Source organism: Haliotis rufescens, unplaced genomic scaffold (genome assembly GCF_023055435.1).
Source record: "Haliotis rufescens isolate VD_foot unplaced genomic scaffold, xgHalRufe1.0.p SCAF_10, whole genome shotgun sequence".
Lineage (NCBI taxonomy): Eukaryota > Metazoa > Mollusca > Gastropoda > Lepetellida > Haliotidae > Haliotis > Haliotis rufescens.
In genome coordinates, this window is record NW_025963780.1 from 40,694,239 (window position 1) to 40,750,961 (window position 56,723).

Below are 56,723 nucleotides of genomic sequence, written 5' to 3' on the forward strand. Positions count from 1 at the left end.
TGGAATTTGATGCCTGTTTTGAATTGTATTTGGCTCAATCAGAATCAAACATTCTTCAGTGTCAATATATATTTACTGCCAAGGGCCAGTCTAGTGGCTACATGTATTTATTTTACACCAATGCGTAGACATTATTTAACAACAACTCTGCTTGAAATGCTGTTTCAGGTGACTTCTTATTTGTATCTTGTGTGCAGCCCCAACTCACATGAGCGATGTACATGTCTTGACATATGGATATATAAAACCCAATATACTCAATATATAGTCATCAACTATGGGACCCGTGAAGATTCCGGGATAGAATAGGTCTTCAGCAACCCATACTTGCCGTAAAAGGTGACTATGTTGTAAAAGGCGACTAACGAGATCAGGTGGTCAGGCTCGCTGACTTGGTGGATGCATGTCATCGATCTCATTTGCGTGGATCGATGCTCATAATAATAATCACTGGATTGTCTGGTCCAGACTCGATTATTTACAGACCGCCGTCATATAGCTGGAATATTGCTGAGTGCGGCGTCAAACAACAAAACAACAACAACAACAACATCAACGATGGCACAGAGACAACCTCAAACAACTTCAAATGCAACTTTGTGAAAGCTGGATGTCAGCTGTAGCGTTCTTGGTGTGTTCCAGATGTCCAGCTCCCTGGTGAGATTCACCTGTCTCTGAGGTACTGATCAACGATCACACATTTCTACAGTGTACACGCCCTGTGAAGATCCGGGGTAGAATAGGTCTTCTGCAACCCATGCTTGCTGTAGGAGGCGACTATGCTTGTCATAAGAGGCCACAAACGGGATTGGATGGTAAGACTTGGTTGATGCATGTCATTGTATCCAAATTGCGTGTATCCATGCTCATGACATCAATCACTAGATGTTTGGTGCAGACTTGATTATTTACAGACCGTTTTACTCTCAATGAGTAGCTCTACGGCTGTCTACATAGCTTCCACTTCAACACTATACAAGCAAGTGAAAAGGGACTGCAGGCAATAGAAACATCTGACTCCGTGTAGAAACAGATCGTGACTACACCAAACTATACATTATTAGGCCTTGACCGTATACTCCATCCTCAGAGTTCAAATGCAGGAAATCTGGCGCTGATTGGGTCCTGGAGATCGGAGAGGAAGTAGATGGTGCCAGACATTCCTGGAAGCAAGAGAATTCTACACATGGTCGGTGTCTTGGTGTGCAACCAGTGCCAACAGTTTAATCAAGTGAATGGAATTTCGTTTCATATATCTATAATTATATACATGCTACGAAAATCATGATTTGATACTTCTAAAGAATACATTTGAAACCTCACTGGACAATTTGGATTCAAGTCCAAATGAGAGGTATCACTGAGTGAGTGAGTGAGTGCCGCTGGGAACAGTATTCCAGTTATATCAGGGCGTGTCAGCTAAATTTGGGAGGAAAGCCTGAAGTGATGCAGGTCTCAGACATTTACTGCTTTGGTGAAACGAACAGAGGTATGGTGCTGATAAACCTAGAACATAATCAGGGTGAACCGGGATTCAAACCCACAATCATGGGTTACTGGCGTACCAAAGTGACGCAACTCTTACACTGTGATAGTTTAACTAATACATTGTTACAGCTCGTGGTTTTCTATATCCAAATCTGGGAGCACATGTGGTCCTGTCACGGCAATTCACTACACAGAGTTGAGTTCCTTTGTCATTTCATAATTGGGTGAGTATAAAATTAATGTCGCATCGGCCTTATTTCAGCCATATAGTGACTTCCAAAAACTGGTTTGAATCCCAGAATGTTACTAGATTTGTCAGCACCATACCCACGTTGGTGAGTTTCACCAAGTCGTAAACATCAGGGACCAGCATCACTCTGGACTTTCCTCGCACATTAACCAAACATGATGTCACTGAACTGAAGTACTGACCATTTTTAATATGTACTTCAGAAGTTGAGAAAAATGATATTTTCATTGCAGTGAACATAACAATTGATAGTTTACTGCATTGAACATAACACTTGATATTTCACTGCTGTGAATATAACACTTTGACGGAACTAGTGTCATAAAAGAGTGACCTCCCCTCAAATTGTCTCCCTTTATCGTAAGTGTCTGGCGCGTTCACAAACTGTTAACTTCCATTTTATGTTAGTTCCACATTGACAAGGCAAAATAATGACGGAGTGTAATTAATGGAGTTAACATTACTTCATGGCATTTGTTATTCTCTTGAAAATGTTCCGCTATAAACTGTAAATTTCTCACTTAACTCGTCAATCGAGACCGACTGTTTCGCAAAGCGCCATTTTTGTTACTTGAGCAGCAGGTCTCAAAGTTTTCAAGAATATGTTTTATTAAAGTTGATTTTGTATATAATCATATCTATATGTACAATGCAGAATTTTCGCAACCCTAAATATATATTTAAAACTTTTGTTTATATTTTGTATGATTTTGCAAACACAAAACTACTTTTTTAGTCGCAAATACAAGGGGTGGCGACCTGTTCCTGTGTGTTAATGAAATAAAGTAATTTTCCAGGAGACAACAACACAAAAAGTATATAATAAATATGATATTCCATGTGTCTCGTGAAATATCATAATTCTCTCATCTTGTGATGGGGGAAAAGGAGATATTTTTACTCGTGTAAATATCCCCCCCTTCCCCGCCCCCTTCACTCGATGAGAGAAACATGATATTTCACTCGACACATTAAATATCCTCTCTCTCTCTCTCTCTCTCTCTATATATATATATATATATACTTGGTTGTTGGGAGTCGCCAACATTCTATCAGCAGTACCCTATAATTTCTAATTTCCAATCCAAACAAGTCTGTCCAAGTGCAGTACAACTGACATGGCAGTAAACAGACTCACCTTCAAACAGAGAGTATGGCCGGTCTGGGGTCCCACACCCGTGTGTACCGTAGTCACAGCACCAGTCAGCAAACTGCAACCAACAGCAACCTGATTCATCATCTAACAAACCTGAACTTTAGTTGTATGTGGTGGTACCATTAGTAGATGTTCACCCTCCCCCCCCACCCACCCCAGCCTTACTGGCGCACACGCAGACTTACAACCACACACCCCTGCCTCACTACCACTCTCTTTGCCTCACTACCACAACCCCCGCCTCACTACCACACTCCCGCCCCACTACCACACACCCCTGCCTCACTACCACTCTCTTTGCCTCACTACCACAACCCCCGCCTCACTACCACACTCCCTGCCTCACTCCCTACCCCTCCCGCCTCACTACCACCCCCCTCCCGCCTCACTGCCACCATCCCCGCCTCACTCCCTACCCCTCCCGCCTCACTACCACCCCTCCGCCTCACTACCACCCCCCCGCCTCACTCCCTACCCCTCCCGCCTCACTACCACCCCCCCGCCTCACTACCACACACACCGCCTCACTCCCTACCCCTCCCGCCTCACTGCCACACCCCTACGCCTCACTACCACACACCCTGCCTCACTACCACACACCCCTATGCCTCACACACCGCCTCACTCCCTACCCCTCCCGCCTCCCTACCACTCCCCCCGCTTCACTCCCTACCCCTCCCGCCTCATTACCACCCGCCCCGCCCCACTACCATACACCCCGCCTCACTCCCTACCCCTCCCGCCTCACTACCACTCCCCCCGCCTCACTGCCACCCCCCCCGCCTCACTGCCACACCCCCCGCCTCACTACCACTCCCCCCGCCTCACTGCCACACCCCCCGCCTCACTGCCACACACCCCGCCTCACTGCCACACATCCCGCCTCATTCCCTACCCCTCCTGCCTCACTACCACTCCCCCGCCTCACTGCCACACCCCCCGCCTCACTACCACTCCCCCCGCCTCACTACCACTCCCCCCGCCTCACTGCCACACCCCCCGCCTCACTGCCACACACCCCGCCTCACTGCCACACATCCCGCCTCATTCCCTACCCCTCCTGCCTCACTACCACTCCCCCGCCTCACTGCCACACCCCCCGCCTCACTACCACTCCCCCCGCCTCACTGCCACTCCCCCCGCCTCACTGCCACACCCCCCGCCTCACCCCCCCGCCTCACTCCCTACCCCTCCCGCCTCACTGCCACACACCCCGCCTCACTCCCTACCCCTCCTGCCTCACTACCACTCCCCCCGCCTCACTGCCACACTCCCCGCCTCACTACCACTCCCCCCGCCTCACTGCCACACCCCCCGCCTCACTGCCACACACCCCGCCTCACTGCCACACATCCCGCCTCACTCCCTACCCCTCCTGCCTCACTACCACTCCCCCCGCCTCACTGCCACCCCCCCCGCCTCACTACCACACCCCCCGCCTCACTGCCACACACCCCGCCTCACTGCCACACATCCCGCCTCACTACCACTCCCCCCGCCTCACTGCCACCCCCCCCGCCTCACTACCACTCCCCCCGCCTCACTGCCACACACCCCGCCTCACTAACACACACCCCGCCTCACTGCCACACACCCCGCCTCACTACCACTCCCCCCGCCTCACTACCACTCCCCCCGCCTCACTACCAAACACCCCGCCTCACTCCCTACCCCTCCTGCCTCACTACCACTCCCCCCGCCTCACTACCACACACCCCGCCTCACTGCCACACACCCCGCCTCACTACCACTCCCCCCGCCTCACTACCACTCCCCCCGCCTCACTGCCACACACCCCGCCTCACTACCACTCCCCCCACCTCACTGCCACACACCCCGCCTCACTACCACTCCCCCCGCCTCACTACCACTCCCCCCGCCTCACTGCCACACACCCCGCCTCACTATCACTCCCCCCGCCTCACTGCCACACACCCCGCCTCACTACCACTCCCCCCGCCTCACTACCACTCCCCCCGCCTCACTGGCACACACCCCGCCTCACTGCCACACACCCCGCCTCACTGCCACACACCCCGCCTCACAACCACTCCCCCCGCCTCACACCCCGCCTCACTACCACTCCCCCCGCCTCACTGCCACTCCCCCGCCTCACTCCCTACCCCTCCCGCCTCACTACCACTCCCCCCGCCTCACTGCCACTCCCCCGCCTCACTCCCTACCCCTCCCGCCTCACGACCACTCTCCCCGCCTCACTACCACTCCCCCCGCCTCACTGCCACACACCCCCCCTCACTACCACTCCCCCCGCCTCACTACCAAACACCCCGCCTCACTCCCTACCCCTCCTGCCTCACTACCACTCCCCCCGCCTCACTGGCACACACCCCGCCTCACTGCCACACACCCCGCCTCACTGCCACACACCCCGCCTCACTACCACTCCCCCCGCCTCACTACCACTCCCCTCGCCTCACTGCCATTCCCCCGCCTCACTCCCGCCTCACTACCGCTCCCCCCGCCTCACTGCCACTCCCCCGCCTCACTCCCTACCCCTCCCGCCTCACTACCACTCTCCCCGCCTCACTACCAAACACCCCACCTCACTCCCTACCGCCTCACTACCATTCCCCCCGCCTCACTACCACACACCCTGCCTCACCACCACACCCCTACGCCTCACTACCACACACCCCGCCTCACTACCACACACCCTGCCTCACTACCACACCCCTACGCCTCACCACCAAACCCCTACGCCTCACTGCCACACACCCCGCCTCACTACCACACACCCCGCCTCACTACCACACCCCTACGCCTCACCACCAAACCCCTACGCCTCACTGCCACACACCCCGCCTCACTACCACACACCCCGCCTCACTACCACACCCCTACGCCTCACTGCCACACACCCCGCCTCACTACCACACACCCCGCCTCACTTCCACACACCCCGCCTCACTACCACACACCCTGCCTCACTACCACACCCCTACGCCTCACTACCACACCCCTACGCCTCACTACCACACCCCTATGCCTCACTGCCACAAACCCCGCCTCACTGCCACACCCCCCGCCTCACTACCACACACCCTGCCTCACTACCACATCCCTACCACTCCCCCCGCCTCACTCCCACACATCCCGCCTCACTACCACACCCCTACGCCTCACACCCTCAGCCTCACTACCACTCCCCCAGGCCTCACTACCACACCTCTACGCCTCACATCCCGCCTCACTACCACACCCCTACGCCTCACACCCTCAGCCTCACTACCACTCCCCCAGGCCTCACTACCACACCTCACTGCCACACCCCTACGCCTCACTACCACACACCCCGCCTCACTACCACTCCCCCCGCCTCACTCCCACACATCCCGCCTCACTACCACACCCCTACGCCTCACTACCACTCCCCTAGGCCTCACTACCACACCCCTACGCCTCACACCCCGCCTCACTGCCACACACCCCCGCCTCACTGCCACACACCCAGCCTCACTACCACACACCCCGCCTCACTGCCACACACCCCTGCCTCACTACCACTCTCTTTGCCTCACTACCACTCCCCCCGCCTCAATGCCACACACCCCGCCTCACTCCCTACCCCTCCCGCCTCACTACCACACACCCCACCTCACTCCCTACCCCTACCACACACCCTGCCCCCGTCTCATTACCACCCCACCCACCCCGTACCTCACTACCACCCTCCCTGTCTCACTACCACCCCAGTCTCACTACCAAACCCCAACCCCCGTCACTACCCACCCCCACTCGCCTCACTACCACCACCCCCTACCTCACTACCACTCTCTCTGCCTCACAACCACACCCCACTTAATTACAACCGCCCCCTACCACATCCCCGCCTCAATACCACCCCCGTGCCTCACTACCACCTCCTGCCTCACTACCACCTCCTGCCTCACTACCCCCCTCACTACCACCTCCTGCCTCACTACCCCCTGCCTTACTACCACACTCCGCCTCACTACCCCCCTCACTACCACCTCCTGCCTCACTACCCCCCTCACTACCACCTCCTGCCTCACTACCCCCTGCCTTACTACCACACTCCGCCTCACTACCCCCCTCACTACCACCTCCTGCCTCACTACCCCCCTCACTACCACCTCCTGCCTCACTACCCCCCTCACTACCACCTCCTGCCTCACTACCCCCTGCCTTACTACCACACTCCGCCTCACTACCACCTCCTGCCTCACTACCCCCTGCCTTACTACCACACTCCGCCTCACTACCACCTCCTGCCTCACTACCCCCCTCACTACCACCTCCTGCCTCACTACCCCCTGCCTTACTACCACACTCCGCCTCACTACCACCTCCTGCCTCATGTCATTTTATTGTCTCAAAGTACAAATGAAGACAATGTGTCCCCCTCTCTCTGTACTTGAAGAAAGACTAAAAAAACATAGTCAGATGAAATATTCCTACTTCACACTGGACTGCCTCCATGGTATAGTAGTAGAGCATCCGCCCGGATTGCGTTCGATCCCCGGCCGCGTCATACCAAAAGATGTTAAAATATGGTACTTCTTGTTACCCTGTCAGGTGCTCGGCTTTTAGGGCTTAAAAACTGGACTGTTCAGCTTGGAGTCAGTATACTGTGTCTGAGTGAGGTATTCATGTTAAACTGCAGCATGGTATCTCAGTGAGCTAGCACTATAAATTGGCATCGGACTAGTACAAGCGCACGCACGCCCGCCCGCCTGCACGCACGCACCCTCCCTGCCTCACGCACGCACCCTCCCTGCCTCACGCACGCACGCACGCACGCACACACACACGCACGCAAGCACGCAAGCACGTAAGGTCTGTATGAATAAATGTTGATCTCAGGGGTATATAATGTGATATACCATGTGTGTGAACCTCTGTACCCTGAGCCTGTTGTGTTCACATCCAACTTCTAAGTGCCTATAAAGATTCATACAAATTTGTGTGTGTGAAAAATCAGGATCAATCGGTGTAATACCAAACTCACAAAGTCAAATGTTTGAAATTGCTATATGTCCAACCCTCACCTTGCAGGCCCAATACAAGTATTTCTGGTCCTTGGTGAGTTTAAACATTGCCAGGAACGAGTAGGCATTTCCGGCTGCTCCGTGACAGATGCCGTATCCTTTCTTGAGCAGACCTCGCTTCCAGATGACATCAGCACAGTCCTGGGCCGCCGCCAGGTACCGCTCATCCCCGAATGTCTGGATCAACATATCCAAAGATGATCTTATTGACAGAATGTGTTGATCATTTACACAGACACCCTATCAGCTGCTTTATCGATGGTTTGTATTAATTGTTGTTAAACGCTGCACTCGGGAATATTCAGCTGTATGACGGCGGGCTGGAAATAATCGAGTCTGGACCAGACAATCCAGTGATTGACATCATGAGCATCAATCCACTAATTTGGTGGGAAACGATGACATGCAATCAACCAAGTCACCGAGTCCATCTAGTAAACGTTTACGACAAGCATAGGTTGCTGGGAATCTATGTTCTTTCCTGAAACGTTCAGTCTTTATAGGAATATCAATATATGTCTAAAGGCACATTGCGCCAAGGCCAAACCCACGACGACATCCATCAACCAAGTCAGCGAGTCTGACTACCTGATACCATTAGCCGTCATTACAACAAGCACGTGTTGCTGAAGACCAATTCAAGGCTACTACAGGAAACCATCAGAGAGCAACCAGACTATGGACTATGTACACACTTTAAATAGAAACAGCCACACACATTACAAACAAGACACAATCCCCATAAAGCTTGCATTGCAATGAGAAGAACCCAGCACATTTTCAGGGGAGACTATGCACAATAATCCTAGTTTTCAGTTTACAGTCTAAATGTACCTTGTAAGCAAGTAAAAACATGTGAATCCATCCGGGGGCTCCGTGACACCAGTGGACTAGTTTGTCGCCGGAACTACTTCCGATTGAGGAGGGACAGTTTCCGGATGGGAAGCGAAGTGTCAGCATGTATTCGATGCTGGGTTTCACCAGTGTCGTCAGGGCACTGCTCATACTGGCATCTTTCACCTGCAGACGAAGGGGCAAGGATGAGGGAGGTGAAGGGAGGGCCTTCACTTGTAAGTGACTGAAATCTAAATCTGAATGGGAGTGAACATTATCAAAAAATTATGCATAAAAGTTTGAAGCATTTTGCTCAATTCTTAAATTAGGTGGGTTGGTTTGTTGTTTAACGCCGCACTCAGCAATATTCCAGCTATATGACGGCGGTCTGTAAATAATCGAGTCTGGACCAGACAATCCAGTGATTGACATATTGACACACGTATCAACCAAGTCAGCGAGCCTGACCACCCGATCCTGTTAGTCGCCTTTTACAACAAGCATAGTCGCCTTTTACGGCAAACATGGTTGCTGAAGACCTATTCTACCCCGGAATCTTCACGGGTCTCTTAAATTAGGAGATCCTGCTGACCAGGAAGGGCCCTTATCTTACCTTGTCCTTTTGATGATGTTTAAAACATCCTTCTTTTGTTTGTTTGTTGTTCAACGCTGCACTCAGCAATATTCCAGCTAAATGATGGCTGCCTGTAACTAATAGAGTTTAGATCAGACAATCCAGTGATTGACAACACGAGTATCAATCCACAGAAGTAGGATAGATGACATGCAATCAACCAAGTCACCGAGTCCATCTAGCAAACATTTACGACAATCATAGGTTGCTGGGGACCTAAATTCTTACCTGGAATCCACATGGGTCATGGGTCTGGATGTCTGGTCTGATCAGGTACGCACATAAAGCACCCTTACACTAGAGATTGGTGAAACATCAACGCTGATCATATACTGGGGGCCAAAGGAAACTTTACCATAGGTTTAAAAAACACAAAAGATAGATGCATGAAGTAAAATGTATTGCAAAGATCAAAATCTCAAGGAAATGGTAGCAGGACATGGAGTCATCCCACAGATGACAGTCTTACCTTGTCAGCTTGCTGACGGGGTTAACCTCTTTGGTCATGTGGACATGGCGTCCAACCTCGGATCAGAAGGTCTGTGGTTCGAATCCCATCACGGGACTCTAAAATTTTATGGCCGCTACATGTTGATATAGGACACTGCGTATCAGCTGTTGTAGAAATGGTAGGACAATCGGACAAAGTGAGTGAGTGAGTATAGTTTTACGCCGCTTTCAGCAACATTCTCGCAATATCATGGCGAGGGACACCAGAAATGGGCTTCACACATCGTACCCATGTCAGGAATCGAACCCGGGTCTTCGGCATGACGAGCGAACGCTTTAACCACTAGGCTACCCGACCGCCCCTAATCGGACGAAGAATGTCAGCCATGTAACGGGCAGCTGTCAAATTAATGATGACCAGTGGTGTTCTCCCCTGCCCACAAATTCCTCCCCACACCATTCTCCCCCTCCACCATATGGCAAGAACTCTGAATGCAACATGCTGCCATTCAATGTCCTCTTTGGCCGAAAACATGCCTTCTTTCATCAGCTCAGACAGAACCGGCTTTCATCAGCTCAGACAACCCTCTGCCAGTCACATCGTTGCCAATGACTTATAGTCTTGGCCGTCCTCAATCTTGATGTTGTGCTGTCAATAACTGTCTACTGTAAGGTCTCTCAGCCCTAATTCCGTGAGTCCTAAGTCGCCTGGCCACTGTCTGTCGCTAACCATATGGCCTAAGCAGGGGCTGGGGCGACGGGATGTCCTCAGATCTTTGTTTAGCTGTAGCGGTAGCGAAAACTAAGATCTTATTTTAATGAGACTGGTTTTGTCGATGTATTTTGCATGCATTTAGTTTGAACTTGTGTTTCAAAATTTTCGTAATTTCATTTTTGAAGTTTCTTTTGGCTGTCAGTATATGTGCATGAGCATAAGACAACCTCCATGGAGTAGTGGATGGAGTGTCTGCCCGGGGAACTGGTCGCTTGATAATCCTAAACAGTGCCATATCCCAGACAGTACTTATTATTACCTTGCCCTGTGCTCAACATTATGAAGACAACATCAAGGACTGGTCGGTTTGCAGTCAGCATGTTGTACCTGAGTGGGGTATCCAAAAAATGCTGCATGGTATCTCAGTGGGTAAGCACTATAAAGCTGTCATTTTTCCCAGACCAGTACAACCAGCTACACATGTGCATGCACGTCGCTTTATACCGTATTCGACGTAACAATCGCCCTGCTCTTATAAGCGCCCACGGCAATATTTGCTATTATAATGGCTAGTGAACAATACCCGTTAGCACCCCTTCTGATTGATCAATGTACACAAGACTTACTTATTCGTGAAAAATATATCTACTGTATATAAAGATTTCAGGCTGTCAGAATAAACCATGAAATTTATGATCTTTCAACTGGTTTTTTTTCCACCAAAATAATATTCTAATAAGAGCCTCTTGTTTCTAATTTTGAGAGTACCCTGGGCGCCTATTACGTCAAATACGGTAAGTGCTTCTTGAACACAACGTTTCACATCACCTGCATGAGCATGTAGAATATTCCGGCCAGACCATGGGCAGATCCCAGATAGTGCTTGTCGTGCCAGGCGTACATCAAGGGGTGAGACCAATCCTGCTCCTTGGACATCCTCTGACCCGAGTCCAGCACTGCTTGGACGACCTGTGGGTTACACACATTGAACTTCTTTCTGATAACTGCACAGTGTGCCAAGATAGATTTGTGTGTTTGTTGGGTAATTCTGCATTCGGCAATATAACAGCTTTGTGACAATGACTGTAAGTATAATCCAGTCTTGACCAGACAAACCAGTGATTGATATTATGAGCATCTATCCATGCAGGCAGGGTTTATCGACAACTTTTGAGAAGACTTTCCATGAGATTAACACAAAAAGTACAAATTATTACAACTCTCGCTACATCTTCTATGATGCATCGGGTATAATCTCACCTTGGAAATAATCTCTGAGTTGACAAAGTCTGGCCCCAGCTCTCTTCTGATGAGCAACAAAGCATAGAGGTATCCGGTGCGACCAAACAGCATTTCATCTGGCATGGATGCATCATTTAGCACCTTGCTGTGGAGAAACTCCAACCTGTGACAGAGGTAATATGTTCTCATTTGACTATGGATGTCATCGTATGTTATGACACCTCTACATTGCACTAGGGTTGTCATCGTATGTTATGACACCTCTACATTGCACTAGGGATGTCATCGTATGTTATGACACCTCTACATTGCACTAGGGATGTCATCATATGTTATGACACCTCTACATTGCACTAGGGATGTCATCGTATGTTATGACACCTCAACATTGTACTAGGGATGTCATTGTATGTTATGACACCTCTACATTGTACTAGGGATGTCATCGTATGTTATGACACCTCTTCATTGTACTTGGGATGTCATCGTATGTTACGACACCTCTTCATTGTACTTGGGATGTCATCGTATGTTATGACACCTCTACATTGTACTTGGGATGTCATCAGATGTTATGACACCTCTACATCGTTCTTGGGATGTCATCGTATGTTATGACACCTCTTCATTGTACTTCGGATGTCATCGTATGTTATGACACCTCTACATTGTACTTGGGATGTCATCGTATGTTATGACACCTCTTCATTGTACTTGGGATGTCATCGTATGTTATGACACCTCTACATTGTACTAGGGATGTCATCGTATGTTATGACACCTCTACATTGTTCTTGGGATGTCATTGTATGTTATGACACCTCTTCATTGTACTTGGGATGTCATCGTATGTTATGACACCTCTACATTGTACTTGGGATGTCATCGTATGTTATGACACCTCTTCATTGTACTTGGGATGTCATCGTATGTTATGACACCTCTACATTGTACTAGGGATGTCATCGTATGTTATGACACCTCTACATTGCACTAGGGATGTCATCGTATGTTATGACACCTCCAATGGCTCTATAATGTACCAGGGACGTATCATACGAGGGCTGGCTGAAAAGTTCTAAGCCTAACTGTGAAAGACATGTACCAAATTGATGGCTTTCATTTATTTCTCCACATAGTCCCCTTCCAGGTTTACACACTTTTGCCAGCGATACTGCAAGGCCTGGATGCTGGTCAAGAAGAAATTTTCTTCAGCCACCCTAAAAAAGTCATTCACAGCGGAAATGACGTCATCATTACTAGGAGAGTGGCGACCGGCTAGTTCCTTTTCCATTTGGGGAAACAGGTGGAAGTCACGCTTGAATTCCGCAGCCCACTTCTTTAGAGTGGAAAAGGAAGGGGCATCATCCCCTAAAGTGGAGACCATGTCTGCATGTATCTGTGTTGGAGTTAGCCCTTTCAGTTGCAGGTACTTGATGACTGCCCTATAGCCAGTTTTGTCTATTTCTGGTGATTTCAATGGGTAGGTTCACAAGATGGTCTGGTACAAAGATAACAATAACACTACAGTTGCAGCTCTTATGTCTATGATTCATTAAATGATTGGTGGCAAAAGTTTGTTTTAATCCGATTGAGATATCCCACTTAGGCTTAGAACTTTTCAGCCAGCCCTCGTATATTGTGACACGTCTACATTATAGTAGGAGTCCTGGAATAGAGTATTTCTGAATACTCATGATTTGATACATAACCAGAGCACAGGTACAGAAGCTCACCTTCATTCAGTAATATTAAACCTGTGTTGAGAGTGTGCCTCACAAGCTGTTTTGTCTTTACACCATAGTTGCATATGACACAATACGTTTCTGGATATTTTGCAATTTGTCAAAAGTTATTTGAACATTTTGTGACAGTTTGTTTCAGTTCTCTGGGATATTTGAACAGATGGATCTGACTATGCAAATATTACTGATCAAGATGGTGAAACCAATTTGTTATAACATTTATTGATGATTTTGATTATTAATCCACCTAGCACATTTGAATAAAGCAGTTGAACATAGAGGAAAAACATATTTCACACAAAGCACATGTGATGCCAGCATTTTTATGAATGGCCTTGAGATGATTTCACCTCACTTCACCCTACTTCATGCTCAGTGTTTGAAATAAAATTAATAACGCCAGGCTGCCATTCGGCCCCCAGACTTTAGAAGCAGCAGGTCCATACTTAATTCTTCAGGCCCTCATCTCAGGAACTTCAGATTATTGTGATAAAAAATCGACACATAATTTGCTGCAGGCCAAAATGACCCATACAGATTTGTAACTACGTTCTGACATGAGATGGCATGGGCAGGCACTATTTTCAAACACTGCCCCAGCTGCAATGCTTCATATTGTTGACAGACTGACTTAAAGTATGCTGTTGCAATAGCCATAATACTGCAGAGTACTGCAGATCATTTTTAGAGCTATTGGATATATGTTCAATATTGGGTAAATATTCACAAGATTAAAAATCAATTGGGTGAGGGGGATTTCGTTTGCATACTTAACACAGACACCCAGTTCATCTGAAGCACTGATCATCATCATCATCATCACCTCTCTAAACACTCTTGACTCTTCTTAGCCTGGCCTAGTTTACTGTATGTTATAGCACCAAGGGCCAGTGGACCTGCATCACCACACAGGAAGGAGAGTTTCCTCCCCTTGAGGGAAGACAGGGGGCGCTGTAGGTTGGCAAGAGCCTTCTGGAGGTATTCCTCTCCCTTCCCATCACCAACCGTCGTGTGCAGGTGGAGGTATAGAGCTGCCCTACCTGTAAAGACAGTTACTGATTCCTACTATCTACACATCCAACAGGTCTGTATGGGTCGGGTTGTTACTGAGTAGAAACCAGGTACCCACAGGACTAACCGGACCCGTGGTTAGTCACGTGATAAACTGTTTAAGGAGAAAAAAATCAGTACTAAAACTCCATGGTTACCTACAAATCGCTAATGTTCGGATATCTCTCGGACAACAGGTACATTCCTTCAGACTTTATTATGTTTTGAGTAAAGATCAGTGTTGGAAGGCCAGATCATTTAATGGGGGTCGGGTACCCGGGTAGTAAATTTGGACTCGTCCCAGCCCTTGTCTGCATCATAATGTTACTCCAGTAACTTAAAGGAAACCATGGAGTGATACCTCTTGGCTAGAAGACTTAAAGTAGCATGTGACCAGGAATACCCTTCTTGTACAGCAAAGTAGCAGGAGTCTCAACATGCAGGGCCACAGCAGTGTTTGAAATTAACAAGGCCTCTGATCTGAGATTAGTCAACACCCTATTTCTAACACGTGCAGCAGTTTTAAAAAGAAAATTGACAACCATGCTTTCGAAGGTGCAATGTCCAGTTTCCACTCTGTAATGTCATATACTGGATTGAATAAAAAATATTAAAAAAAGAAGAAAAAAAGTCCAGTTTCCACCCATGCCAAACTAGGCTGGGATGTCTGGGCTTGATCCTAGCGCCACCAGTGGCTATTACCAGTGATGTCCCTTCTATGTCCCCTCTATTGACCAGTCAGATTCCACCTCTCGTATCACTTGCATTTGCTTCAAGCAAAATGGCAGCACCCAGTCCAGATGATCTGACCGATATTCAAGATCTATATTGTGATAAAATGGGTCTTACTCCGTGAAGTGCATCAAATCACTTAAGCACCTTGATTAAAAACATGAAAAATCCTGCAATCGACCAAAATCTGTACTGCAGTTTACGAACCGGATGTCGATTTTGTTACGCAATTTTGATTGGACTATGCATAGACTCGTTAGTCAAGCCAAAACATCACTCCATAATTGCAACCTAGCTCGGCAAGGGTGGAAACTGGAGTTTTATTAAACATAGGGTAAAATATAGGTGTCGAGTAACCTATGCTTGTCGTAACCAAATGGATCAGGTGGTCAGACTCATTGACTGATCTTCAAGGTTTTCAGGAAGCATTTGAACATGAGCAAGTCTTTGCTCCAAGATGATTATCATAGGAAATGTTTGTCTGTTGCTTAACGTCGCACTCAGCAATATTCCAGCTATATGATGGCAGTCAGTAAATAATCGAGTCTGGATCAGACAATCCAGGGATTGATATCATGAGCATTGATCTACGCAACTGGGATACGATGACAAGCATCAACCAAGTCAGCGAGACTGACCACTCAATCCCGTTAGTCGCCTCTTATGACAAGCATAGTCGCCTGGGTTGCTGAAGACCTTTTCTACCCCGGATCTTCACGGGTCTTATAAGAACTGTAGATAACAGAACAAGCATGCGGTAAAATTAGTCATAGATCACAAACTTAGTTTCCATTTGATGTAGGGCTGGGATGAGTCCAAATTTACTACCCGGGTACCCATCCCCCTATTACCCGACCCTACCCGGGTATCCGCTTTGGTCTCAAGAAATAGGTTCAAATGTCCGATTTGGAATAGTTTGACCATCGCCCTGGCGAAATGTATTTAAATACTTGTATAAAACGATCTGGTACTGCAAACTGAAGTTGACTGAAGTTTTATCTCTATTCAAACATATACAGTCAGAAGGAATGTGTGCAGAGTCAGAAAGAAATGCAAACATAAGTCACTTATAGTGTAAATGTGGAAGTTCTAGATAATGTTTGCCATTAAACAATATATCATATGACTAACCACAGGTCCGGGTAGTCCTGTGAGTATACGGGTCCTACGCAGGAACCACCAGACCCGAGTACCCAAGTCACCCGCCCCAGCCCTAATTTAAAGTTTGCAAAATCAGGGTTTTTTCACTCATTTTAGCCATGCATATGTATTTGACCATGTCAGAAGGCCAAAGCATCATGTAAAAGGAAGAACGCGTTTTAGCGACTTTAAGATTTGACATTTTACAATTGGCCTTATCCCAGCTCTTCCTTTGAACATGTTGAAGTCAACACACCTGATGGTTTGTGACGAGCAGAGAAGGCTGCTTGTTTCATTAAAAGAAGATGTTGTTTGAGTAAAGCTTCAGTCAACTTAAGTGTATGCATGATCAGGTTCTTTTATATGTGTATCAAAATAATTTGTTGCCAGGGCACCGGTAAAACAATCCCCAATCGGATTTTCTTGTACCCAATCATTGAGACCTTTTGCCGGACTACTGTTTTAAAAAACTTGATTTTCTGTGTTTCTTACGAGATTCGCTGCATCGCTGCTTTTCATGACACTTAGTGACTTTATGACAAATCAGGGTTACCAAACATTTGGATGCATTGATGTTTTATTTAATAAATATTACAAACTGATGGTATGGTTACCTGCTCCCCCGACGTAGACACTGTCCTCCTCCTCAGGCCCTGCAGCCTCCACACGTGAGAGCAGCTCATCAATCTTGCCCCTCACCTGCTTCAGGAAGGACTCAGGTAGCTGGAACAAGTCATAGTTTTTATTACTGTTTCGGCTACATTCTACTGACATCAAATTTCACAACAGCAGAATAAAATGAAAATCATAAGAACTATCTTCCTCCCAGGGTTATTTATTTTTTGGTCCCAGGGCCTGTAATTGTGGTCATCGCAGGTAAAAAATCGTGGTGGCAGATAACCGTCAAATATTGAATATTACAATGTTAATTCAACACTTTCTATACTAATAGGTGAGGTGCAGTGCAAAGTTTGATATCGATAAGTGGATTTTCTGAGAAAATATTGCCTTTTTATGTTTTGAACTTAGAAATATGATGGAGTCGAGGTTGGGGTATTAGTAAGCCAATTTAATGTTAAAAGCTTTTCCGCCTATGTATGATACAAGAGCATCTTGGTATTTCTGTAAATGCCATCTTCCCACTTTTTGAGGCTTTTAAAAGTTTAATGACTGACATCAGATAAAATTGTTGAAAATAAATATTACAGAACCAAATTATATATCATTTGTAATTAAAAACATTTTGATTTTTTTCTTGGCCGTATTTCAAACTATGCCGCGGTCCTCTGCCAAAAGACAGTGCATTTCATTGACTTGCTGTTTCATGGATAGGGTTTTAAAAGTGAATTCAGTTTGCAGAATGTATTGCTTGGTACCTGATGTACAAATAACATCAGACCGCCTCCGTGGTCTAGTGGTAGAGCGTCCGCCCGGAGAGCGGAAGGTCCGGGGTTCGATCCCGGGCCGCGTCATACAAAAAGACGTTAAAAGATTGTACTTGTTGTTACCCTGTCTGGCGCTCGGCATTAAGGGGCTAAAACAAGGACTGGTCGGCTCGGAGTCAGTATACTGTGTCTGAGTGGGGTATTCATGTTAAACTGCGGCATGGTATCTCAGTGAGCTAGCACTATAAATCGGCATCAGTCCGGACTAGTACAAGCAGCCACACACACACATACACGTGCATGCACGTCGCTATATAAGTGCAATAATCTTGGACGCGACGTTAAACCCAATTTCACCTCACCTCACCTCACAACTAACATCACAAAGTTGTAGCAACGAAAAGTCAACGTTGTCACAACGTAGAATTGTTTGCTGGGTGGGCGCTGCTACAAATAATTGGTGCTTGCATGCTTACTGAGTGTTCATCACCCAAGTGTTTACAAATATATGTGTCCTTGTGTAGTAGCCACAAAATTTTGTGAAAAGGATAAACATGTAAGGACTTACTTCTGACGATTCATCAAAAGAGGTGAGATAGCTAACACTATTACAATGAAACGTGTATCGTAAAGGCCTGTTGGTTTGTTGTTTAACGCCGCACTCAGTAATATTTCAGCTAGATCTATATGACGGCGGTCTGTAAATAATAGAGCCTGCACCAGACTATCCAGTGATTAATATCATGAGCATCAATCCAAGCAATTGGCCAGAATAAACGATACCATTAGTCATGTTAGTCGGCTCTAACGACAAGCATAGTCGCCTTTTACAGCAAGCATGGGTTGCTGAAGACCTATTCTACCCCGGATCTTCAATAGTCGTAAAGGCCTGTCAAGCACCAGGATCGTGAAGGGGTACCTGCTTGATCGGAAAGGGACCCACGGGATAAGGGTAGAGCTGGAGGTTACCTAAGCCAGTAAGCTACCCTAACACACTGAAGTCCAAGGATGAAAGAGGCACGATAGTGTAGCTGGGGCCTCGTCAAATGCTGTGTGGTCGCTAAATTATATGGCTGTCTCAGCTGATTATGAGCATTATCAGCTGATTATGAGCTGATTGTTATGTCGTCACCTTTCCCTCCTCAGTCAGGACACTTTCTCCGTCGTAATCCGGGAAGGGGTTGCGAAAGGCTCTGTCTGACATCGCCCTGAACGTGTTGTCAGCTGGCTTGCAAGCTCACATTCGATCTGTTGACATTTGACAGCACGTGTCCGGCAAAACATCCGGTGGGTGATACTAAAAGCTATTCTTAATACATACGGAATCGAATTACATGCGATTAAGTGAAATGAAAAATACAAATAAAATTGAACTTCCTGAAACATAAGAAACGAAATATCATAAAGCTAGTCATGCAGATCTAGATCTCCAAATGCTTTAGGTCTAAAGAAGAAACACGACGTAAATATAAAAGTGAAACTTACGAATTAGCCTTTGGAAAAAAAATAGCTCAACTTCAATTTAATCTATATTGTCTTTCTGGATCTTATTTTCAGAGAAAAAATCAAAACAATAATTGGATCTGTTTTATAAAAAAAAACACACCCAGAAAACAACAACCATCAAACAATTACTGCATGCACACTCCAGGCAGGGAGGTGGTAGTATAGTAGGAGGTTTTTTGATGACGTATTGGCTCGCACCTACGGAAGCCTTTTAGGGCCATTTGGTTTTTTTATTTTCTTTCGATACTATCTTGAAATTTCAAGATCCTAAGTTGAAATTTCAAGATACTAAGTTGAAATTTCAAGATACTAAATTGAAATTTCAAGATAGTATCTTGAAATTTTAAGTTAGTATCTTGAAATTTCAACTTCTGTATCTTGAAATTTCAACTTCTTGAAATAGAAGTATAGTATCTTGAAATTTCAAGACAGTATCTTGACATTTCAACTTCTGTATCTTGACATTTCAACTTAATATCTTGATATTTCAAGTTGTATCTTGAAATTTCAACTTAGTATCTTGAAATTTCAATTTAGTATCTTAAAATTTCAAGATACCATCGAATAAAACAACCCAAAACAATTAGCCCTAAAAGGCTTCCGCACGCACCAGTGCGTGAATTAAAATTAAAAAATCGATACACATTGTGCTGGTACGAAGATTCTTTAAAACAACCACACCCCTTCGCTGTAATAGGCACTTATAATATACTTACTGACTATAGGGGGCACGCGTGGCCCAGTCGTCTAGACGCCGCGATTCGCTGTGCATCCCTTGGGCACGCCAGAAACCTATGATTGTGGGTTCGAATCCCGGTTCGCCCCGATTATGTTTCTAGGTTTGTCAGCACCATACCCGTGCTCGTGGGTTTCACCGAAGTTGTAAACGTCTGAGACCTGCATCGCTTCGGGCTTTCCTCCCACATTAAGCTGACACGCCGTGATATAACTGGAATACTGTTAAAAGCGGCGTTAAACCCAACTCACTCACTCACTCACTTACGTGATATGACAATGAACAGTTTTCTATGCCTTTGTACAGCGACAACATGTGACTATCGAGCTTCAAAATTTCATATTTTTATCTATGATGTTAAATTAAATATATCGACTATATTAGGTACAATAAATTTACAAAAAATCTACCTATGCGTTTCTTTTTTTGAAGAGTGTACATTTTCACCTCACCGCGTATCGAATGAAGCGCCAATAAAATACGTTAAAAGACAACATCGTTCACTGCAGGCGCGTAGGAACCCTTTTCTTGTCCATTCTTCATATTCTGTCTACTTAGGTAGGGAACAGCCATTTGATATTGTATGGTGGCGGGCAGGTTTGTTTGTTTGTTGTTTAACGCCGAACCCAGCAATATTCCAGCTATATGAAGACGGTCTGCATTCAATCGAGTCTGGACCAGATAATCCAGTGATTGAAATCATGCGCATCGATCCACGCAATTGTGATACGATGACATGCATCAACCAAGTCAGCGAGCCTGACCACCCGTTCCCGTTAGTCGCCTCTTTCGACAAGCACAGTCGCCTTTTAAGGCAAGCATGGGTTGCTGGTATGAATTTGTTTGGAGAATAATCTATTTCTTTCCCTGGTAAATCCAACAAATTATTCATATACCCATCACAATCAAACAATCTTTTCATTTCCACTATAAACACAAAGTATTTGACGTTTGAGTATTTTCTTTTAACTATTTTTTTATTCACCACTGTCTACACACTATTCTTTTTGGGCATAGTTCGAAACCAAGTATTCATTAAAAATCTGCTAATATGCTAAGATAACATTGTATTAATTGTTTCACCACACAAGGTGAAATCTATTTAATAATAGTACCTGCATATTGGCATTTCAGAGTTTGATCGCTTTTAAGTATTAAAATAAGAACTTGCATTATTAACATGGGGGTGGGGGTCGGGGGGTGAAGTGGGGGTTGGGGGTACCCGTCCCCCAAAAAACAAACCATGCACATATCTATCTTCAGAGGTGGAGGACAATTTGTCAAAAATGAAAAGAAATGGCATCTGAAATTTACTGAGAAAATAATACCAGATTGTGAAATGTTTTTGGGTAAGACATCTGGGTAAGAAATTGGCATATCCATGGGCACCAAGTGCGCTCCCCTTCTTGCTGATTTGTCTATTTATGCATATGAATCGGAATTCCTGCTCGGATTGGCAAGGTCAAGACAACGTAATTTGGCCAAGAAGTTTAACTTAAGTGTCAGGTATATCGATGATCCGATACCGTTCAATAACCATTAAATAGCCAATTCTCTTCCACTGATTATCCCCCTGAACCAGAAATTAAGGGATCAATGAGACACCTTCATATTTAGATCTATGCATGAAGACACAAGGATTCCACAAGACTGTATGACAAGACTGTATGACAAGACTGTATGACAAGACTGGACTGTATGACAAGACTGTATGACAAGACTGGACCTTATGACAAGACTGTATTACAAGACTGGACCTTATGACAAGACTGGACTGTATGACAAGACTGTATGACAAGACTGTATGACAAGACTGTATGACAAGACTGGACCTTATGACAAGACTGTATTACAAGACTGGACCTTATGACAAGACTGTATGACAAGACTGGACTGTATGACAAGACTGTATGACAAGACCGTATGACAAGACTGTATGGCAAGACTGTATGACAAGACTGGACCTATGACAAGACTGTATTACAAGACTGGACCTTATGACAAGACTGTATGACAAGACTGGACTATATGACAAGACTGTATGACAAAACTGTATGACAAGACTGTATGACAAGACTGTATGACGAGACCGTATGACAAGACTGTATGACGAGACTGTATGACGAGACTGTATGACAAGACTGTATGACAAGACTGTATGACAAGACTGTATGACGAGACTGTATGACAAGACTGTATGACAAGACTGTATGACAAGACTGGACCGTATGACAAGACTGTATGACAAGACTGTATGACAAGACTGGACCTTATGACAAGACTGTATTACAAGACTGGACCTTATGACAAGACTGTATGACAAGACTGTATGACAAGACTGTATGGCAAGACTGTATGACAAGACTGTATGACAAGACTGTATGACAAGACTGTATGATAAGATTGTTGGAAGTTCGGATTTCCAAATTCGACGCATGAGTGACATAAATGATGTCCGATATAATTCCCGTGTTTGACTTGTAGCGTACGTTCCCGTGTTTGACTTGTAGCGTACGTTCCCGTGTTTTACTTGTAGCGTACGTTTCCGTGTTTGACTTGAAGCGTACGTTTCCGTGTTTGACTTGTAGCGTACGTTCCCGTGTTTTGTTTCAGGTGAACACATGACTTGCATTTGCATGACATTGTGACGGGTGGCACCGGTGGGGCAGGATACGCTCACCTTTTCGCGAACACCTGGTATCATCACTATGTGACAGTGATTGATAAACACATGCTCGTGATAAAGTCGGAGTCGTACAACCGATTCTGTTCTTGGCCGAGATTATTTATGAATATGGAAAGGCTTTGTCGCTTTTATTTATCTACCTGAACTAGAACAAGGAGACCAGTGACACCCCTTCGTCCGTTCGGGGGCACGGGTGGCCCAGTCGTCTAAGGCGCCGCGATTCGCTGTGCAGAGTTGCGTCCCTTGGGCACGCCAGAATCCTATGATTGTGGGTTCGAATTCCGGTTCACCCCGATTATGTTTCTAGGTTTGTCAGCACCATACCCGTGCTCGTGGGTTTCACCGAACTGATAAACGTCTGAGACCTGCATCACTTCGGGCTTTCCTCACACATTAAACTGACACGCCGTGATATAACTGGAATACTGTTAAAAGCGGCGTTAAACCCAACTCACTCACTCACCTTCGTCCGTTCCATATTTAGATCTCTGCAAAAAGATTAAAAGGGATAAAAGAACTCACTACAAGTCTATATGACAAAAGGGATGACTTCAACTTTTCAAATATAAGTAAACTTTCCCTTTATGTCGAGCAATATTCCTGCAGCTCCTGTCTTTGGTGTCTACATTTCACAACTGTTGAGGTACAATTGACCATGCACTTTCTACAAAGATGACAAAAGCATCATTTTGATTAAAAATGACAGAGTAATGGACCTTAATAGTTTGTTTTTTTTAAAATGTGGATCCCTTGTGGATTCGAACTATTTGAACCAAATTTCACCTGTTGTGGAATGAATGAGTGAGTGAGTGAGTGAGTGAGTGAGTGAGTGAGTGAGTGAGTGAGTGAATTCTCGAACTCTTAGATGAGCTCACTTCAGTAATCTCTGAGAAAAAGTGTCCCCACTGCAGACACTATGCACATAGTAAAATAGTGAGTGAGTATGGTTTTATACCGCTTTTAGCAATATTCCAGCAATATCACGGCGGCGGACACCAGAAATGGGCTTCACACATTGTACCCAGGTCGGGAATCGAACCCGGGTGTTCGGCGTAACGAGTGAACGCTTTAACCGTTGGGCTACCCAACTTCCCCCCTTTTGTGGAAAGAAGATGTGAAATTCCAGCTTCACTGGCCCTGTGGATTGTGAGGAGACGGTGTTTATAGTGTGAGTAAATGCATTTTGTAAGAATGTAAGAGCATGATCTGAAGTGCAAGGGTACAAAAGGTCCAAATTTAAGTGCTGAAAAACGGAACATGTTGAACCCTGCTACAAAATGTATCAAATGTCACCCCACTTGGAACAATCATTACCGAGTATTAGATATAAATAACATTTTGTAAAGTGGCTGCCGCCGTTATTTGAAAATACAACGGTAATCAATAATATTAATTCGATGTGATTCATTGTTGATTTTGTGTGTTTATCAGTTCCCCGCCTTCGATTGTGTTCCAAATTAGATATTTTACAGCTACAGCTACAAAACAAGACATATGTTTTATGTAAAACAATGAGCCCGAAATTCTTTTTAAGAAAAATACCTTGCAACAATGTAATTTAGGTGGCAGGCAATTTCTTATTTTATTCAACAGTCCGAAGAATAATATTTATTCAAGAATTGTCTGGGACAATTTATAGCGTGATAGAAAATACACGTTTGCACCGTATATGTACTGAGTGTTAAAAATAAAAAAAGGTCCATAAGAGAAAAACGCATAAGTCACTCTACGAACAAAAGACTTCTGTTTGTGGACATGGTGTACGGGCATCAACACCTTAGTGGAAGCGAGTTGAAGACCTTATGACCCTCGTAACGATTCTGAACATTTTCACACAACCACCTCCCTACAATTGTAATGGAATCTCCACAATATTTCAGCAGCTCCATCACTTAGTGTCTACATTTCACAACTTTTGAGTTACAATCAAGCATGCTCTTTCTAGGACTATTTCAAGGAGTTAATTAGTGCTGTTGCCATATTGTTTACCTATTGTATTGACTTCTGTGATTGTCAACAATTTCTAGTTATAGGTCGCACTTATGCTTCAGGAAAAAAAAGTTCCAAGTGCGAAATACCTGTATTTTTTTCAGAAAATCCAAATATATTCAAAGCAAACTTGGTACTGCACCTGTCCAATTGGTATAGAAACTGTATCCCCAATTGGAAAAGAATTCATGATTTACTTTTCCAGTAAAAGGTCGCACAAATGTTGAAGTAAAAACTATATTTTATAAGTTCACAACATCAAAATCATTATACTTTTTCAGAAAACTCACATATCAAAATCAAACTTTGCACTGCACCTCTTCTACTAGTATGGAGACTGTTCCCTAAATTTGAAAAAAAGTTATAGGTCGCACAAATGTTAAAGTAAAGACATGAAAAGAGCTGTATTTTTTCAGAAAATCCAAATACTGAAATCAAACTTGGACCTGCACCTCTCCTATAGGTAACGAGTGTTCACCAAGCTTGAAAAGAATCTATGCAGTATTTTTCAAGTTATAGGTCACACACAAAAAAGGTCCTCGAAAGAACGGACGGAAGGAAGGAATTCCTTGGTATAATTTTTAACCCCTTTTAGATCGGGGGTATAACAATTATTGATGATTATGTTAAAACTCTTAATTTGAAACAATTCAATATATGATCATAAGGTCCTGGAACTATGTCATTATCACTCATAAACTATTAATAATTAGGCCCAGTCGTCTAAGGCGCCGCGATTCGCTGTGCAGAGTTGCGTCCCTTGGACACACCAGAAACCTATGATTGTGGGTTCGAATCCCGGTTCACCCAAGCATATGGGTTGTTGAAGACCTATTCTTTCACGGATATTGACGGGTTTGATGTAATTGAAGAGCCCCCGAAGACTGCATACTTGAAGTACAAGTAAAATGTGAACCAAATGAAAAACATTGAGAGCCTATAGCCATGACATTGGTAATGTAGAAATGATACCGTGGACACAGGATACAGAAATCATTACACAATCTGACACAATCGGCACTGCCCTCCCTTACACGCCATCTCTCTCGCAACCGTCCTCCCCAAAACTAACTGCCTCACTCAGTCAATCAGTTTTATTCAGTACTTAAAAGGCCACAGGCTTATAGTGCACCGCGTATTTACATGTAGGTGATGTGGTTGTTAACTAACAATTCCGTTTCTATGTGACATCGCAGGATAAACATATGTTGAAAGGGTACATATCATAGTATCATTAGATGAAGTTAAAAGATCTACACACTTATGGACATTCGGGTGTACAGAGTAGAAAGATGGCAAATATTTATCACGTAAATGTTTGTAAGCTTGACATACCAGGAGAAAGTGAAACTCATCTTCAGTTGAATTTGTGTTACACAATGTGCATATTCTGTCTCTTCTATCAGTGTGATTATATCTACCAGTCTCTATATACAGGTTGTGAGAGGAACATCTAAATCGTGCTAGTGCAATTCTAAAAAAAATTAAACTCAAGTTTACAGAGGTACGCCTCAATTTCAATATTACTTTTCATGATTCTTTAATATAAACATTTATTTGATTTGGACATTAATTCTTACCATTTCTGCAAATACATATCTTTTAGTCTCTGGGTGAAGGACATTAAAAAGAGCGGTTCTGGTTCTACACACTGATTTATACCTCACATAATTAAAACCCGTAATAAATAATAATTCTTTTACGTTTGTTACCCAATTTCGTTTTCCAGTACTGTCGTAGAGTTTTAACATATCATAGCATTTCCTAGGGTTTCTATAATTAGTCATGTTTATCAAGCGAACTGCCCCACTCAGTCACACAATCACACCACAATCTCATAGAATCTATAAACATGCACAATATAGAATGAAAGGAACTCCACCTAACAAACCTCGAGCGTCAAACCGGAAGTAATAGCGTGTAGTAGCATAGACAAAGAGGGTTCTGTCGCACCCCAACCCGGGCCAGACCTATACCCTAAGAAAGCATTCATGGGGATCATAAGTTTATACGAATTATGTGATGACAATCCATGCTATATTTTGCTAAGCAAATTTTAGTAACTGCTTGACATAATTTAGCAACTGCTTAAGACATTTTAGCAACTGCTTGGCAAAATATAGCATGGAATTCGTAATTGCATAACGTGTATGCCAGAAAATAGGTCAATATATAACTTTACAGTAATCCATATGTGATATAAGGCAATAACCGAACCAGTTAACCAGTAACGCTACTGGGAGAGGTGGGTGGGTGGGTGTATTAGCGAAATTATGCCGTGCCGCCATGCAAGTTGTGAGATGAGATAGAGGCTTGGTGTTATACGAAGTTGAAAAATTGAAGTGGAACGAAAGATAACGGACCTGGACTTTGCAAAAAAATAATTTACACGGAATTTACACGGACTGCTTTCTTTACAAATCACATGAATGTATCTTTTTTCTGCTTACAACTGGTTTACAGAACACATTGAAGAAAAATATGTTTTAACTCCGTAGCCAGGTAAGCTTCCCTCCGGTAAGAAACCAACCAAACTGACGACGGGACATGTCCCAGGGGGAGTGAGTGAGTGAGGTTTTACGCCGCTTTTCGAACCCGGGTCTTCGGCGTGACGAGCTAACGCTTTAACCACTAGGCTACCCGACCGCCCCTGTCCCAGGGGGAGGCACAGAACCCAACAAAGAATCGCAGACGCACCAACTAAAGTCCACTCTATGTGAGTGTGCGAAAGCCACAGGATGGTCAGCAATACCAAGAATAGACAAATCATTGAGGGAGCACTGGGACAAGGCCTTGCATCCAAGTAAACTGTTGCAATAATATAATACAACAATATGTTAACGCTTTGTCATTAAGCAACTAAACAAGTTATGTAAGTCTAACAAAACCACTATTGCAACTGGAATCATGACCAGAAAGATAGCACCTGACCCAATGCCCACAGACGAGGGTCGTCCATCCGACATGGTCTTCCTCTTCCTTAACGAGGAGGATAAGTTGTATTTGGGAATAGACAGTTCTTTGACGATTGCATTCACAACGTCTTTGAATTCCTCGGATGAAAGACTCAATGAAGATCGACATCGGCATCTACAGAGGTTACTGCTGTTGGATGGTGTCCCAGAGGACGTGGTGTCCATGGAAGGAAGGGCTACTCCCATCGTTGTTTGTAAAATGGAGGCTGTTTCATTCAATGTCATATGTGTTGAGACAAGGGAGGTTACTCCGGGTAGAGATGATGTCGGGGAGATATCTTCAAGCGATGAAATAAGGGAGGTAATTCCATTCGCAGTTGAAACAAGGGATGGCACTCCAAATGACGACGAAAAAGAGGTAACTGTGAGAAACTTGTATGTATCCACAAAAGTCAATGTATGGAGTAGCGAGGATGATACTTCAGATGGCAAAGGAAATTGGATTTCAGTCGTGGAGTTGACGGTCAGTGGCGATGTTTGTGATGTGTAGTCACTTGATATTGTATCTTCCAAATAACTGCTATCGAGCATGGTGTTCAGCCTCTGAATGGTCGACGACGGCAAGAGACTGGAACTGAAATGCTCCTCCTCTGTAAAAGAGAACAATATAAATAACTGAAACACAACCTTTAAGGCATTAGGAGACGAACGCAAAACACCCATATCACAACTGCCTACCAAACATCCAGTCTCCTGTAGACTGTCACACACCCAGGCTATCTCTACTTGATATCACAACTGCCTACCAAACACCCAGTCTCCCGTAGATTGATCACACCAAGGCTATCTCAACGTGATATCATAACTACTTACCAAACACCCAATCTCCTGAAGACTGTCAACCACACAGGCTATCTCTACTTGATATCACAACTCCCTACCAAACACCCAGTCTCCTACTGTCACCCACCCAGGCTATCTCTACTTGATATCACAACTATCTACCAAACATCCAATATCCTGTAGACTGTCACCCAACCCAGGCTATCTCTACTTGATATCACAACTATCTACCAAACACCATATCTCCTGTAGACTGACACCCACACAGGCTATCTCTACTTGATATCACAACTCCCTACCAAACACCCAGTCTCATGTAGACTGTCACACACCCAGGCTATCTCTACTTGATATCACAACTATCTACCAAACACCCAATCTCCTGTAGACTGTCACCCACACAGGCTATCTCTACTTGATATCACAACTCCCTACCAAACACCCAGTCTCCTACTGTCACACACCCAGGCTATCTCTACTTGATATCACAACTCCCTACCAAACACCCAGTCTCATGTAGACTGTCACCCACACAGGCTATCTCTACTTGATATCACAACTCCCTACCAAACACCCAATCTCCAACTGTCACACACCCAGGCTATCTCTACTTGATATCACGACTATCTACCAAACACCCAATCTCCTGTAGACTGTCACCCACCCAGGCTATCTCTACTTGATATCACAACTCCCTACCAAACACCCAGTCTCCTACTGTCACACACCCAGACTATCTCTACTTGATATCACAACTATCTACCAAACATCCAATCTCCCGTAGACTGTCACCCACACAGGCTATCTCTACTTGATATCACAACTATCTACCAAACACCCAGTCTCCTACTGTCACACACCCAGGCTATCTCTACGTGATATCACAACTACCTACCAAACATCCAGTCTCCTACTGTCACACACCCAGGCTATCTCTACTTGATATCACAACTACCTACCCAACATCCAGTCTCCTACCGTAACACACCCAGGCTATCTCTACTTGATATCACAACTACCTACCAAACATCCAGTCTCCTACTGTAACACACCCAGGCTATCTCTACTTGATATCACAACTACCTACCAAACATCCAATCTCCTACTGTAACACACCCAGGCTATCTCTACTTGATATCACAACTATCTACCAAACACCAAGTCTCCTACTGTAACACACACAGGCTATCTCTACTTGATATCACAACTAACTACCAAACACCCAGTGTCCTACTGTAACACACACAGGCTATCTCTACTTGATATCACAACTATCTACCAAACACCCAGTCTCCTACTGTCACACACCCAGGCTATCTCTACGTGATATCACAACTACCTACCAAACATCCAGTCTCCTACTGTAACACACACAGGCTATCTCTACTTGATATCACAACTACCTACCCAACATCCAGTCTCCTACCGTAACACACCCAGGCTATCTCTACTTGATATCACAACTACCTACCCAACATCCAGTCTCCTACTGTAGCACACCCAGGCTATCTCTACTTGATATCACAACTACCTACCCAACATCCAGTCTCCTACCGTAACACACCCAGGCTATCTCTACTTGATGTCACAACTACCTACCCAACATCCAGTCTCCTACTGTAGCACACCCAGGCTATCTCTACTTGATGTCACAACTACCTACCAAACACCCAGTCTCCTACTGTAACACACCCAGGCTATCTCTACTTGATATCACAACTACCTACCAAACATCCAGTCTCCTACTGTAACACACCCAGGCTATCTCTACTTGATATTACAACTACCTACCAAACACCCAGTCTCCTACTGTCACACACCCAGGCTATCTCTACTTGATATCACGACTACCTACAAAACACCCAGTCTCCTACTGTAGCACACCCAGGCTATCTCTACTTGATGTCACAACTACCTACCAAACACCCAGTCTCCTACCGTAACACACCCAGGCTATCTCTACTTGATGTCACAACTACCTACCAAACATCCAGTCTCCTACTGTAACACACCCAGGCTATCTCTACGTGATATCACAACTCCCTACAAAACACCCAGTCTCCTACTGTAACACACACAGGCTATCTCTACTTGATATCACAACTACCTACCAAACACCCAGTCTCCTACTGTAACACACACAGGCTATCTCTACTTGATATCATAACTACCTACCAAACATCCAGTCTCCTACTGTAACACACTCAGGCTATCTCTACTTGATGTCACAACTACCTACCAAACACCCAGTCTCCTACCGTAACACACACAGGCTATCTCTACTTGATATCACAACTACCTACAAAACACCCAGTCTCCTACTGTAACACACTCAGGCTATCTCTACTTGATATCACAACTACCTACCAAACACCCAGTCTCCTACTGTTACACACCCAGGCTATCTCTACTTGATATCACAACTACCTACCAAACACCCAGTCTCCTACCGTAACACACACAGGCTATCTCTACTTGATATCACAACTACCTACCAAACACCCAGTCTCCCGTGGAGCCCCAACCTGTTGTCACTGCAATAGATGTCACGTGATGAGTGGTATCTGCGAGCTGCATGAAAGTGCTAACTCCAACCTCGGTTCCAGTTCCGACTTTAATGACCCCTGATGACCAGCTGACCCAGAAGGGTTTGGCTCTTGAAGAATCCAGCGGTGTGTGGTTTTTGGAATCTTTAATTGACCCTTGCTGACGTATCCTAATGACAGACTTGGTGTTTCCCCAACCGCCAATCACAATTTCGTACATGTCCTGGGGAACAGCTCCATTGTCTGGAGTGTACAGCCCAATATGGGCATCGTTGGCGGCGGTGAGGTTAAACCGGACAGAAGTTCGCATATACACAGTGACACCTAGTGGGGCGAGGGGCAGGTAACTTTGCTGGCTTGGTGTATGCACGGATACGCTTGCATCTGTAATGACAGCCATGGTAAAAGAAAATATGAAATATACCTAAAACCAGTTTATCGTCATCATCAAAGATGAAAGTTGTGCCGCTTTTTCAATAAGGTATCTACCATCCGTTAGCAGGACAATTGCCACCCGGAAATTACCACCTAGGAAAATTACCACCGGTGCACCCACACCCCTGAAAATTAACCGTGATAACACCCCTTTCTGACTTTACAAATTCTGCTTGTTATCCATGCCTGTGAACAATGCATTTCCATCATGCCAGTTAGGATCCGGGTTGGAATAGATCTTCAGGAACCCCTGCAACGATGCTTGTCGTAAGAAGCGACTAACGGGTTCTGGTGCTCAGGTTCGCTGACTTGGTTGATGCATGTCATCGTATCCCTATTACGTGGATCGATGATCATGGAGTCAATCACTGGATTGTCTGGTAAAGACTCGATTATATGAAGACTGCATTCAAATAGCTGGAATATTGTGCGGCGATAAACAACAAACAAACAAAAGCTTGTCCATCATGTTGTTGTTATTTTAAGTGTTCACGACGTCGCCTTCATTGTATGACTGTGGCATTTTGAGGATGTAGAGTTGAATTTTGTATGGCCATCTGCCGATCTTACTTGCGTCCCATTGGGCTTGCATTATTTCGGCTATGGAGGCTATGATTTTGCTTTTTATCTCTGGCATGCTGGTGTGTTTCTGTGTGTGAGGTGGTTGTGTTCGGCCACGTTTATGTCAGTGAGGTTGGTTGTGTTCTGCCATTTGAATGGATGTAAGGTTGGTTGTGTTCGGCCACGTTTATGTATGTAAGGTTTGTTGTGTTCGGCCATGTGAATGTATGTGAAAGTGGTTGTGTTCTGCCACGTTTATGTATGTAAGGTTGGTTGTGTTCTGCCACGTTTATGTATGTAAGGTTGGTTGTGTTCGGCCACGTTTATGTATGTAAGGTTGGTTGTGTTCCGCCACGTTTATGTATGTAAGGTTGGTTGTGTTCGGCCATGTGAATGTATGTGAAAGTGGTTGCGTTCTGCCACGTTTATGTATGTAAGGTTGGTTGTGTTCGGCCACGTTTATGTATGTAAGGTTGGTTGTGTTCGGCCATGTGAATGTATGTGAGGCTGGTTGTGTTCGGCCACGTTTATGTGTGTGAGGTTGGTTGTGTTCGGCCATGTGAATGTATGTGAGGTTGGTTGTGTTCGGCCACGTTTATGTGTGTGAGGTTGGTTGTGTTCTGCCACGTTTATGTGTGTGAGGTTGGTTGTGTTCGGCCACGTTTATGTCAGTGAGGGAGGTTGTATTCGGCTTTGTTTATGTGTGTGAGGTTGGTTGTAGGTCGGCCATCTGAATGTATTTGAGGTTGACTACCATTCCAGACTACGCTTTGAAAAATGTCGAATATAAATTTAATAACTGACCTATCAACCCAGGTTGTGTTCTGCCATGATTATATGTGTGAGATGGTTGTGTTCGGCCACGTTTTTGTCAGTAAGGTTGGTTGTGTTCGGCCACGTTTGTGTGTGAGGTTGGTTGTGTTCTGCCATGTGAATGAATGTAAGGTTGGTTGTGTTCGGCCACGTTTATGTGTGTGAGGTTGGTTGTGTTCTGCCACGTTTATGTGTGTGAGGTTGGTTGTGTTCTGCCATGTGAATGAATGTAAGGTTGGTTGTGTTCGGCCACGTTTATGTGTGTAAGGTTGGTTGTGTTCTGCCATGTTTATGTGTGTGAGGTTGGTTGTGTTCTGCCACGTTTATGTGTGTGAGGTTGGTTGTGTTCTGCCATGTGAATGTATGTGAGGTTTGTTGTGTTCGGCCACGTTTATGTGTGTGAGGTTGGTTGTGTTCGGCCATGTGAATGTATGTGAGGTTGGTTGTGTTCGGCCACGTTTATGTGTGTGAGGTTGGTTGTGTTCTGCCACGTTTATGTGTGTGAGGTTGGTTGTGTTCGGCCACGTTTATGTCAGTGAGGGAGGTTGTATTCGGCTTTGTTTATGTGTGTGAGGTTGGTTGTAGGTCGGCCATCTGAATGTATTTGAGGTTGACTACCATTCCAGACTACGCTTTGAAAAATGTCGAATATAAATTTAATAACTGAACTATCAACCCAGGTTGTGTTCTGCCATGTTTATATGTGGGAGATGGTTGTGTTCGGCCACGTTTTTGTCAGTAAGGTTGGTTGTGTTCGGCCACGTTTGTGTGTGAGGTTGGTTGTGTTCTGCCATGTGAATGAATGTAAGGTTGGTTGTGTTCGGCCACGTTTATGTGTGTGAGGTTGGTTGTGTTCTGCCACGTTTATGTGTGTGAGGTTGGTTGTGTTCTTCCATGTGAATGAATGTAAGGTTGGTTGTGTTCGGCCACGTTTATGTGTGTGAGGTTGGTTGTGTTCTGCCATGTTTATGTGTGTGAGGTTGGTTGTGTTCTGCCACGTTTATGTGTGTGAGGTTGGTTGTGTTCTGCCATGTGAATGTATGTGAGGTTTGTTGTGTTCGGCCACGTTTATGTGTGTGAGGTTCGTTGTGTTCGGCCATGTGAATGTATGTGAGGTTGGTTGGGTTCGGCCACGTTTATGTGTGTGAGGTTGGTTGTGTTCGGCCACGTTTATGTGTGTGAGGTTGGTTGTGTTTGGCCATGTGAATGTATGTGAGGTTGGTTGTGTTCGGCCACGTTTATGTGTGCGAGGTTGGTTGTGTTCGGCCACGTTTATGTGTGTGAGGTTGGTTGTAGGTCGGCCATGTGAATGTATTGGAGGTTGACTACCATTCCAGACTAGGCTTTGAAAAATGTCGAATATAAATTTAATAACTGAACTATCAACCCAGGTTGTGTTCTGCCATGTTTATATGTGTGAGTTGGTTGTGTTCGGCCACGTTTTTGTCAGTTAGGTTGGTTGTATTCGGCCATGTGAATGCAAGTAAGGTTGGTTGTGTTCGGCCACGTTTATGTGTATGAGGTTGGTTGTGTTCGGCCATGTGAATGTATGTGAGGTTGGTTGTGTTCGGCCACGTTTATGTGTGAGAGGTTGGCTGTGTTCGGCCACGTTTATGTGTGTGAGGTTGGTTGTGTTCGGCCATGTGAATGTATGTGAGGTTGGTTGTGTTCGGCCATGTGAATGTATTTGAGGTTGACTACCATTCTAGACTACGCTTTGAAAAATGTCGCATATAAATTTAATAACTGAACTATCAACCCAGGTTGTGTTCGGCCACGTTTATGTATGTAAGGTTTGTTGTGTTCGGCAACGTTTATGTATGTAAGGTTGGTTGTGTTCGGCCACGTTTGTGTATGTAAGGTTTGTTGTGTTCGGCCATGTTTATGTGTGTAAGGTTGGTTCTGTTCGGCCACGTTTATGTATGTAAGGTTTGTTGTGTTCGGCCACGTTGATGTATGTAAGGTTGGTAGTGTTCGGCCACGTTTATGTATGTAAGGTTTGTTGTGTTCGGCCATGTTTATGTATGTAAGGTTTGTTGTGTTCGGCCACGTTTATGTATGTAAGGTTTGTTGTGTTCGGCCACGTTTATGTATGTAAGGTTGGTTGTGTTCTGTCACGTTTATGTATGTAAGGTTGGTTGTGTTCTTTCACGTTTATGTATGTAAGGTTGGTTGTGTTCGGCCACGTTTATGTATGTAAGGTTTGTTGCGTTCGGCCATGTTTATGTATGTAAGGTTTGTTGTGTTCGGCCACGTTTATGTATGTAAGGTTGGTTGTGTTCGGCCACGTTTATGTATGTAAGGTTTGTTGTGTGCGGCCATGTTTATGTATGTAAGGTTTGTTGTGTTCGGCCACGTTTATGTATATAAGGTTGGATGTGTTCGGCCAGGGTTAGGTCTGTGAGGTTGGTTGTGTTCGGCCACGTTTATGTGTGTGAGGTTGATTGTGTTCGGCCATGTTTATATGTGTTAGGTGGTTGTGTTCGGCCACGTTTTTGTCAGTGAGGCTGGCTGTATTCGGCCATGTGAATGAATGTAAGGTTGGTTGTGTTCGGCCACGTTTATGTATGTAAGGTTGGTTGTGTTCTGCCACGTTTATGTTTGTAAGGTTTGTTGTGTTCGGCCACGTTTATGTATGTAAGGTTTGTTGTGTTCGGCAACGTTTATGTATGTAAGGTTGGTTGTGTTCGGCCACGTTTATGTATGTAAAGTTGGATGTGTTCGGCCAGGGTTAGGTCTGTGAGGTTGGTTGTGTTCGGCCACGTTTATGTGTGTGAGGTTGATTGTGTTCGGCCATGTTTATATGTGTTAGGTGGTTGTGTTCGGCCACGTTTTTGTCAGTGAGGCTGGCTGTATTGGGCCATGTGAATGAATGTAAGGTTGGTTGTGTTCGGCCACGTTTATGTATGTAAGGTTTGTTGTGTTCGGCCACGTTTATGTATGTAAGGTTTGTTGTGTTCGGCCACGTTTATGTATGTAAGGTTGGTTGTGTTCGGCCATGTTTATGTATGTAATGTTTGCTGTGTTCGGCCACGTTTATGTATGTAAGGTTTGTTGTGTTCGGCCACGTTTATGTATGTAAGGTTGGTTGTGTTCGGCCACGTTTATGTATGTAAGGTTGGATGTGTTCGGCCAGGGTTAGGTCTGTGAGGTTGGTTGTGTTCGGCCACGTTTATGTGTGTGAGGTTGATTGTGTTCGGCCATGTTTATATGTGTTAGGTGGTTGTGTTCGGCCACGTTTTTGTCAGTGAGGCTGGCTGTATTGGGCCATGTGAATGAATGTAAGGTTGGTTGTGTTCGGCCACGTTTATGTATGTAAGGTTGGTTGTGTTCGGCTATGTTTATGTATGTAAGGTTGGTTGTGTTCGGCCACGTTTACGTATGTAAGGTTGGTTGTGTTCGGCCATGTTTATGTTTGTAAGGTTTGTTGAGTTCGGCCACGTTTATGTATGTAATGTTTGTTGTGTTCGGCCACGTTTATGTATGTTAGGTTTGTTGTGTTCGGCAACGTTGATGTATGTAAGGTTGGTTGTGTTCGGCCATGTTTATGTGTGTTAGGTTGGTTATGTTCGGCCACGTTTATGTGTGTCAGGTGGTTGTGTTCACCCATGTTCATGTGTGTGAGGTTGGCTGTGTTCGGCCATGTTTATGTGTGTTAGGTTGGCTGTGTTCTGCCACGTTTATGTGTGTCAGGTGGTTGTGTTCACCCATGTTCATGTGTGTGAGGTTGGCTGTGTTCGGCCATGTTTATGTGTGTTAGGTTGGCTGTGTTCTGCCACGTTTATGTGTGTCAGGTGGTTGTGTTCACCCATGTTCATGTGTATGAGGTTGGTTGTGTTCGGCCACGTGTATGTCTGTAAGGTTGGATGTGTTCGGCCAGGGTTAGGTCTGTGAGGTTGGTTGTGTTCGGCCACGTTTATGTGTGTGGGGTGGTTGTGTTCGGCCATGTTTATGTGTGTGAGGTTGGTTGTGTTCGGCCACGTTTATGTCAGTGAGGGAGGTTGTATTCGGCTTTGTTTATGTGTGTGAGGTTGGTTGTAGGTCGGCCATGTGAATGTATGTGAAAGTGGTTGTGTTCTGCCATGTGAATGTATGTGAGGTTGGTTGTGTTCGGCCACGTTTATGTGTGTGAGGTTGGTTGTGTTCTGCCATGTGAATGTATGTGAGGTTGGTTGTATTCGGCTTTGTTTATGTGTGTGAGGTTGGTTGTAGGTCGGCCATGTGAATGTATTTGAGGTTGACTACCATTCCAGACTACGCTTTGAAAATTGTCGAATATAGATTTAATAACTGAACTATCAACCCAGGTAGGTGTAACCGATAGTTGGTTTAATTGCAGGTAATTTAGCTATACCTACTTCCTTTGCATTAGATCTCGGACAAAAATATGTAATCACTGTATGCAATAAGAAGTGGTGTCACACGAACTGCACAAGAGAAGGGATTAGAAATGAATTTGTTTAGTTTTGTTTGCTTGTTGTTTAACGCCGAACTAAACAGTATTCCAGCTATATGACGGCGGTCTGTAAATTATCGACCAGACAATCCAGTGATTGGCATCGTGACCATCGATCCACACAATTGGGATATGATGACATGTATGAAAAATATAGCGAGTCTGACCACCCGATCCCGTTAGTCGCATCTTACGACAGGCACAGTCGCCTTTTGTGGCAAGCATGGGTTGCTGAAGACATATTCTACCCCTGATCTTCACGACAAGCATGGATTGCTGAAGACCTATTCTACCCCTGATCTTCACGGCAAGCATGGATTGCCGAAGACCTATTCTATCCCTGATCTTCACGGCAAGCATGGGTTGCCGAAGACCTATTCTATCCCTGATCTTCACGGCAAGCATGGGTTGCTAAAGACCTATTCTACCCCTGATCTTCACGGCAAGCATGGGTTGCTGAAGACCTATTCTACCCCTGATCTTCACGGCAAGCATGGGTTGCTAAAGACCTATTCTACCCCTGATCTTCACGGCAAGAATGGGTTGCTGAAGACCTATTCTACCCCTGATCTTCACGGCAAGCATGGGTTGCTGAAGACCTATTCTACCCCTGATCTTCACGGCAAGCATGGGTTGCTAAAGACCTATTCTACCCCTGATCTTCACGGCAAGCATGGGTTGCTGAAGACCTATTCTACCCCTGATCTTCACGGCAAGCATGGGTTGCTGAAGACCTATTCTACCCCTGATCTTCACAGCAGGCATGGGTTGCTGAAGACCTATTCTACCCCTGATCTTCACGGCAAGCATGGGTTGCTAAAGACCTATTCTACCCCTGATCTTCACGGCAAGCATGGGTTGCTGAAGACCTATTCTACCCCTGATCTTCACGGCAAGCATGGGTTGCTGAAGACCTATTTTACCCCTGATCTTCACAGCAGGCATGGGTTGCTGAAGACCTATTCTACCCCTGATCTTCACGGCAAGCATGGGTTGCTGAAGACCTATTCTACCCCTGATCTTCACGGCAAGCATGGGTTGCTGAAGACCTATTCTACCCCTGATCTTCACGGCAAGCATGGGTTGCTAAAGACCTATTCTACCCCTGATCTTCACGGCAAGCATGGGTTGCTGAAGACCTATTCTACCCCTGATCTTCACGGCAAGCATGGGTTGCTAAAGACCTATTCTACCCCTGATCTTCACGGCAAGCATGGGTTGCTAAAGACCTATTCTACCCCTGATCTTCACGGAAAGCATGGGTTGCTGAAGACCTATTCTACCCCTGATCTTCACGGCAAGCATGGGTTGCTGAAGACCTATTCTACCCCTGATCTTTACGGCAAGCATGGGTTGCTGAAGACCTGTTCTACCCCTGATCTTCACGGCAAGCACGGGTCGATCAGGAGAGAAGCGGAGGACGTATTACTGGACAGTAGCATCTCAGCAAACATGTTCACGTCTTTGAGAGGCATTTACAAGTTGGAACGGTAATGTGTGTCTGTGCATCAATTATCTTGTAAAAACCCAAAATACATGAAAATTAAATTTATTGAGTGGCAGTGGCAAGGGATTAACTGTATACTGAACCATTGTATTGTTTTAAGCTGTAGTTTTGGCAGACAAACAGGGATAGTTTATTAAAGTCTAAAATTAGGTACAGCTATATTACAAACAGGTTAAATATATAGAAATGTAGACAGCCGCTATCTAGCTGAAATAATGCCGAGGCGACCTTAAAGTTTAATTACACACTCACTTCACAGCCAGAGACTAGTATATCCAGTATAACATAATACCTTTCCTCATACGAAAGCATAAAATATTTAAATGAAGCCTATCTGTTTAAAATGCTCGTATCACAACGCCTAAAAGGTATTATATACATTTCCATCAATTATACATTAAACCATTTAAACACATTAGATTTGCCATTAGAAAGCCATATTTCTGTGAATTAGTTGAAAGACAATATCTGTAAAAGAAGATAAATATTCATGAAAAGAAGATGGCATGTATATACTTTTGTAAACGATAACAATGCTTGATTGAAGAGTTATATCTGCGCTTCTCGGTGACAATAAGCCACTTTGTTGTAAGCGACTGAAGCGCGTACGTGCGGAAGTTATAAAAATCTGCCGCTCAGCGCATGCAAATCAAGGACAGATAAATATGCTTCTAAGTAGACATGGAGACATGTTTTCTATGATACCAAGTTTGATGTAAGCAGTAAAACAGCATTTTCAGATCACAGTTTTTTAATGTCACATTGAGTAAAAACGACGGCTAGGTAGAAAGAATACATATTAACAGTTATGAAGATAAATATTATAAATGGAGGAATACAAAGTCAGCGGAGGCTTTTGTTTCTTAAAATGTACATGTATGAGTCAGTTTACGCTGTTGTCAATTGTATGATTTTTTTGGCTTTTGGTCCATACTGAATAAATGGTATTGCTGGTGACAAGACGCGACTAAATTTCATCGGATGGTTTTATGGCGCTCCCCCTTACATCAATGGCGCCGATCTTACGTTTTCTTACTCTGGTTAACCTAGCCCAATGTTGAATATATATAACCTCGAACGTGCTGTCACTGGAATACTGCTGACGGAGGCATGGCACAACATTTACTCAATCAATCCCAAAATTAACCTGAGATCCATCTTCCATCCACATCCCGAATATCAGTGAGTCTGTCACCAGATCTCCATTCAAACCCAGTGCCAGTTTGGCCGTCGTGAGTCTTAAAGCAACCTTTCCATCACCGTCTCCATCTTAACCATCGCCCATACATCTAAATATACTGGCTCAATGTCATCAAATTCACAATACATCACAACGACATTCACAATCTATTTTCTTTCACCCTCGGCTAGAGGGCGGTCGGGTAGCCTTGTGGTTAAAGCGTTTGCTCGTCACGCCGAAGACCCGGGTTCGATTCCCGACATGGGTACAATGTGTGAATCCCATTTCTGGTGTCCCCCGCCGTGATATTGCTGGAATATTGCTGAAAGCGGCGTAAAACAAAACTCACTCACTCACCCTCGGCTAAATATTCATAAACCCATTATACCTTTCCCTTATAACGTTTTATAACGTTCAGATTTTGGATCTGTTTGCAAAACGTTATAAGTTTTCAAATTAACGGCACTGAAAATATAAGTTTCAGACTCACCCACATCACGCAGATTTTCAGCTCCCAGAATAAAGATGAGCACAACAGGGAGTATCTCCATCTTCACCATTCGCTCACGCAGCCAGTGAAGCCTCTCGCCGGGTGCTACATATGTATAATGATGCTATGCCTTGACGACAATCTGCCGACACGGTTCTTCTCGATCAATAAAACGCACACATAGAGCCAGCTTGTATATACTGTTCCAACCAGACACGGTATCCTGTTTTAAGCATATCATATATCTATAGCATGTCTTCAGTAGCTGATAGCATGGAATGGTGCACGTGCAATGTATGGTATTCTTTGCTTGTACAAATTGGAAGGTGTTTACAACTACAAAAATTTACAACAATCATGTCAACAACTGATAAAGATACTCTAAAAAATCTATCAATGTACATTTATCATGCTATGTTTATTACAATATGACCTCTTAAACGGACCTGTAACCACTCCCGAAAACAGAATTGTACTATGGGCCTGAGGCCTTTCAGTATGGAATAAAACCTATCCTATCCTATCCTATCCTAACTACACATAGAAATTCGCTTTATTACACAGCTTGCTAGTATATACCATATTTAGACTTGGAAATGGAAATGGAAATGTCATCGTTCTCAAATAAGATCGGTTGAGACGAGGTTTTGAAGCAGTGCCGACAGTTGAGCATGGTTCCAAAACTAAATCGCAAATTGCCAAAGACTTGGGTATCCCTCTAAACACACTGTCAACCTGGATTAAAAAGTCGGCAACGATTAAGGAGGATTTTCTTCAATCGTCATTCTCTCCGTTTCATAAGAGAATGCGTACCGCTTAAATATTTTAATGTGATAAGGGCCTTCACTATTCCTATCTCCGGGGGTATGATCATGGCCAAAGCAGAAGAGGTAGCCAGGTGAGACTTCACAAGCACCACTGGCTGGTTATATCGATTTAATGCTTGACATGAACTTGTCTTCAAACGCGTTTGCGGTGAGGAGGTGAGGTGAAATTGGGTTTAACGTCGCGTCCAAGATTATTGCACTTATATAGCGACGTGCATGCATGTGTGCGTGTGTGTGTGTGTGGCTGCTTGTACTAGACCGGACAGATGCCGACTTATAGTGCTAGCCCAGTGAGATACCATGCCCCAGTTTAACATGAATATCCCACTCAGACACAGTATACTGACTCCGAGCCGACCAGTCCTTGCTTTAACCCCTTAATGTCGAGCGCCAGACAAGGTAACAACAAGTACCATCTTTTAACGTCTTTTGGTATGACGCGGCCGGGGATGAAACCCCGGACCTTCCGCTCTCCGGGCGGACGCTCTACCATTAGACCACGGAGGCGGTCTGCGGTGAGAAGAATGCCCAAAACACGCAGACTGATGACTTAGTTTACAATACAATGAGAAGGGATTGTTTTACAGACTGTCGCCTGATGAAAAATAGACTTTATTGCTGGTAAATGTCATTGCCGTAAGAAACAACTATGCTTGTCGTAAGAGGCGAAAAAGGGATTTGGTGGTCAGGCTAGCTGACTTAGTTGATGTAATTTCATCATATCATTATTGCGTAGATCGATGCTCATGATTTCCAGCACTGGATTTTCCGGTACAGACGCGATTATTTACAGACCGCTGTCATATAGTTTGAATATTGCTGAGTACGGCGTTAAACAACAAACATTCAAACAAAATCTTGTTCGGTCGTCGTTCTCGTTCGTTCTAATTTCCCTTTAGGAAGGCCTTCGGGAGAACTCGTAACTGTTTCAATCATGCTGGGTTCCACATCACCGCTGATGACCCCTAAGATGACCTTGAAGATGAACCTCCCGCTCTCTCATCTCATCAGCGTCATCATCACCCTTGCCGACTTTGCCAGCGCTGACGACAGGTTATTTACCTGCAGTCCTGTATCCGATGACGATGTTGTGGAAGGGGCAGCTGCTGCCTGACGTCCATTCACGCCAGACGTCAATCACCAACACACGTCGGACATTATTCAATTCACTCAAATGACTCAGATGATATAATTCCGATTTCGCTCAATCTTATGTTAAGTTTTATATAAGCCCACAATGCGGAGGTGGAAAATGTGAGCTTTTTTTATTTCTCACGTGTATGTTCATAAGAGTAATGTTGGACATGTATTTTAATTTTTCGTTATTTGTTTGCCGCATATGTTTCTTGTTATTCATTCCTCCTGTAAATTGGTAAATGTATGCCAAGTATATTTATCGATTGTGTCTGTCGAAGCTCGGATTACTCAAAGTATTTTTGGAGGTCCTTCAACTTCAACACAACGGTGTTTGACTAAATTTGAGATACAACCTTGTCCAGAATCTGTAACTCTACAGTTACCCGTGGATGTGATATACGGCGGGACCCGTGTTTTTTATCACGAGAAAGACTATTTTGGTAAATTGTTTCCTGGGTGTCGATTGAGCAACAACCATTGTAGAAAAGTGCACTGTAACAAAACAGCAATGGGTTTGTGTGTGCAAATTTGTAATGCTGGACCTCACTACTGATAACATCTATGTAAAGTGTTGGGGGAAAGACATTTAAGCAAGATTGATTGATTGATTGTTGTTTAACGCCGCACTCAGCAATATTCCAGCTATATGACGGCAGTCTGTAAATAATCGAATCTGGACCAGACAATCCAGTGATTGATATCATGAGCATCGATCCATGCAATTGGGATCGATGACATGCATCAACCAAGTCAGCGAGCCTGACCACCCGATCCCGTTAGTCGCCTTTTACGACAAGCATAGTCGCCTTTTGCGGCAAGCATGGGTTGCTGAAGACCTATTCTACCCAGGATCTTCACGGGTCCATTTAAGCAAGAAGTAGGAATCCCCATGGGCACCAATTGTGCTCCCCTTTATGCTGATCTGTATCTTGTGCAAATGAATCTGCTCGGATTGGCAAAGTCAAAACAAAGTAATTTGGCCAACAAGTTTAACTTAAGCTTCAGGCATATCCATAATTTGAAAACGTTCATCTAAAAGCCAATTCCCTTCCACTGACGTACCTAGCTTAACTAGAAATGAAGGGAAACCAGTGAGAACCCGTGTGATTCATATTTAGACCCCTCCCCCAACCCTCCACCCCCTGGGGACATGGCGTAGAATGTGTCCCCAGAACCCCATTGCTTGTCGGTTGAGGCGACCGAATTGGGCAACCTGTTTGCCGTGGGTTGCGCCCCCGTGTTGGTGGAGGACGGGATTCTTGTGGTTATGGGCACTGGTGAGTGAGTGAGTTGGGTTTAACGCCGCTTTTAACAGTATTCCAGTTATATCGCGGCGTGTCAGCTTAATGTGGGAGGCAAGCCCGAAGTGATGCAGGTCTTAGACGTTTACCACCTCGGTGAAACCCACAAGCACGGGTATGGTGCTGACAAACCTAGAAACATAATCGCGGCGAACCGGGATTCGAACCCACAATCATAGGTTTCTGGCGTGCCAAAGGGAAACAACTCTGCACAGCGAATCGCGGCGCCTTAGACGACTGGGCCACCCGTGCCCCCTACTTCACCTGGACGGGTTGTAGAATGGCCCCGATTCTATCAATCGGCTGGTCACGCCATGTCCTGTGCATGGACATTTGAAGTTCAAAACATTTTCAGTTATGAAATATGTTGATGTTATTATATTGCCTAGAGTCCTATGCCAATCTGTTTATATAGCCCTCATGGGCCGAACCAGTCTGGCACGTCTTCTTTAAAATATTATGGTCTTTCATGTCTGTATTACACTTTTGTAGACCTGGTGTTGCAGGTTGGCTTTCTGCTGCAACATCGTCCTTGATGACACTCGATGGCGGATGGGGATAGAATGTTGAATTCTATTACCCAAAAACGAAATGACAGAAATAGAAAAACCAAACACTTACTTGTTCCCCTTTGATCTGCAAAACTTCCAAAGTCTCTCAAAAAGCTATTTTAACATCGGTGTGGAATTGTGCGCGACTTTAATGGGCTTTGGGGTAGTGCCAATTCAAACAGTAAATGGGAGATATTAGAAGATTTAATTTCAAACAAATTGCGCGACTTTAATGGGCTTTGGAGTAGTGCCAATTCAAACAGTAAATGGGAGATATTAGAAGATTTAATTTCTTACAACTATTTATGTATTTGTAATGATAATTCTAAAACCTATTTACTTCCTGGAACAGGTGCCTACTCATATCTTGATTTATCTCTTGCAGACTATGATTCTTCTTAACGAATTCGGATGGTCGGTCCACATGACCTCTGTGGAAGTGACCATTTCCTGATGATATTAAAACCTGTTACCCCATCTGACGAGCCTCATTCAACAAGATGCCACTTTTCCAAAGCTAACTGGCCATTATTTCAAATACGCCCATCAAACAAATTAACACCTGTTCTTTTTATTGACGTTCTGATCCAATACAAGCATTCTCTGATGAAATGAATAAAATAGCTGATGCATGTGTTCCTAAGTCCTCTACAAATCCTCACATCTGTAATCCATGGTTTAACAATGACTGCAAAGAAGTAGGAAGGCAAGGAAAAAGGCTGAGCACTATATCCGTCGCCATCCAATGGTGCATAATTTGAATAAAATTAAAATGTTAAACAAAATAAACGCCCATCTTGGCAATATTATGTTTCAAAAATATCTTCACATACACCCATGTCCACAGTGTGGCAGCTGATTCAGAAAATTAAAGGTAAGGATTCTATATCTAGAATCCTTCATCTTAAGAATGGGGACGAACTATTAACTGATAAATCGGATATTGCCAATAAAATTGGAGAAACCATCGCTAAAGATTCACCTTCCTTAAACTATGTCCATAAGTTCCAAAAGTACCAAAACTCGGCAAGAAACGTAACCTATACAGTTTAAATCAGACAATGGGGGAGATAATCTTTTCAATACATGGGCTTCAAACTGCACTTGAACAAGCTCGTGATACTGCTACATAATAATAATATACATCAACTCTTGAAGCATTCACCAGAACCATGTTTAGAAACCCTTCTGCTAATTGCTTATGAAATATGTGTGAGTTTCCTTCTTCATGGCATGATGCCACAGTTGAACCAGTACTTAAGCCTGGACGTATTTATACTAATCGGATTATCTACCCGTTTAATTGACTAGCAGCGTTTACAAAACCATGGAATGCATGTTCAAGGATGAATTGACGTGGTACTTAGAATCAAATAATTAATCACGAACACACTCACATCTCACAATCTACTAACATACGTTTTTATTTAATTATCAGTTTTGAAAAAGAAATTGTCCTTGTTGATAAGTTTTGATATACATAGTTGTGTCTTAAATTGGTTGTGTCCAACTATGAACTGAGGTTGTTTGTGGCTGTGCCCTCGTCGGGAATTAAAATACTGTAAAATTATTGTCCCCACTAAGCGGGTATTGTAAGTCCATGTCATTCAAGGTACCTTATTCAAACTTTTCATCATGGAATATGTGTTCTTTTAAAGTTTGTCTAAATTTGCCAATAATCGCCAACACCTGAAGGGATGCTGGAAGTCCTGTTGGGGTCCATGCAGGCAGCAAAGGTACTGTAAGTCCCAGTGGACCCTAGCATGGTGATCTACCTTCAGTTGATGGTGATCCATAATGTATTGTTATATTCAGTGATATATGTTTATGGTTATATGCTAGTTTTAAATAAAAAAGATCTGTGACAAATCTAGTCATTTTTACTGTCCTTTGATGACAGCTTTTTATTTAGTCTCAGTGTATAACTTTTCATAGTCACGATATGGCTGAAATACTGCCGATGTGAATTAAATATTACCTCACTCACTCATTCATATTTAGATCTCCACGCGGCTGTATGGGTTGAGTGATGATTCCAACTATCCAACAGTCAGGTTCCCATTATGACGATCAATAATAGTCCTGCAGCTCCATCATTTGATGTTTACATTTCACATGTTTTGAGGTACAATCGGGTGTGCTCTTTTTACTACAGGTTACACACAACCAAATGTTTTCCCATAGACTTCTATAGTAACGTTATTTTTTATAAAAAATAACTAAGCATTCAACAGCTATTACCTGTACGTGTGTGCACAGTTTGGCCTGAGAGCAGCAATAAAAAAATAAAAAATGACTAGCTTAGCCAGCTCCTTTTCCGAGTACAGGAACCTTAACACACCACCCCCAATTTCGCACCAAATGTCACCTACTTGAAAATAGCTGTGGTCACATTCAGCATAAGTCATCATGTTGAAACAGACAGAACTAAATATAGAAAAACATGGTCAGTTTTAATAACTGGATGGATGTACATTTGAAAGACATAAAAATCTTACAGAATATCCTCCAATCACAGCCTGCAGATATCTCTCGATCTGCACTGTCCAAACTGGTTCTAATTTGGCGAAGAAGAACCTAAAGAGCGTGGGACGACTCTGCTCAGAAGTTGTTGATCAAGGTAACAACATTCAAGACCTCAGTAAACCTTTCTGAAGTTTAATGGTAGGCATGTGATTATAGGATTCTGGCACACCTTAAAGCCTAAGAAGAGATAGGCACTCGGGTCGCTTTATGTCATCCGAAAAAATGATTAAATATGAAATTACTACACACAAAGGGCTCCTTCTCTGGAAAATATCCTTTATGGCGCCAATTCTCGAACTCTTAGATGAGCACATTTCAGTAATCTCCGAGAAAACGTGTCCCCATTGCAGACACAATGCACATAGTAAAATAAACAAGGATCAAGGGCCGTAACTGTGTATGCTCAAAATCTAAAAACATGTAGCAAGGGAAGTAACTCTATAAAAAGATAATTTACGGAACCAATTTTCGAATACAGTCTTGACAAGTATATCATAGAAAAGCATGCATTTTTCATTAATGTAACGTCAGTTGTTTTTGAGAAAAGTTGTCCCCATTGCAGACACTATAAACTAAGTTCAAAATCATGGAGCAAGGGCCTTAACTCTGCAAAACATATTTTACGGCACCAATTTTCGAACTCAGTCTCTACAAGTATCTCTGAGATAAGTTTGCAAAGTTTCTTTCATGTGACGTCAGTAGTGTCTGTGAAAGCTTGTTCCCGCTGCAGGCACAAAACACAAAGTTGATAAGCATGTAGCAAGGGCAATAACTCTGTATAAATGAATCTAAGACACCAATTTTCGAAGTCATTTAAGATCATGACCAGTAATATCACCTTTAAAAGTTTCAATTCTGTAACTAAAATATTGTTTGAAAACATATGTCCCCTTTCAGAAGCGGACGAAAGGAAGGTGACGAACGGACGTTCTTAAATTCTGGCGGGGGACAATAACGATTACCGCAGATGCTAGTTATTCAACCACAAACTCTTGAGTGTGTGTGTGTGTGTGTGTGAGTGTGAGTGTGAGTGTGAGTGTGTGTGTGTGTGTGTGTGTGTGTGTGTGTGTGTGTGTGTGGGTGTGTGTGGGTGTGTGTGGGTGTGTGAACCACCATTCCAGGATGTTTATAGAAAAGAAATAGAATATTATGAAATACCTGTATTGTAATATATGATAATATTATTGTAATAATAAACGTAAAGATATAAACTTTTTTTAATTGCTTCGTAGCATTCATGGTGGGGTCAGACGCAACATCAACTGTCAACTATTATATTCATGATCTTTCCCAGTGTTGTGTTCATGTCTATTCAGATCTGAAAATCAATATCATGACATTTGTATACGGTTCACGTTGTAAAAGACACCAAAAAGCCTTGAGACTATCGTTGTCACAAAGAAGTATTCTTTCCACGGCTTATAGGTAACATGTTATTGTTCGATGATATCATTTATTCATCTGGAATATATAAGTAAATGGCGCATTGTCAACGAGAATTGAGTTACGCTACCCTTTAGTGGAAACGTTTTACAAAAAAAATCATTTGAAGCCTATGCCTAGAAATTGTCAATGCTGATGTGCTCTCCGCTGTTAAGTTATTATGTCCGTTTTGGGTAAACAACAATACTTTGAAATCAGTGGCGTTGTTTTTCATAGGTTTAATTGTGTGCCGAGGGTGGCTTTGTCGTACAATCGTTCGCTAAGAACGCCACAGAATCGAGTTTCATTCCACATGTAGATCTCACGTTTGACTGTTTGTTTGTTTGTTTGTTTGTTGTTTAACGCCGCACTCAGCAATATTCCAGCTTTATGACGGCGGTCTTAAATAAGCGAGTCTGGGCCAGACAATCCAGATATCATGAGCATCGATCCACACAACTGTGATACGATGACAAGCATGAACCAAGTCAGCGAGCCTGACCACCCAATCCCGTTAGTCGCCTCTTACGCCTCTTGCGTGGATATATGGCCATGATGTCAATCACTGGATTGTCATATTGCAGGAATATTGCGGCGTTAAACAAAAAACCAATACCAAACAAACTAGTAACGATATCTGCTAAAAATTCACCATATAAACAAATTTCGCATGTTGCTTTATTGTGTTCCATAATAAAATTAGCAACATACTTATCAAACATCTTACCTCTGTCTTCACTCATAGAAGGGTAAATATTTCCTTAAAATAGAGATATCATGCCTCCGAAGATATGTTATTCACAGTTGCTGCTTTCTATAAACCTGTACAATCATTTGATACTTGAGTGTTTGGAATACCAATCTTTTCTTTGCCCTTTCACACATATTCTTTAATGTTTTTCTTGCCTGTTTAAAAGAGGGGGCACGGGTGGCCCACTCGTCTAAGGCGCCGCGAATCGCTGTGCAGAGTTGCGCCCCTTGGGCACGCCAGAAACCTATGATTGTGGGTTCGAATCCCGGTTCGCCCAAATTATGTTTCTAGGTTTGTCAGCACTATACCCGTGCTCGTGGGTTTCACCGAAGTGGAAAACGTCTAAGACCTGCATCACTGCAAATCCTACCTAATCATTTATCTGCCATAAAACTGTCACGTTTTCACCAAACTATTGTCGGCTTTATCAATATCATTCTGTACATATCCCGACAATTCATCAAAATAATTGTTCACATGGTCAGACAATTTCATGAATATACATCATCTCTACATTCTGGTTTCCTCTTGTACTGTAATAATCTGGACCATTGCTATCATGTTACTCCTTGTGTTGTGAGAGTGATTAAGTGAGTATGATTTTACGCCACTTTTAGCAGTATTCCAGCAACATCACGACGGGGGACACCAGAAATGGTCTTCACACGTTGTACCCATGGTCTTCGGCGTGACGAGCGAACGCTTTAAACACTAGGCTATCCCTTCGCCCCATTTGTGTTGTGAGGGTATTTATAACACTTAAGGTAGATTCATAGAGGTTATCACATGAGTGTGTTTGGGGATGGTAAATATCCTGCATTAGGAATAAACATTGTATTAAACGAGCCTTGGCGAGATAAATACATAGTGTTTATTCCTAATACGATATTTGCCAATTGCACACAGAGAAAATGCATCAGTTAACCTCTTCATAAAACTGCGAGGTAATACGAGAACATTTGAACAACAACAACATTCATGTTTTCATCATCATTCATTCTATCTCAGACCACAGCAAAAATTCGATTCTAAAAACAAATAGAAAAATAAATGTAGGAGTACATTGATATCGGGTTGTAAGAGTACTCCGAGTATGAATTAGTTCTGAGAACATGTCAACACATCACGTTTAACTGGCCTACATAAGCTTAACTTCATATTGTGTTTGTTTTTGTGGCATTTAGAAGTTGGAATGATAAAAGAGGGAGATAGTTATATGGATACACAGCTTCTTTATTGTCAAGCAAGTGATGATAAGAAGTTGCTATTAGAAAGCCGTCTTTCGGATTATATAATGCGAAGACGCAGATTACACAATTGAAAGTGTAGTCAAACAAGCAGGAAATATTCATATTCCCTACACCACTGACGTCTCTGATTCAAATGACGCGCAGTAAGGTGTTGGATGACACGTGGACTCTGTGCAATCAATTTTGCAGTCTGGGCATGTACTCTTTCCCCAGTTGCCTCTTGCAAACGGTCCCCAAAAGGGCGGCAGTTTGCAGCCGATTTCTTAATGCAATCGTTCTGACTGGTCTGTCCTGGACGAGAGTTGCAGCCAGTGGGCTTCCAGAGCGTCGTCAATCATCGGCGTCATGTGTTTGCTTGTATCGGGCCCACAATTAGCTGATGACAGACCCAGAAACATGAAGCGTTTGGGCAACAATGTTCAACAATGTGCCCCCCCCGCAACCTGCCTATGCCTAAACGTTCAGTTCGCATGATCAATGGTGTTGTTTACTTATTGATTAAATGTGTGTAAGAAAGTGTCTTGTGGATTTGGTTCGAAGTACACAATATGCTATAATTGATTTCATCGGAAGTGTTCTTGCCACATACAACTCTTACATGGCATGACATTGGTGTATTTCCATGTAATTTCATCTCAAACAAAATATCCCCTACTTTTTTGCATGATATGGTAATGTGCATTGCGTGCGAACATTCAGTCATCGAAGCGTTTCACAAATCAGTGCGCGGAAATTCCTTGTCCAAAGAATTACGATAGCGCAGTACCGTCTACGGACATCATGCAGATTACTGGGCACACAAAAAAATCAGTCAATTCAAACGTCATTTTATATACCGTATTTGCACTGTCAAGCATACGTTGTAGGGGCAATAAAGCGAACTGTGTAATGTCAACACAGGTGAACTGAACATTTACCATTTTGCTGCAACACGGCTTTGTTGATGTATTTCATCGTAGTCCAATTGCGTGGATTGATGCCCATGATGTGATTCACTGGATTGTTTGGTAGAGACGCGGTTATTTACAGACCAACGTCATATAGCTCGAATATGGCGGCGGCGTTAAACAGCAAACTTACCCTTGTTTCGCCAAAATTCCATTTTTTTCTCATGGTTTTCCGTTTACACCGTCTACGAGATTTATAATAGTTTCACGTTCTAGGCTAAATTTCTAATTATCAGCGTATATGCAGGTTAATAAAAAACTATCTGTGATGCGTAGAGGCTAATGCACGGGCCAGTAGGAAGAAATTTCATAGTGTACACTCTATTTGTTTGTTTGTTTTTTAACGCCGCATTCAGCTAATAATAACAGCTACATGATGGCGATCGGTAAACAAATCCAGTCTCGGTCAGACAATCCAATAATTGAGATCATGAGCGTCGATACACGCAATTGGGATTCGGTGACGTGCAACAACCACGTCAGCAAGCATGACCTCCCGATCCGGTTATAGTCGCCTCTTACGGCAAGCACGGGTTGCTGAAGACCTATTCTAACCCGGATCTTCACGTGTTTGTATAATCTGATTATACCAGTCATGCAACAACGCACGGATGGTATGTATCTGTACTTACAATCGAATTCAGGTGAGATCTTGTTTCTTGTTCTGTGTCCTTTTGCTCGTGCTGCCTCGGAGAGTCACGTGACCCCGTATCAGGAGGGTCTCACAACGCCATCTTAGTTTTCAGCTCAGTTGAATATTTTTTCACTCAATTTATGGTGTGCTATTTCCCAATCAATTTATTGTCCGATAAAAGAGTATCGATTTGTTGAAAGTGTCTTATGTGTAACACTTGCACATAAACCAGAAAATGTATTTCCATATCGTTAATCTTCGAGGCTGAGATTGCATAAACAGACATAAAACAGAAAACAGAGACTTGCACATGAATATTTACATATCAGAAACGATCTATCAAACGTCAAGTTCGATAAAAGTGAACTTGATGGTACTTGATGATTACAATTTCTTAAAAGTGAAATGAAATTGGTTTTAACGTCGCGTATAAGATTATTTGAGGTTTTTTAGTGCTATCGCACTGAGATACCATGCTGTAGTTCGTGATGGGTACCCCACTCAGCGTGTTAAACTGACACACAAAAGTAGCATTATCTTAATGTGTTGCCGATATCCATACAAAATTAGTACCAAAAGGTAATTTGTCTTTTCCGCAAAGTTTGTGATTGAAAATAATTGTGAAAAAATGAGGTACTGCCGAAATATTGTGAAATGATGGAAAAATCACAAAAACACAATCACGTGAGAGCCTGGCGCCGCGGTGATCGTAAAGCCCAAATCTGCATACAGGAAGTGTACAGATTTGGCAGTGGCAGTGTGATAATGTGGGCAGCCATCTCCTACACTAGTAGAATAGACTTGGTGCAAGTTCAAGGGTATTTGACGGCACAATTATGGAACAAGAGAACGTCTTTTTACAACAAGACAACGCCGGACCTCACACAGCAAGACTGACAACTGACATTTTCAGCAACATTCAGGTCCTGCCATGGCCCTTTAGGTCGCCAGCTGTAAACCCAATCGAACATGTATACGCTGCAATAGATCAACGACTACGAGCATGTCAGCAACAACCACAAAACCTCCGACAGTTAGCTCAAACACTGAAGGAAGAGTGGGTGAACATTCCCGAGGCCATAATTCGGGATCTGATAGTTTCCAATAAATCTGAGTCCAACTTGATACCAGCCTGTCTATGACATATCATGTTAACTACTTATGTCGAAGTTGCTTTTATCATTTGAGAAACATGAGAACCATCCGTCACCTTCTGACAGATAATGCCACAGCAGCGCTAGTTCGATCACAAGTCTTATCTAGGGTAGACTACTGTAACTGTCTGCTGGTTAGGGATATTCCAGAATGACATTAACATGCTCCAGAAGATCCAAAACACTTAAAGTCACGTGTAAGAACACACATATCCCCAGTGATGCGATCCCTTCTTTGGCTGCCTATTGACTTCAAGTTTCCTGCTCTTACGTACACGTGTGTAAATTGAACAGCTCCATCTCATCTCAACGACGTTGTCCATGGATACCAGCGCTCTAGACACATGCGGGCAGGTGAAAAACTTCAGCTGGTCACTCACACATGGAAACTTAAATCCTTTGGTTGGTTGGTTTGTTTGAGATGGTATTCCCGAATGCTTAATTTATTTTACAATTTTGTAATGTATTTTATTCCTTTAATGTTGTTTGTTTGTCTGTGTGTGTGCGTGCGTGCGTGCGTGCGTGCGTGCGTGCGTGTACTTGTCAAATATCTACAGTGTATGGCATTGGTGATTGCTAACTCATAAGGGAGGACATAAGTAAATAAAACACAACTCTTTTCATACTCATAAGACATTTCTTCCGTAAGCAACGTCCAATGCATGGTTCCGGCTATACCATTTGTTTATGAATCTCTATCAAACTGATGATACCAGGTGTTCGTGTAAAGGTGAGCAAGTAATAACACATAAACATCTATAGGTGAGGCTTATATAAAACTTATACGTTATCTGAGTTTTATTTAACAAGTTTAATCTATTCTGTTAAGTGTAAATCAAAACAACCCCAGCATTAAACAATGTCATATCGATATAAAACAGAAAACTACATCCGTGGCACTGAAATTAACAACACTCCATTTGATAGCAATGCTGAAACATTGAATACCATTGTGACTTTATCACGGGCTCTCTACATGCTTCTGCCGCCGGTAGCATTCCGTCCACACGCCTTAGACCCTATCTCAAACCTTACTGGAAGAAAGATGGTCATAATAATCTACATTAAAAAATGCCGTCAATGGCTTACCCATGGTAAAGTGAGAGATAAAAACGATGATGCCTATGCAGATAAAAAGAAAATAAACGTCTCTTTCGTTAGAAACATCGCCATGCAAAGCACCAGTTATCTAAAAAGAGATTTAACGAAATCTACGAGGCATCAGAAAACAAAAACAAAACGACAAATCGTTACAAACGCTGCAAGGGTCATTTTGTAAAGCCAGCCTATTGCTCTCAAACTTGTTACGAGGGAAATGATATTTGCAGTTTGTTTGGACTTTATTTTTATACACTAGCTACTCCTTGCCCTGATGTAAAATGTGACTATGTACATACTCAGAATGTAAAAGAGCGAGTTGCTGGTACTGAAACAATGGATGATATAGATAACGACATCAGGTCGCTATTGTACTGTCCATTCACTGAAGATGATGCAATCCATTGTACATTAAACGACTTAAAGTACGAATGTCGCCTGGTCGTGGCGGTATTGTAAATGAGCACTTAAAGAAAGCTGGTAGATTTCTGCTCTATCATATTGCCTTATTATTCCATGTCAATATTAACTTAGAAAATACATTTTCTACAGGTCAAATTCTTCAAATAAACAAAGTTCTGGTCAACACTGATCATAAAAATGTTTTTTTTTGTATGAATCCTATATCTGCAGCAAATATCTGGAAGTGGATAATAATCTTATCACGTGGCCTCTATGGATCTAGCGTATGGGGTGAAGTTCCTCTTAAACATCCTGAAGAAAGGTGATGATGTTGTTCTTGCGTTTGTACTTTGTGGGTGTGTATTATAGAATAAGAAAGAGATGTGTGGGCAGAAGTAATCATAAGTGTAAGCCACATTATAAGGAAATGGCGATACCTTTCTGAACATTTGTACGTTTATGACATGCTTAAATATACCCCCAATTCATGTTAAATGTGTAACTTAATTATCTGTGCGTATTGTAATCTTCATTCACTCTGAGGAAATATTGTATATCTATCTATCATGCGTATAAACAAAAACGTCCACGCCAGAGAAGAACCAGTCTCGATTATGCAACGAAACAGATTCCACTGGACGTAAAATCCCACGAGTAAGAAAGTCGTCACATATCCAGAGAACACATGGGACCGAGTCAACTCAAACAAAGTAAATCGTTGTTGTGTTTCAACTGTGAAAAGCAGATTTGCTGACGGCCAAAACTCGTAAACATTATGCCACGCAAATATGAAAATCAGCAATTGCGTGCAATTGGAATTTTTGAAACCGGAATTGTATAAATCATTGTTTTTAAACGTTTATATGATCATCGTTACACCACACAGTCACTCTTTGGACGGTAGCAACAGACTGGCAAGATCAGGGACCGACAATGATCTGGACGTCCACGAGTAACATCACGTCAGCAAGCTATATCCGTCTGGTTCACATGGGAAATCAGTTTCAAACTCCAACTTCGGCAGCCCGAAGCATCCTTGGCTAAGGCCCGATTAATGCAAAGACTGTGAGGAATCAATTACGAGAGCATAACATCCAAACACGACGTCCAGCTGTGCATCCATTTTTTTCTGCCACGTCATCGAGCTGGGCGCATGGCTTTGTCAAGACAACATCTGATATTCAGGTTAAAGGACTGGAGGTTAGTCCTCCCCACAGAAGAGTCCATGTTTCATCTTGACAGCAGTGGTGGCTCATCAGCCTGTTTATCGACGTTGGATGGAAAGTTATGCTGACTTGTGTGTTGTTCTACGTTCTGCAATCGGTAGTGGTAGCGTAATGGTGTGAAAAGGAATCACTGCACTTCGCAGGACCGCTCTAGCCGTCAGTGATGGTAATTGACGTCTATGGTACCGTGATGAAGTTATCCATCCTCACATTCCCCCCGTTCTTTCAGATCCATGGACGTCACATCACGTTACAGCAGGACAATGTACAAAGTTCATTGGAAAACTGAACATCCCCACACTAAATTGTCCTTGTTTCAGCAGATATGTCACCCACCGAACATGTGTGTAAAGAAATGAAACGTCGAAACATGAAACTAGCTGATGACGTTGGCCCAGATGTGACGGGCCTTGGTCTAGATCTGGAGTGTCTTCCCATAAGCCTTCCTCAAACATCTTGTGTCGGCAAAGAGGCTCCGTTGGGAAGCTTGTGTCAAAGCTAATGGTGTAACTGACATGTGAACAGATAATTGACCCCACGCCACTTTCAGCCTGATATGACTCTTACAGAGGAGATGTGTTGATGATGAATGATGTCATAATGAATTCATGTTTCATTGACATGAATCTATTGTTCTGTTGAACAATCGTTCTTTGTGTGTGGTTATTTGTCATTTGCCATGACAGTTACTGATGCACAGGATTTTTTTCCGTGTGTATTCTTCAACAGACTAATTTCAAATATTAAAAAAACCCACAATTTTAGTTTCAAATGAAGTCATCACGGAATGTGACTTGGATGCCAGTACATTTACGCTGTTGACTGATTTACGCTGTTGACTGAAACCGACGTACAGAAGCCTTTCGGAGCATATTAGTTCACATTTATTTTACATAATAATCAATAATAATGTACTATTCTGACGATATCATAAACATTGGTGTTTGATAAAAGGTGGACGTATCCTGTCCTGTTGGAGTCAC

The 56,723-nt window shown here is 43.6% G+C and overlaps 2 protein-coding genes across 2 annotated transcripts; both read right to left on the reverse strand.

The window, feature by feature from the left end:
* Positions 1 to 431: 431 nt before the first annotated feature.
* On the reverse strand, positions 432 to 19,182 carry LOC124146733 (lanC-like protein 2). Its single transcript, XM_046517171.2, has 9 exons — positions 18,984 to 19,182; positions 17,081 to 17,189; positions 14,368 to 14,584; positions 11,818 to 11,962; positions 11,386 to 11,526; positions 8,759 to 8,944; positions 7,925 to 8,101; positions 2,877 to 2,949; positions 432 to 1,163 (listed from the first exon to the last, which is right to left on the reverse strand). The coding sequence occupies exons 1-9, from the start codon at positions 19,053 to 19,055 to the stop codon at positions 1,087 to 1,089; spliced, it is 1,197 nt and encodes a 398-aa protein (XP_046373127.2). The 5' UTR covers positions 19,056 to 19,182; the 3' UTR covers positions 432 to 1,086.
* An 8,198-nt stretch (positions 19,183 to 27,380) lies between these two features.
* LOC124146734 lies at positions 27,381 to 40,708 on the reverse strand. The gene is made up of 3 exons (XM_046517172.2): positions 40,515 to 40,708; positions 31,022 to 31,456; positions 27,381 to 28,333 (listed from the first exon to the last, which is right to left on the reverse strand). Exons 1-3 carry the CDS (start codon positions 40,582 to 40,584, stop codon positions 27,606 to 27,608), a joined length of 1,233 nt encoding a protein of 410 aa, XP_046373128.2. The 5' UTR covers positions 40,585 to 40,708; the 3' UTR covers positions 27,381 to 27,605.
* Positions 40,709 to 56,723: the final 16,015 nt, after the last annotated feature.

Coding starts and splice junctions, on each gene's coding strand:
- LOC124146734 (XM_046517172.2), bottom strand. CDS start 40,584: ATGGTGAAGATGGAGATACTCCCTGTTGTGCTCATCTTTATTCTGGGA. Junction 31,457..40,514: donor TGAAAATCTGCGTGATGTGG/GTGAGTCTGAAA, acceptor CTGTCATTACAG/ATGCAAGCGTATCCGTGCAT. Junction 28,334..31,021: donor CACGGGAGACTGGGTGTTTG/GTAGGTAGTTGT, acceptor TCTCTTTTACAG/AGGAGGAGCATTTCAGTTCC.
- LOC124146733 (XM_046517171.2), bottom strand. CDS start 19,055: ATGTCAGACAGAGCCTTTCGCAACCCCTTCCCGGATTACGACGGAGAA. Junction 8,945..11,385: donor TATTCTACATGCTCATGCAG/GTGATGTGAAAC, acceptor CTTCGTCTGCAG/GTGAAAGATGCCAGTATGAG. Junction 8,102..8,758: donor TGTTTTTACTTGCTTACAAG/GTACATTTAGAC, acceptor ATGTTGATCCAG/ACATTCGGGGATGAGCGGTA.